Source organism: Lissotriton vulgaris, chromosome 10 (genome assembly GCF_964263255.1).
Source record: "Lissotriton vulgaris chromosome 10, aLisVul1.2, whole genome shotgun sequence".
Classification (NCBI taxonomy): domain Eukaryota; kingdom Metazoa; phylum Chordata; class Amphibia; order Caudata; family Salamandridae; genus Lissotriton; species Lissotriton vulgaris.
The window spans coordinates 958739509-958811597 of record NC_141698.1 but is presented as its reverse complement, the minus strand read 5'-3'; positions in this window follow the sequence as shown (position 1 = coordinate 958811597).

Genomic DNA, 72089 nt, shown 5'->3' with positions numbered 1-72089 from the left:
TAGGAGGCAAAGCAGAGGGTCCGGCTGAACCAGCGTTGAGGTGATCTCAGTAATAGCTGTGCACACCTTGTGCCAGTATGCAGAGACTTTGGGGCACAGCCAGGCAAGGTGGGAGAAGTCTGCTACAGGAGAGGAGCATCGCAAACATCTGTCGCTGGGGATGAGGCCTATTTTGTGCAGCTGAGCGGGGGAGCGGTACAGCCTGCAAATATTTAAAATGAATGAGGGGCAGGAGGTAGTTTGGAGATAAGTGTTTGGTCTGATTGCATCAGTAAAGCCAGACCTCCTGAGAGAGGTCGGTACCCAGATCTGCACGCGTGCGGTCAGTGGAGATGGGGGAGTCCACAAGCGTAAGGGCGTAGATCTTGGTGACCAGCTTGTGGAGGGAGGTGGACGTGTAGAAAAAATTAGGGCGGCCATCGAGGTGGGCTGAGGAAACATGGGATGAAGCTCCCTTCAGAGAGCCCCGAGTTGACAATAAAGCAGAATATCCATGGGGCCGGAGTCAGCCGCAAGAGAAAAGAATGTGTTGCTGCGGAGAGGTCCGACACTGTGGAGAGTCCCAAGCCGGTCACGTGTTTAACCATTCCGGCCATTTGTAGAGGGGGGAATGTTGGGTTATGTGCAATGGGCATGGCATTTGTGGAGAGCATGCTAAAGCCAGAATATCTCCGGAGCCCATACCAGGCCCATCGCAAATTCTCCACTGTGTTGATCTTGGCACAATGGGGCTTCGCCGGGGCAAAAAGAGCAGTAAGGAGTGGCCAGGGGGCAGCGAGTTCAGCCTCAGTCGTGACGTGCGGTTGGAAAGGTGTCGGTGGAGCCAGAGTAGAGGAAGCTGGCTTGGGCGCTAAGGGCGTATAGTTCGAAATCTGGGGCCCCCAGTCCATCGCGGGACACAGGGAGGGTGAGTATATTATATGCGATTCTAGGCTAACGACTGGCCCAGACAAGAGTGATTATAAGTGAGCAGAGTCTGCGGAAGAGGTGCACTTTGAGGGGGATGGTGACATTCACGAATAAATACAAAAATTTTGGCAGCACCACCATCTTGGTGATGGCTATGCGGCCCGCCAGAGACAGGGGTAACCATCACCAAAGATTAATCTTAGACTCAATCCAATCCACAGTGCGGCCAAAATTGGCCTTCCAGAGTTCGTCCACGTCCCTGTTGAGCCAAATAACTAAATATCTAGTAGGTCCAGACACCAATACAAAAGGGTAATCCGGAGTGAAGGGGTCAGTGGCATCTGTGAGGAGAAATAGAATGGACTTACCCCAGTTGACCTGGATGCCGGGAAAGGCTCCCGAAATAGGGCCGCGATTCTCCTGGGGGTTGCGACATAGAGTGTGATGTCGTCTGCATACATGGAGACGACAAGAGCTCGGGCCGCGAATACGAGACCCCCCTGGGTGTGATGTTGTCTGAGCCTGGCAGCGAGGGGCTCCATTGCAATGGCAAATAACATGGGTGAGAGCGGGCACCCCTGCCTGGTGCCCCTAGTGATGGGAATAGGCTCAGAAATTGGGCCAATAATACGAAGGTAGGCTGTGGGGAGGTTGTAGAGAAGCAGAACCTTGAGTGGAAAAACCGGGCTAAAGCCTAAGCAAGGTAGTGGGTAAAAAAGGAAGGGCCACTCAAGAGTTTCAAAGGCTTTGGTGGCATCCAAAAGGGCAGCCACCGCCAGAAAAAATGGTCTGGAGATTGTGAGAGTAACGCAGCCGGGGAGGAAGCCGGTCCGGTCTGGGCGAGCAATAGGCGGCATGAGAGGAAGTAGCCGGGAGGCAAGTAGTTTGGCAAAAATCTTATTATCCGTATTAAGTAGAGATAGGGGACAATAAGATTCACGGAGCTCAGGGGGCTTGTCTGTTTTCAGGAAAAGAGTGAGCATTGCCTCAAGGAGCGAGGGGAGGAATTGGCCACTGTCAAATGATTTGTTAACCATGGCAGCAAGGTGCACAAACAGAAGGGGCGCAAAAGCCTTATAAAAGGATTCTGTAATCCGTCAGAACCGGGGGACTTGTCTCCGGGCAGACTGTTAATTGCAGCAAGGATTTCTTCCTTAGAGAACGGCTCGCCAAGATATTCCAGGTGGGAATTGCTAAGCCAGAGGAGTGGAAGGGTGTCAAAATATTGATCGAGATTGTCATGCGGTGGCACAGCCCCGGCTGTGTAGAGTTGGGAATAAAATGCGGTGAATCAAGCCCTTATCTCCTCAGGAGAAGTTGTTCTGTCCGGGACCCAGTCCTGGAGCGCAGTAATATAGGAGGCAACGTGAGGCTGTTGTAAGAGGTTGTCCAGAGTCTTTCCAGGACGACCCCCCTCACCAAACCTGCACGCCTCACCGCTCCACCCAAAAACAAGAGCTCTTGATGGGCCTCATCAGTGATATCGGTGAGTTCATCCCGGAGCTGCGCAAGGGTGTCAGGGTTAGGATCAAGAGAATGCGAGGAGTCCAGGGTCTTGATCTCCCCCTCCAACCTGTCAGGAGTGCTGCCAATGGAGCTGAGCACACCGGATTGTTTAGAGATACATTCACCTCGAATTACCGCCTTGAACCCCTCCCAGAGCTTGGAGGGGGAGTCAACAGAGCATACATTAAGGTTGAAGTAGTTTGTGATTGCGGTTTGGATCTTGTTGCAAAATACTGAGTCCCAGAGAACATTTGGTGAGAGCCGCCAAGAGAAAATGTGCCGCAGGGAGTGCAGGAGCTGCAAACAGAGACGAACTGGAGGGTGGTTGGAGAGGGTACGTGCCATATGTTCCACAGAAATAATCCACGGAAAGCCATCTGGAAAAGTAATCCAGAGGTCCTGGCTGGACCAGCATCCTCGGGAGCTTGTCAGGCAAGTGCCCTCGCGTGCCTCAGGGCAGGTTTGCTGCCATGCATCGAACAGTGAGTTATTGATTAGTATGGAGTGAGGCAGAGAGGTTGCGCATGGGTGGACAGCGTGTGAACCAGAGCGGTCCAGAGTGGCTGATAGTGTAATATTAAAATTGCCCCCCAGAGGAGCGCGGCTGGGCCCAGAGAGGAAATGTCCTGCCAAACCTGCACGAAAAAATAAGGGTATTCAGAATAGGGACTGTATAGTGCCGCAAGAATCAAGGCTTGGGACAGCAGGTTGCTGCGCAGGATGACGAATCGCCCCAGTGATCTATAATCACCTCAGAAGTGTGCCGGGGAAGCCCTCTGCGCAGTAGAATGGACACCCCACGAGAGAAGTTGGAATAGAAGGAGGAGTGAGTTTTGCCCCAATGCCTAGAGAGAAGACTGGAAGAGGTAGCGGGCAGCAGATGGTCTCCTGGAGGAAAAAAACGACAAACTTGTGCCCGATGAGGTGGGCATGCACCAAGCGAGCCTTGCGGTGGTCATTAAGACCTTGGACATTCCAGGTCCAGAGAGTGGTGTCCGTCATTTCGCTGCGCCAGGGGAGTGGATGATGAGTTGGGACAGATATGCAATGGAGACCATGAGCAGTGAAGAAGAGAAGCGCAGTGCAAGACGCAGTGTAGCAGATGTTACGTTACAGGAAAAGACAGTAAACAAAACCCAAAACTCAGTCTCAGAAGGAGGCAACAATACCAGAGAACAAAGCCCCGGCCGCCATATCATAAAAGGAATAAAAAAAACAGACAGTCAACAGGCCTTGAGTAAGAGGTGACATACCCAAGGAACCACCACCCACACCACCCACACCAACCCTCCAATCAGGTTGAGAACCCATCCCTATCCACTCAAGAAATACCCAACTGTGAAGAGGCAGATCAGAGAACAGGAAGGGAATTATCCTGTGGAGGCATGGTTTGCAGAGTCATGCAGGGAGGGGGCGGAGCCTCCGGTGAGTTGCCGGTTTCCTTTCTCTTTTTTATATATTTTTCATTTTATGGGCTGTGTGGACCCCCTTCACAATTTTGGGGAGTGGGGCTCCCTACCTCAGGCCAATTATGGCCCCAAGGATCCCATTCCCCAGGGCCGGCCTTTCCGTTTTTTAAAATTTTTCAAATTTTTAGTAAAGGGGAGGGGGCTGTGTGACCCCCCTCATGGGCCTCTTTTGGCCCCAGGGACCCCATCGTCCTTTAGCGTTGGGGACCGTGGGGGAAGCCCCAATACCCCCACGTCCCAGATGGCTCCCTGCCTCCTGCGGGAGCCGGCATTGCTTTTGCACAAGGGGAGCTGCTGACATGGATAAACAAAACAACCCCTTTCACTAATTCCCATAGGAAATACACATTAAGACTGCAACAGATCCAGTTGCACTCCTGGTGCACTCCTGGAAATGTCACATGACCTTCCATGCAAGCGCATATTTCCATTGTCCTATTTTGAAATAGTTGGTGTCTCAAAAACCAAAGTTCTCTCAACTTACATCTAAAAATTATGTGTTGAGGCCAATACTAGAGAAACAAATGTTTTACACTGAAAAGGATTCCTGATTACCAGACTCCAAAAAGTAGAAATCACAGATGTAGGAGCCACATTGCAACCCAATCAATATTATTAGGAGCCTGTTTCATGGCATCTGGGGATGGGATTGAGATTATGAAGCCTTTTTGAGACAGATCAATCCATAAATGACATGAACATGTGCAGGCGAAATTTCCCAGCAATCAAACTGCTTTCCAAAGTATATCTACCAAAGGAAACGTTTCCAAAAGGGAGATAGCAAGCCACAAAGAACACTATTACTTTTACTAAGGCAATATCAGAAACTATATTAGTAGAGACGCTACATGTCAAAATGATCCTGAATCACTTGAACCTGCCACCCACCATTGAAGAAGAATCAGGCTTTAATCAATGATGCATGACTTTGTCAGACTATGGCTTCAATAGTTACGAATGACCTAGGAATTGTTTCTAATTATATTTATACTGGTTCATGTGAAACATGACATCAATGCGACAACTTAATCATGGAAGAGATTCCATCCATCATTCTGTATTGGCGACTGTCGCACAACTTCCATGTACCTTTCTGCTGTCTCGCAATGGAGTTGTTTGCAGATGCAGTGTGATGTCACAGTGGTAAGCATGGGCGAATTGTGCGAATCTCGCGTTCGCGAATTTTGCGGATTTGCGAACTCGCAATCCGCAAAATCCGCGAATTCTCGCGAATTTGCAGATTATTTTTTGTGTTTGCGCCAGTTGGCGAGGGTTTTGTAAACTTTCGCAAATTGCGAACTTACCTGTCGGGTCGCAAGTTTCGCGAACTTGTTGTTTCTACGTGTCCAGCCTGTTTGGGACACTCGTCTTCATCACTGCCACTCTCTGTCACCACTGCCACTCTCTGACTACTCATGCCACCCTCTGGCCCACCCATGCCACCCTCTGTTTCATCACAGCACCCTCTGGTTGTCCAGTCAGTGTACATTATTGTGGCAACGCAAGCACACCTTCCCTGCCTCAAGTGACCTGAATTAATTTGGGGCTGATTAATGTGTCACAGAATATTTTTTTAGCTGGCACCTGCTTCCTTAGTGCTTCCTGATTAGTGATCTTTCGCACTTGCTAAGTGCTTTCATTGTTGCAAAATTAGTTACAATACCTGCCCTGCCCCAACTGACAATAATGAATTAGGGGCTGATTAATGGATTTGAACTTCCAGCCTGGCTCCTGCTTGTCTCCCTTAGCTGTAATTCAGGACCTTTGTGGCATATGTGTAACTATTCTGAGGTTCAGAGCAGGGTCATATAATAGTTGCAACTGGCAACTGAACTCTGGAGGGGCCCCTCAGGAATCACTACAGGAAATGGCTACTAATGATGAGCCTGAACTTTTGAACCTGGTAAGTAGTTTCAGTTTTGCTAAGATCGTATTTCTGCAATTTTGCACTTATTCGCGGGGCGGGAAGTTGTACTGGGAAGCCGCGAACTCACGCGAACAGTGCGAGCAGTGCGAGCAAAATCCGCTGCTCGCGGATTTGCGGATTTTGCGGGAGATTCGCGAATCTCGCGGATTGCGGATTTACCGAAAATCCGCAAAATCCGCGAGCGAAACGGATTTTCCGCCCACGCTTACACAGTGGCCACTATATGCAGCTTGCAGTGGAGACTTGAACTCTAGATTAATTGATGTCCTTTAAAGCAGGGCCACACATGAGAACTGAAATATATTCTCCTGGTAGTTCAGATCCCTGCATGACCCTTTTCTTTAACACCAATAAGCAGATGTCCTAATTTGTGTTTGGGTAACTCAACTGGAATTCAGAATGTCTAGCCCTTCAGATAAGACCCTGGAGAGTGCAGCCTGCAGGTCTATCTTTTTATGTGCTCAGTTTCCACCTCCAGTGGGAGGACTCCGCAGTCGTTTAAGATACCACTCAGAAAATGTGTTTGCCAATAGCAAGAAATTGCAAACTTACACTAAACAATGTTTGTGAATCAGTCCCAGAGTGACTAACAACCATTTGGAAAGAGAATCATGGAAACTAAAGTTAAATGAGAGCTAGAAAAAAGAGGCAGTCACATCCTGATGGAGGAATAGAACTACTGAAGTGTTCTTGTATAACCAACAAGATATTCTAGAATGATGTCTCTCTGTCTTTCTTCTCCATATTTCATAAAATCCTCAGCATATCAAGTAGTGTTCCTAAAAAATGTTGTAATGATAATTGTTTACAAATCATTGCACCTAAACAACCATGAAGCAGAAAATGGGAGAGGACAAAGATTGCCCTTTAAAGGTATAGCGCTGGATAAAGGGAAAAGTGGGAGTGGGGAAGTCTATCACTCTGTCTCTTTTGTGGGCAATAAGTACATTTGCATTAGGATTCAAACATAAAGCTGTGTAGTTACTAGGATGCTCCATTTACAGTCTATAATTGTGGTTATAGGCCCGACCAGCACGCATTCCATGGCTGTCAACTCACAGTTCTTCCAGTGTGCTCAGTATGGGTGGGCTGAGGGACCCTTCTCAGCAACCCATACCCTAGATCCCTCCTACGTGACTGTATGCAACACACATAGGGGGTGCAGTACAAGTAGTGCTGTGACTGGGAGCTCAGAAAAAATGTCTCCTGAGCCTTATGCCCCTCGCTTCATATTGATCCCCGTGGCCCTCCTCTGTCTTTCTCTCACCACATATCTTCTTGTCAAATCATCTTGCTCCTCTTTTGCTGACACAAAGCTGCCCTGACTTCTTCTGCACTCTATGCCTGCTTCGCCTATCATTTTGCTGAATGGCAAACCAAACTTGAATGCTGTACAGAAGTAGGAAAAATAAACAAAATGGTTGCCTGTCTGTTATAATTGGGCTTGCTTCTCTTTATTTCATTTTAGAGCTTGATATGGCACACCATGTGAGTAAAAGAAGTTACCAAGTTGAGTTTCAGGAACTTCTTGTGGGTGTGCAGAGTAGTTAGACTGGCCAGTATGACCGGGAGTAGGGAAGTAGACAATCAAACTTACTGCTTTAGCCACTTAGTTGTGGCTCTTCCATTTGTTTCCGGTGGTGTGTAGGCTGGTGCTAATAGTTTAAATTGTATTATTATTGCACAATTAATTAAAACTATTGCAAAGCAATAAAACAATAAAATACCATAACAAATGTCAATTTCAATTGAGTAAAACACGTCAAATAGCAATACCGTATAAGATAGACCATAATCCCCTAAACGGAATATTATACATAATTTACAGTGCTTGGCACATGTCTGGCATGCTCTGAGTTTGGAGTCAGAAAATTGGGCACTGGGCCTGCTGGTTATCCAACAGGCCTTTGACTCGGTGGAATGGGATTACATGTGAGCAGTATTGGCCAAAATGGGAGTGGGACAACCGTTTATAAAATGGATGCAAGTCGTACCTAAAAGACCAACTGCATGGGTATGCCTACGAGGACAGGTCTCAGAAAGATTTGTTTTGCAACGGGTTACTCGGCTCCTGTTTGCCATGGCGATGGAGCCTCTGGCTATTACTTTATGAGCGAGGATGGGGGGCTGGGGGATACAGCTGAGGGAAGAGCTCCATGTGGTCTTTCTATATGCTGATGACAGTGTTATATTTGTGCCACCCTGAGAAAGCAGTTCCTGTGCTTATTGCTGAACTGGAAAGGTTTGGTTTGCCGTCTGACGACTTAACCAAGGAAAATCCAAGCTGTTCACCATAGGGAAGTCTAAGAACGAGCTACCCTATGTGGGGATGAGATGCGTACTGGAAGGGTTGCGATACCTGGAGATCACATTGACACACACTAGCACAGCATACCTAGCCCATAATATAGGGAAGAGAGTAGACGATATTAGAAGATCTGTTGCCTTCTGGAAGGGACACTATTTATCATTATCGGGGAGGGTAGCATTGACTAAAATGGTCATTCTGCCGAGATGCCTATATACTCTGCAGAATTCCTCATATATGGTCCCGCAAAAGTTTTTTTCACAGCTAGATAGTCTGATCGAAGAATTACTGTGGGAGTCAAAACGGAAGAGGATAACATTGAGCTTCTTGCAGAAACGGTGGAGGATGGGGGGTCTGGAGGTTCTCCGCTTGAACTTCTATTATATGGCCGCACAACTGCAGCATGCAATTGGTTCGATCAGCAAGACAATTGGGAGAAGCGACTGTTGGCGGGCACACATCGGGAGAATTCCCTCCTGGAAGTTTTTATAATGGGATCCAAGGTACCATGGTCTTTTCCCTATGTCATACGTCATGTTGCATCGGTTGGGGGAATGGTGGCACAGAAGGTAAGTAAGAGAGCGCCATATGCCCCGGAAACTCCACTGTGTGCGCTACAACACTACAAACGAATAGGGCAAGCAATGAATGTCAACAAAGGGAAGGAGGGTGGTTGTCTTTTGAGGGGAGACCTGTACGTCGCAGAGCAGTTCATGATGAGAGAGGAAGCAGATAATGCTTTCAAATTTGGTAAGGGGCAGTTCCTGCAATATGCTAACATCTCTGCGGTGAGCAGAGAACTGAGGTCGACATTCCTGCATGGGCTGCAGGTTACAACAGTATTGCAGATGGTAACCACCCTGGCAGGGGGACGAAGATTGGTTTCGCACATATACAGAGCGCTAAGCGAGGATGTCCCCACTGCTCCCCTTCCACTACACGCAAAATGGAATGATGCAATGGGTGAGCCCCTTACAGCGACACAATGGCAGAAAGTGCATGAAGGGGTCAAACAGATAAGCTCCAAAACATGCTTTAAATTAACCCAATACAATGTGGTGCACCAGACATACCTCACTGCCCGAATGCTGCATAAAATATACCCGGACAGGGCGGACACTTGTCCCAGATGTAAATACTCGAACGTGCATTACATTTATATTGCGTGGTACTGTCCTGAGCTGGTACTCTATTGGGGGGTTGGTTATAGATATTCTGCAGACTGTCATGGGGTGTACCAAAACAGCCACTATTAAAGGGATGGTGTTGGGACTGCTACCCACGCCAAAAGCCAAGAAACGCACTAGGAAATTCATACAGCTGGACCTCATTTGAGCAAATGGGCGAATCACAATTCATTGGCTGAGTCCAGATCCACCACGTTCGAGAGATGGAATAGAGATATGATGGAATGGCCCACCACAGAATCAGTATGGATGAAAAGGTCAAGAGATGCGAGGGCTTGGTACCTAATGATCAAAGATTTAACCAAAGGAAAGGACCCTCCAGGGATGGAATTGCTTTCCTTACGCTCTACTCAGGAAAGGACCAACACGTTATCCATACCCGGGGTCACCCATATGCCAGAGAATAGCATGGATAAGTGAGGTATATGATAGAACAGATGGTCTATCATATACCTCTGCGAGGAGAACGTTGCAACCCATGGGGGTGGTAAGTTCACAGTTATCTTAACTCATGGTTGAAAAAGTGGTAACGACATATGCGATTTGTGTGATACTGGTCGGAATTAAGCAAAGCAATGACAATAGCCTATGTTAAATGATCATATATCCTGGTCGACTGAAACCAACAATACTGTAATTGCTGTAATATGGCTGTTTTGGAAACGTGTTGTTATCATGCAAATGTCAATAAAAATAGAATTTAAAAAAAAGATAGACCATAATCACAATTTTCCGTTTGTGCTGTGCCAATGCTACAAGTAATCGTTCTTCAGAAGCAAGCCCAGTGTATTTAACCTCTTAACACATTTTAAAAATTATGGGACAGCTTGTACATGAGGTTCTCGGTGTCCATAATTACTCTGCATTAAAACTCTGCAATATATAATAGATGTGCAAAGTAATACAGTCTCAGTTTTGCACAAGGAGTCACAAGTGGTTGCCAAATACCAAATCAATTGCATACTGGAAGTAGTCCTCCTACCTGAGAGAGGCCCCTGCAGCAGTTCGGACTTCCCCCAAGAATGTGGGTCAGGGGGGTGAGCAGGCTCAGGGCTAGTCTGTCTGAGTGCCAATTTGTTGGCTTATTGGCTGCAGGTTGTTATCTGACCAGTTTATTCGGTGGATGTTGGTCTCTTGGCTGTGTGCAAATTTGCAAGGTTTTGCAGGGAATGGTTAGTTAAGTTGGATGTGCAGTTTGTTCCTGCCGAAGAAGATGTGGAAAAAGACGAGGGGGCATATTACCAAGCAATAGCGATAATTATCGCTATTGCTTGGTTAAAGACAAACATTTACCGCTGCGCTGCGGCGATTTGTACCGCAAATAAACCTTGGTATTACCAAGGTTTATCGCATATGCGATAAAAATCGCCGCAATGCATGAATATCGCTGAAAAATCAGCGATATTCATGCATTACCGAGCTAATGCTCTTAGCCATGTTATCCACCTCCCATTGGATAACATGGCTAAGAACTGCTCAGGGCAGGTGTTAGCTTTTGGAGATATTTGCGCTTAGCGCGAATATCTCCAAAAGTTGGTAATAGGAGATAGCGATGTTAGCGACTGTTTTCAGTCGCTAACATCTTGGCACGCCCACTTTGCATATCATTAGTGATAAATATCACTGACATGCAAAGTGGGGCCCAAGATGGTCGCTATCTCTTACTAGCTGTCGCTAACTGGTGTTAGCGACAGCTAGGTAATAGGGAGATAATTTTATCTCCGCTTTCTTGGCTTTTAAAGCCAAAAAAGCGGAGATAAACCCCCTTGATAATATGCCCCCTGAAAAAGCAGGTCACAGCGCCTATTTGCACAAGTGCTCAAACACATTTTGCCCATCGCTCAGAAATAATAGCTGTCCTTTGGCTTATATGGCCCCCTACATGTAAAGCGGTGTCAGGGTCGAATTTATGGGGCAGAATCCATAAATACACCCTTAATTTATATAGATAAATCAATATTATATATATTTACATATAATTGATGCCATAACTTTTAGTTTTTTAACTTAAAATGTTTCTAGAACATTTTAACTAAAAGAAGTTATTTACCACAACTGAAGTTCTTGATCATTCTTGAGCGATTATTTCAATTATTATCTCAAAATCATGCGGTTGTGAATTTTATTGGCATAGTGCAGTTTTCCTAGGTTCATTAACCATAAAATGAGTTTGCTCTACTGCTTTAAATACCTTCAAGGATGAAATCCCCTTTCTCCTTAACTGCTAGTTAATTACTCTGTTACTGGTGTGTTAATCGCGTAATCGTGGAATACATGTTAAATGCATAACATATTGCTCGTTTTATGAGAAATTTCCAAGATGCTGCAGCAATAGTTACATTGAAGTGCATGACTGAAGGTTTTGAAAGTTAAATTGCTCCCTGCAGTTATTGTTTTTCGGATTGAATCACAAGGACAGATGTGAGCTGTCCTGGTTACTTCAAAAGCCCCAGTTGTAAATATTTCTTGATGCATTTCTGGAGATTTTTGTGGGATGCAGTAACGCTACAGCGCATTGATGCAGCTATAGAAATAGACTAAACCTCACATAAACAATGATTCAGATATAAAGCGATCAATGTGTTTGGTAGCACATGGAACTGTGTTTGGGTATACCCAATAGCAAATGTGAAATAGTACTCAATCAATCAATGACATTTCTATAGTGCATGGCTGCTTCATAGGAAGAGTCCTGGCGCTTATGGCTATGAGAGACTTAATCATGCAATAGCGGTGCAGAGGGGACTAGCCTTTATAAAAAATATTTGTTTTTATTTCTTTTTAGGTCTCGCGCCTAGCATTGTAGTGTGCAGCACTGTTGTGCAGCGCGAGACCTCTTGTATGGGCTTCAGAAAGCTCACCACACGCTTGTGCGTTTGGTTTTGCTTTCTAAGGCCGCAATTGGTTGTAGCGTGCTTTTAAAAAAAAAAAAGTACGCAACTGGACAAAGGCGGGCGCATGTCCCGCCTTCGCTCCACCAATTCCCGCATGTGTCTAGCACATGCATCAGCACGGCACAGACAACAGGCTCCCTCGCCCCTGCTCCTCTGTGCGCGCACCACTGCTTTTGATTCCCACATCCGCTCCTCTGTGGTGCGCGCACCACTGGTTTGAGTAGCAGTGGGTGTATTTACATATTCAGATGTGCTGTGGTGGCATTTCTATAAAATACTTATGTTTAACATAACTTACTTGGCGATATGTTAAGGGCCCAGCATTTCAACATTCATGAATGTTGTTTAAAAGTGTCTCGGATTGTGTGTTACCGGTAAAAGATGCGCGTGGGCTGCGGTGGTGTAATCTTTTCAAGTTTCAAATTAAGTCTTGGGGTGTGTTGTAAGTATTGAGGCCTGTGAAGTGATGTTGAAATGCCGTGCCTTTTGCATTGTTGTACCGAGTATGGGGGCATTTGTAAGGCATGGCATAACTGGTCACATGCCTGCGACACGAGCAGAGATGATACCAAAGTGCCCGTATAATAAGCATGACATTTTCTTCTTGGCATGGAGTACATGAACCCACATATGAGTTTGTCGAGAGAGACATATACCCATGTAGCGGCCTGACTGCGTGGTACAGTCGGTGTGTACTCTCTGAAGTTGAGATCTGAGTCTCACGACGTGACCCTTGCGCGCCCCCAGAGTGGCTGGCACAGTCGTGCCATGGAGCTGGCTAATGCTGTGCTGGACACAGACAGTGATCCGCATCATGGGGCAGAGCAGGACTCTCTGCAAACGGAAGGAGGAAGTGGTTGAGCGCACATGGTGGCGGCAACTTTAAGCAGGGACAGGAAGGAGGGGTGTTGTCTAGCATTGTAGGAGCTGCTGCACCGACTGGCAGCCGCACCACAGAGCTGATGAACATTCCCAACATGTCTTTCTGTAAGCCTGATGCCTCCTCCGAAACCTAGGTACGTGGGGGCGGCGAGGAGTCCTTTGTGTTTCAGGGCCTCAGATCGCCCAGCATATGATGCAAACGTTCACTTTCAGGCCGGAGCCATCATCCTTCGGGTGCCTGCTCAGCAGCTTGTAGGGCCACTTCTCGTAGTCACCGGGGGGTCGTGCTGCTGTGTGCCCCCGGGGAGTGGGCCTATGTGGCGTGGGGTGTGCTGGCTGGGCATGGACCAGCTGACTGTAGAAGGAAGTGCTGTGTCTAAAGAACTCGTCCGAGCCATTTGAGAGGTACACAGCAGTAACCGAGGGAGTGCTGCTGGAAGCGCATACCCCGAGCCAGGCAGGGTTGTCATGGGGGGGAAGAGGGCCAGCTGTGAGATTGCCTAAACAGCACCTGTTAGGCGATGATAAGCGCTACGTCATCGCTGATGTGATTTGAAATGAGAAACCGTACACTACTGTAATCTGCCGATGAGGGGTTCTGGGAGAGAATCAGTGATGTCAGAAGCGACTGTGGACTCATTGATATCTAAACAGGTTGGGTTTCATATCTCCATTGGGGGAAGTTTGTGGTGTTCAACAAAGACTAATGTCATGAGAAGTTCACAGAGCTTATTTGAGGTCAGCTACCACCAGAGGGGTTCATAAATGGGGGCCCTTGGTAGTTTCTCCTCTCTGAAGCCTAGACATGCATTCTACTATGCAGGGCTTTAAGTCGGATGAAAAAACTGGGTGGGTCGCTCAAAGGGGCGTGACAAATGTAATTAAGGGCGTAGCTTAAAAACACATATGCTAAAAATCTGTGCTTAGCATAGTGTGCCGCCCGACTTGTATTTTGTTTCTGTCATTGCATCCAGATATATGATACAACAAGTAGGGACTATTGGCTTTGTCAATGATTGTTAGTTGCATAAGATGAATAAGCAGCAACTATGGCTTGTTGTATATAATATTGAATACGCTTCCACCTAAAGCCCTGCTGACACCACAACGATGTTGCTACTCCTGAGTTTCAAAAAGAGACAGGAAATCCAGAGATAAAATGACTCTCTTCAGAGCATTTCCCTTCCCCTACAACGCTCACCTGGCATGACTTCATGCTCTAACTTCTCCACTAGTGAGGGGAGCAGTGTGAGCATGCAAACATCGATGTACCTGTGGTAACTGCAGTCCGGAAAAAAACAGACTGCCTGTGCCAGGGCAAAAAACAGAGCCCTTATAGACCCGTTTTGAGGCCTCCTTTAAGCAATCATTTGCAATGCAATAGGTCTCACGTTTACGCAAGTTTATGCTATTGGCATTGTAAATGACATTGCCTTTTATTTAGGTTTTAAAAACCAAAACATAAATAAAAGGCACTGTCATTTACGATGCCAATAGTTCAAACTTGCGTAAATGCGAGACCTATTGCATTGCAAATGCTTGTTTGAAGATAGACAGAGGCAGCTCTACGGAGGTAAATCGGGAGCGTGTTTCACAGTTTGGAAGTTAGGAACATAAACTTAGCCGCAAAGGCCCTAGATGCAAATGTAACAGCTTTAAATTTGATGCACTTAATAACTGGCAGGTAATGAAGCTGTTTCAGATGAGGCGATATAGATTGCCGAAGAGGATCTCTATGGATCAGTCTTGCTGCTGCGTTATGAAAAATCTGGAGTATTTGAGTTAGAAATGCAGGGAGGCCCAAATAAAGACTATTAGCCTAGTATAAATGGGAGGTAACCACCGTTTTTTCACGTAGACACTGGGACTTGCTCAGGTTTCTTCAGATCTTAAGAGATCAATTTAATTGACCAAATGCGAAAACATTTGCAAGGTCCTCCCTTTCAGTAAAGGGGTTACAGCCCTTGGTTGCACTAGGCCTGGAAACCAAGAGGAGATCCCAGATGATGAAGCATGCCACTTCGGTGGGTGATGGGATTACATCCTCTTAAATAGGACTCTTCTCTCCTGAAGACTTGCACAATATTGCCTGGTATCATAACAGTTGTTCTAGACCCGCAGGCAGTTTTTGTTTGTTGAATACTAGTTTGGGGATTGTGTCCGTGCAGGTCTTTAAACCTATCCCTGGGACCCTTTACATATCTGTAGTTTTGTTTGGTATACCAGTTTCTCCAAAATTTTAGCAGCCGCTGGCAGAAGGGAGTTAGGTATAAAATAGTTCAGTTTGGGAGGCTCTGCATTAGGTTTCTTAAGTGGGGCAAAAGGAAACCTAATTTATAGTCAAAGGTTAAAAGACCAACATTTAAAGAGGTAGTCCAAATGTTATTAAGCATAGAGTTGATAGTGGGGGAGATCATGGAGTGGGCAAGGGTCTGCTTGGCAACCTAATTTACATTGTTCCAGTTCCTAGAGAGAAACTTCTTCTGGAATCACGTAAAATTGGGGAGTGATGACTTAGAAACTGTGCGGAATCTGCCTGTGACTCAGATATTCCTGTGTGGAAAGTTGCATACATTTTCTGACTATTCTTGGCTAAAAACGATCATAAGTCATTCCAGAGTTCACAAGAAGGATTAAAATTGCAGTGTGACGCCTCAGGAGAAAGAAATATGTGTGCAATTTTAGATAATTTGTGTGATGTAGTTGCAGCCACAGAGATTTGAGAAAAAAATACTCTCTCTTAGCTCTATGTCCTTTGTACACAGTACCTTCTCAAGGTGCTTGACTCCAGCAAGGCAAACCGTGGACTGTTGGGGTCCTCGTAGACTTGCCCATTGAGGCAGTGGTGATCTAACTGGGGCCTTATGTGGCGCTGTGGAAGTCTCCCTTCTGAAGGGTAGGCTAGGCCCAGCATTTGCTGGGCAATGCTCCAAATCATCAAGCGCCGTCTCTCGGCTGCAGCAGACATAGGCTTGGGAAGGCAGAAAAGCACCTGATCTCTCTCCCAACAAAGTGTACGTTTAGAGCATAGCACAAGCCGGCAATCAGACACCGTCCACTGAGAAAAAATGTGGCCAATCTCTCTCCCAACAAAGTGCATGTTTGAGTACAGCCCATGTAAGCGATCAGACACAATTTGTGGTGAGCCAAAGTGCAGTTGCCAGATTTAAGATGACCAGAGTCACACAGCAGTGGTGAAGTCCATGAAGACCCTGAGGCTTCAAAATGGGGAGCAAGTCAACAAGCCCTCGGAGAACATGTTCTTGGTAGCTTACAAGAATGTAGCAGACAACCGGCCAGCAAAACACGGCAAGTAGCAGAGTGGTAGACCCTACTGGTAGCGCAGCAGTCCTTTTGGCAATGTGCAGATATTTCAACCAGCGGTGTGTGGTTACAAATCTCATAAAGTGTCTCATTTTAGGAGGTCAGAGACCCAGAAGTGCCTTTTTTGTGGGGGAGTGGGGTGACTTCAAAGGAGTTCTCTGAAGTACACAAGAATCCCTTTCAATTCAGTCCTGTATGCCAGGCTACTGGCAGAGGTTAAGCAGCCCTTTGTGTATGTGAAGGATGCCACCCATTTAAGAGTAAGTATCAACCCCTCCCATTCCTCCCTGCCCAGGAAGACTCATCAGAATGCATGTGAATGAAGATGCAGTTGAGTGTCCTGTGTTAAGACTGCCTAGAGGGACTGTAAAAGTGTAGCCGTCACTCAGCCTATCCCAGATGTGTATTGGGGACAGGCTGTCAGGCACACAGAGCAGTGAGTGCAGATAAATGTCCACTTTCTAAACGTGGCATTTCTAAAACAGTTACACTAAACCTATATTTACCATTAAGGATTATTTATCATTACCAATCCAAAGATATGAAACTTAAAAAATCGACTGCTTTCTCATCAAGAATGACCGCTAAAAGAGGTATAAAGGAATTACCAATGCTAACCTCACAGTAGTGACAATGAAATAGGCTGTTTGTCACTACCAGGACATATGAAAAAAAACAGTACATGTCCCATTATTTACTTACTTAGCACCCTGCCCTTAGGGATACTCAGGGACTACCTTGGGGTTGTTAAAATCTAGTTTGCGACATCAACATTATCGGCGCCATCTTGTCCCTTTCAGGCTCATATGTGCGCGTAAGTAGCAGCCATTTTGAATGCCATGGCCTCTCTGCCCACTGCCGATAACCAGCGTGTCTCTCTCTCTCTCCCTCTGACCTCCCAAGCATCCCCCGCACGCTGACAGCCCCCGCTCTCACATGCTTGAGCCATAAACCTCTCCTTCAGCGCGACCCTGCCTCGGAGCCACATCCCGTACCCAGTTAACACCTCCCTCCATCCCTTTCAAAACCACACATCCTTTGATGAAGCCCCTTCCTCTGCGCCCAATTGTCTGGCCCAATCCCAGGCCACCACCTGGCCCTGCGGATGCAGTTTATTGCCCCCATACAGTAGGAAGCTGCCCTCTTCAAAGGATCTACAACTGATCAAAGCCCCCACCCCATGAGATCCGATCTTCCACACACATTCCGGGAACGGGCTGAATGTCCAGCTGCGCGACAGTCATCACCCACTGGGATCGGGGTGGGGACTTCTACTGTAAATGTGTGTGGGAACGGGCTTGAAGCGGGGATTCCGAGGATGTCTTTCCGTACTTCAAAGTATTTGCAAGAATGTGCCACATGTAATAAACTGTAATAAAGACCATACACCTGTGTATAAGAGGCCAGGCCTCAGAGATGTGTTTAGAGCACCTCGAGAAGATACCCTGTTGTCTGATTTGACGTGTTCTGCTCCGTCGGAATAAAACTCCTGTTTCCTGCCTTCCAGTCTCCAGCGCCTGCCTCTTTGTTTGATAATTTCGAATGGTATGAGATGAGAGGCGGCTAACGCTGGGCAATACTTTAAGGTTATCTGTCGATATCGGCCCTACCTTTAACAATTGGCGCCCCCGTGGGGCCCATCAGCGACACGTGGATCCAGTGGGAGAGGTCCTGATGACAGAGTGAACGACTGCAACGATCGGGAGTGCACCTGCCCGATAGACCCTCGTCTGGCAGCCGATCATCCGAACTTCACCGGTTCCGAGCAGACCTCTCTTGAGTGATCTACGGTCCTGACTGGGAACCATCAGGAGTGCCGCGACAATTACGGAGAAAAGAGGACGATCGGGCGCTGGAAGCGGAAGACGAGAAACTGTCCATGCGGTCCGGGTAAGGTCGTGTAACACGACAAATTACGAAACGATTGTTTGTTTGAAAAAAATACTAGTATTGTTCATTGATTGCTTTTTGAGATATTCTCTGCCTGCAAACGGGAAAGAATAGAAATATTCTTTCTTCCTTTGCAGATAGTGAAGGGTTTGTCCCCCGTTGTAATCTGTCGTGCCTATTTTTCTCCCCACTGATTGATTGATTGTCCGAACATTGATTGTTCGAAGTTGGTTCTTTTGAGATATTCTCTGTTTGCAAATAACGTAGAATAGAAATATTCTTTCTAGTCTTTGCAAGTAGTGAAGGATAGGTAGTGCGGACCTTTGTCCCCCGTTGTAATCTGTCATGCCTATCTTCTCCCCACTGATTGGTAGTTGGTTCGGCCCGGACCGCTTATTAGAGGTGAACCATCCAGCTCCACTGGAAGGCACCCCTAATAAGGACATGTTCACCAAGTATGGACTAGTCGCTGTAGCCTATAGCAAGCTACGGCACAAGTATACGAGAAAGGATCAGGAAAGTCAGTGGCCACTGATAGGATCCTTCGATGATGATAAAATAAATGGGCTGGAAACAGCCCTTCGTAACAATAAGACAACGCCCACTATGCTTGATAGTTTTGGCATGTGGCGCAAAGAAGCAGAACAGCGGAAAAACAGAAACGAAGTCAGACTAGAGAAAGAGCTACAAAAGCAGCTCACCTAGCTGCCAAAAAGTTAGAGGAAGAGATAAAGGAGAGAGAGGAAGCCAAACAGAAGCAAGAGTCCGAAATATCGGCCCAGTGTCCCGTTAGAACACCCTCTACGCTCTATCCTGAGTTACCCTCGAAACAACGAGCGAACAATGATTTATTGCTAGGTCCCCCAATCATCTATATGCCCCCTCCGTATGCCTCTTCCCAACCCATAGTGCAGCACCCGCAACCCCCACGCACAGGTGAGAATAGTGCCAGGGCCTCGGTCCTCGCGGCCTCCGGGCCGGCCGACCCTCTTGTACTCAGCGCAACGCAGGTAGCAACATTAGATAACCCCAAGACCCAAAAGAAAGATTCCACTAGAATGAATAGGTTGAGCAAGGATGAACGAGCAGGAATCGATAAGTTAGTAAGGACACTTGTAGAACGGAAAGAAAGCGAGAAGTATGTAACGGATATGTACAATTCATATGCCGATAGCCACAGACGACACTTTGTTGTGCGATTTTGTTATCACACCCTCAATACCTATGAGGACCAATACCAAGACAAAGGTCCTGAGAGCCTAACGACTCTGTATAGGAAAGTTGACATTGGGGATGAAGGCGAGTGTGACGTGACGGACCTCTTCACGCGTACGCTTGAAGTTTTCCGCCACCTCACTGAACAGAGGTTAGAAGCTAAAACTGCAACTCCTGTAACGACCGAATCCCGAACAGGAAAAACTGACACTATGATGCCTATAAAGGAGGCCGCTCCCTACTGGGTTCCCCCACGAGGTCAGGGAATGCATGATGACATTAACCATCAAGATGCGAGAGGGAGGGTAGTTTATAACTGGGTCTACCAACCATGGGATCGACCAGATATCCTGACGTTCCGAAAATCCCTGCTCGATTTACGCAAGAACCCCACTGCCTTTTACACTGAAATAGGTACAGCCTTAGGTTCAACGATTATGACCCTAGCTGACATTGATTTGTTTTTCGGGTTATGTCTGCCAGCTGATGTGTGGAAGCAAATCCGGAAAGTCGACCACCTTGAGCTGTTCGGACATACCTGGTCACAACTCAATGGCATAGACAGACAACGAGAGCCTGGGCAGAAACCTTTGAAATCCATTTTAGAACTTCCAGACAAGATCGTCCAGAAATTGAAAACCCTGATCCCAGAAAAGAAGGTGGACTGGTCGATAGTAACGGCCTGCCGCCAGAAATCCCAGGAAGACGTATCAGAATACTTCTCCTGGTTTGAAACGGTGTTTTCCGATTACAGTTACCAGGACATGACCACTGCAACCGGACATCATCTGTTTGTCCAGAATTATGTCAAAGGTCTGATGCAGGAAGTCCCACAGAAGCTACAGACTAGTGAGAGTAGTTGGGCCGCCTCCAAACCTGTGGCTATCCTTCAGATAGCCCAGTATTATGAGCATCAGAAGAACGAGAATGATAGGGCGACTGAGAAAAAGAAAAAGGACCTGAAAGAAAGGGTGATGATCGCACAGTTACAGGGGGTGACCATAGGAAGAGAGCAGTACAAGGGAAATTACCAGTCAAATGCTCCTAGAAATCCACCCCCTAAAGACCGTACACCTGCACCCTATGCTGGGCGTAAAGACATCGACGAGAACCAGTGTGCGTTTTGCAAGGGATTTGGCCATTGGAAATCCCAGTGTACGCTCCTGTTAGAAATGAACAAAAATAGAGACACAAGAGATGTAGCGGGTGGGCCTAGAAACCGAGGACAGGGACGAGGGTCCACGAACGACACTAACAACGACAGGCCAGGCAGACCGAACACATTTGACCGTCCCCGATAGAACCAGTACCAACAGTCTGACTGCGACGACACCCACGACTTCGCATAGGACTGCCTAGGGCAAGGGAGGGATCCAGTCGAGCTCTATGTTGACCAGCAAGGTCCTTATGTCACCGCTAAGGTCCTGGGTACGAAGTCTCCATTTTTGGTAAACACTGGCGCAACACGTAGTGCGTTATCTAAACGACTGATTCCAAGGGCACCCTTGTCTTGCTCACATTTAACATCGATAGGTTTCGATGGAATGCCCTCCACTAACCCCTTGTCCACACCGATCTCCTTTGACTTAGAAAATAACACCACTGACACAACGTTTTTGCTCTCATCCAACACCCCTGATGCCATTATGGGACTTGACTTACTGAAGCATTTCCGAGCTACAATTAAGTGTTCGCAAGACGGAGTTCGAGTCTTTTTGTACAATAACCCGACTCTGCTCAGACTTTGACCCACCCGACGCATGTTTTCCATCACCGATGCTGACTTGTCCCTGCTTGACACTCTACCTCCAGATCTGTGGGCCAAGACTGATTCGGATGTAGGACGCATGATGATCGACCCAGTGCACATAACTGTTCGACAAGATGCAATACTCCCAAAACTTCCACAATATCGCCCGAGGGCAAGAAGGCATTGGTAAAAATGATCCAGTCCCTGATAGGTGCAGGAGTGGTAGAGGAAGTAGTTAGCAATGTTTGCAACAGCCCTATCCTACCCATTGTAAAGAAGCAGGGCGAGAGAGATGAGAAAGCGTACCGCTTCATCATTGACCTACGAGAGGTCAACAAAGTAGTTGTACCACAGTACCCCGTAGTCTCAGACATCACCACCATTCTGACTCTGATTCCTTCCACTGCCACCACCTTCACTGTCATCGACCTCAAGAACACTTTCTCCTCCATCCCCATCCACCCAGACAGCCACTAACTCTTCGGCTTCACCCTAAAAGCCCGCTCGTATAGATTCTGTCGAGCACCCCAAGGCTACCCAGAAAGCCCCAGCATCTATAGCCAGGCCCTCAAGAGACAACTGGACGCAGTCCAGTTTCCGGATGGAGTGGTGTTGATACAATACATCGATGATATCCTTTTGGCGGCCGACACCACTCCACTTGCAGTCACAGCCACCATCCAACTCCTGCACTTCCTCGCGGAAAATGGCCACAAGGTCTCCAAGAAGAAGTTGCAATTCTGCCAACCCCAAGTCACTTATCTAGGCCACCTCTTGTCCAAAGACGGGAGAAAGCTTACACCCGATCGAATTCAGGCCATTCTAGAAACCCCTGTCCCTAAGACCCAGAAACAAGTCCGCTCCCTGGTAGGCCTCACCTCCTTCTGTCGACAGTGGTTGCCAAATTTCAGCCTTATTGTGAAACCACTACTTTCCCTGCTGGCTAAAGATGTCCCCTTCCCGCTCCCTTGGACCCCTGAATGCCAATCCTCCTTCAAAGAACTACGAGATGCCCTCTGCTCAGCCCCCGTCTTAGGAACCCCCGATTACACAAAGCCCTTCTCCCTCTACACTCACGAAAGGGAGGGGTGTGCTTTGTCCGTCCTGACTCAGTCCATTGGCCCCAAGCAACGACCATGTGCTTACTTCTCTGCCACTCTTGACCCCGTAGCCAGAGCTTTGCCTGCCTGCCTTCGAGCTGTAGCTGCCGCTGCGATCTCTATCCGACAAAGTGAGGGGATCGTACTATCGAACTCCCTCACAGTGTTAGTGCCCCATGCGGTTGACACCCTTCTGAACCAGACTAAGACGCAACATCTGACTAGTGCACGACTGACTGGGTACGAACTGACTCTGCTTGCACCCCACATCATGCTGAAAAGATGCACCACACTGAATCCAGCCAATCTGTTGCCCCTACCTGAGAACGACCCCAATGTGTCCCCTATACATGACTGTGTGACCCTCACGGACGAACAGACTAGGAGTAGGGTTGACCTCCGAGACACTGCCTTCCCAGACCCTGACGGAGAGCTGTGGGTGGACGGCTCTTGCATCAAGCTCCCCGACGGCACCACGTCAGCTGCTTATGCAGTTACCACAGCCCGAACTGTAGTAGACAGCCCGCATCACACAATGATCTGCACAGGCAGCAGACCTGATTGCCCTCACACGGGTGTGTATCCTAGCAGCAGGAACCACAGCAAACATTTACACTGACAGCCAGTATGCCTTCGGGGTGGTTCATCATTTTGGGCTCCTGTGGAAGGAGAGCGGATTCCTGACCTCACACGGCACACCCATCCTGCACAGAGACCTAGTCTCCGCCCTGACTGAAGCAGTGCTCCTTCCCAAGCAACTTGCAGTAATCAAATGCCAGGCACACAAAAAGGTGACGGACATCATCGGGCAGGGGAATGCACTGTCCGACATCACTGCCCGGACCATGACCGAGAATAGGACAACGACACGCATGTATGTGACCAGGTCACAAGCAGAGAAATGGACGGACGCTAGGGAAACTATTAGGGACATCCAGATGGCCAGCTCACCACACGAATTGACTGAATGGGCACGGGTGGGATTGAAAGACGATGAAGGCTGCTGGCGGACAAAGGACACGAACAAATGGCTGTTGCCCAATTCATACCTGATCCCCATACTGACCATGGCACACTCCCCTGCACACATAGGATCTGCCCCTATGGCCGAACTTGTCCCCAAAGTTTGGCACAATGACAAGATTACAGACTCAGCTAAACGTCTGGTCCAACAATGTCTGATATGCTTGCAACACAACCCTGGGAAAGGAACTGTAGTACCCCGGGGAGGGTTTGGGGTTCCCAATCATCCATTTGAAGTCCACAGATGGACTACATCCAACTGGAAAGATGTCAAGGTATGAAATATGTACTTGTTGTCGTGTGCGCATTTAGCAAGTGGGTGGAAGCCTATCCAACTCGCTACAACACTGCCAATGCCACTGCAAAGGTACTACTGAAAGAATTCTTCCCTCGCTACGGCCTTTGTCGAATTTTGTGGAGCGACAATGGCCCTCACTTCATAGCCGAGGTTATCCAACTCATCTTAAAGGGGTTAGGTGTAAAACAGAAGTTCCACGCAGTCTTCCACCCCCAATCTGCTGGACTAGTTGAGCGACATAATGCCACACTCAAGCTCAAACTAGCTAAGATAGTGGCTACCACAGGACTGAAATGGCTAACGCTCTCCCACTGGCATTGCTATAAATGCGCTCCACCCCCACCAAACACCATTTGACCCCTTACGAGGTAGTTTTTGGCTGACCTATGAGCATTTGGTCAGCACCAAAACCAACATCCCTTCACGACGTCCCGGACGTCCTAATGTCTGACTATCTGTACAATCTGACTAAGACACTGTCTGTTATCCATCAACAGGTGCTGCATGCCATCCCTGATGCTTCCAGGGGCTCTGGACACGACATCCAACCCGGCGATTACGTGTTGATACGTAACTTCCAGCGTGCAAAGAGTCTGGAACCCCGGTGGACGGGCCCCTGGCAAGTCTTGATCACCACCCGTACAGCTCTTCGAGTGGAAGGAAAGAAAAACTGGCTGCATGCGCACCACTGTAAGAAGATCTCCTCAACCCTGACGACGACCGAAGACGTGGCCACCCAAGAAGAGCTCCTGAACAAAGATCGACCATCCCTGAGCTGTTACCCTGATAAAGAGACACTTGAACTGACAGAATTCCCCGATCCCACTATGCCATCCAGAGAAGGGTATAACCTGCAATGAAAGGAGGGAGCTTCGGCTAAGCAGACCACTGACTAAGTTACAACTCCCAGAGCGGTGGCCTAACACTACTAAGGCTGCCAGGAGAGAAACCAAACGAAGTTTGTGGTTCTGCCCGCTACCGAGCCCCTTGAAGATGATGGAAGCGCCCGATATGAAGATGATGGAAGCAACTGGACATCCGAAGACCCACTACAGAAACCCAAAGACTGACAAAATACACTGCTCAAAGAATATTGCTCTCTTTATTGCCCTTCTCTTTTGCCTCCTCCTCATGGCCACCCTCTGGATCGTGGAAGAGAGCGCACCAGCTCATAAGACATTTCTAACTACTGCACAGCCTACTACCATGAAAGAACAATACCTGGTCTCTCTTTCACCTCAACTCCGAGAAAGACGTAAGGAGTTTAGGGAACAACTCCTTCGTGCAGTTGCTGCACCAACACAACCTTGCTGCCAATGCCACGAACTGCTGGATCTGTGGGTTGCTACCCCACGCCACTGGACATTCTATCCCCTTCATTCCTTCACCTTTCTCCGTTCATGGTTCCTGCCTTGCTTGGCTGATCCTTTTGCAAGAAAGCTGCAGGGATAATGCCACTTCCAGCAGAACTATGGCACACTTTTATCATGGGGTCGGGCAGAACAAAACAGGAAGAACTGCTGCCCCCTTTTGCCCTTTGACATCCAACGACTCTATTCATATGGACATCCCTGCCAAAGAACGGATTGAAATGCAGGTGTTCAACAACCCAGCCAGACCCACCTTCTCCTACCTCTGGAAACGAACAGCTGCCACCCTGACTGTGGCCCTATCTGTCGTCAATGTTTCGGGCCTTGTATGCATCAAAGGCCTTGGGACACAGCTGGTAGGCCACAGCGCTTGCCGCATCACCAGAACTTTGGACTCAGCTGATCCACCCTCTTTTGTCACTTCTCCGAACATGTACTTTGTTTGTGGTACGAAAGCCTACAACTGGCTCCCCAAAGGCTGGGGGGGTACCTGTTACATTGCCTTCATCCTTCCTCCGAACTGTGTGGCTCCAGCAAACCATCACCGACAAAAGCGAGCAAAAGACATTGAGCAAGCCGACTCCACCGGAGCACAGTTCCTGGACGTAATTAAGGGACTTGTTCCACTCTGGGGTCCGATGGCAAACAGCCGTGCCATCCGTCATTTGACCCAGGCAGTTGAAACGACAATGAACATTACAGCTGGCATCCTCACAAACAATACAGCCGAGCTTCAGGCGTTCCGCCTGGTGGTTCTTCAGAACCGCCTTGTTCTAGATGTGGTTCCAGCGGATCGTGGAGGAGCATGCCATATCATTGGGTCCAGCTGTTGCACCTACATACCGGACAATTTACCCTCAGTTTACAAAGCCATTGAACACCTCCACAGACTTTCCTCAGACGTTCATCAGGAACAAGAAGAATGGTCGCTTAGGAGTTGATTCTGAAGTGCTGTAAAGGATTGGGGGTGGAGGTTGTTTATGATCGTATTGATACCGATTGTCGTAATATGTGGATTCTGCCTGAGTGTTCAATGCTTGCCACCCCTGTGCTCACTTTGTGCTAACTGTATCTGCCCCAAGACTTTGGACTTTGAAACCAAACGCATGAGAGCTTTGTATGAAGTTGAAATTCGAAATATAATGGGGATAGATATCGATTGACAAGCTGGCTAGATATGTTGAAAAGGGAGTACTGTTAAAATCTAGTTTGCGACATCAACATTATCGGCGCCATCTTGTCCCTTTTCAGGCTCATATGTGCGCGTAAGTAGCAGCCATTTTGAATGCCATGGCCTCTCCGCCCACTGCCGATAACCAGCGTGTCTCTCTTTCTCTCCCTCTGACCTCGCAAGCATCCCCCGCACGCTGACGGCCCCCGCTCTCACATGCTTGAGCCATAAACCTCCCCTTCAGCGCGACCCTGCCTCGGAGCCACATCCCGTACCCAGCTAACACCTCCCTCCATCCCTTTCATAACCACACATCCTTTGATGAACCCCCTTCCTCTGTGCCCGATTGTCCGGCCCGATCCCAGGGCCACCACCTGGCCCTGCGGATGCAGTTTATTGCCCCCATACAGTAGGAAGCTGCCCTCTTCAAAGGATCTACAACTGATCAAAGCCCCCACCCCATGAGATCCGATCTGTCACACACATTCCGGGAACCAGCGGAATGTCCAGCTGCGCGACAGTCATCAACCACTGAGATCGGGGTGGGGACTTCTACTGTAAATGTGTGTGGGAACGGGCTTGAAGCGGGGATTCCGAGGATATCTTTCCGTACTTCAAAGTATTTGCAAGAATGTGCCACATGTAATAAATTGTAATAAGACCATAAACCTGTGTATAAGAGGCCAGGCCTCAGAGATGCGTTTAGAGCACCTCGAGAAGATACCCTGTTGTCTGATTTGACGTGTTCTACTCCGTCGGAATAAAACTCCTGTTTCCTGCCTTCCAGTCTCCAGCGCCTGCCTCTTTGTTTGATAATTTCGAATGGTAGGAGAGGCGGCTAACGCCGGGCAATACTTTAAGGTTATCGGTCAATATCGGCCCTACCTTTAACAGGGTGATGATATGTATTAAATATGGAGTGTGGGACTTGACAAGAGGTTTTAAATGCCACATTGACATGGCAGTAAACTGCACACACAGGCCCTGCAATGGAATGCCTGAGAAAGGGATGAAAAGCTACATCCATGGGTGGCGCAATATGTAGTGTATCCCAATAGTAGCATTTAACTTACTAGACCTGTGTATATGGTATTGAACATTACAAGGGTCTTACAAGTGAATTAAAGGTGTCAATCAGATGTATATCAATCATACACATGTTTATAGGAATAGAATTCCCGCCGGACAGTTACCCACGCTCTCATCACGTCCCACCTGGACTATGCTAATAGCCTTTATGCCGGAGCTCCCCAATACCTGATTGACCGGCTGCAGATTGTCCAGAATGCGGCGGCGAGGCTGATTGGTAATATTTCTTATCGTCAGTCAGTTGCCGCATATCGTAGGGAACTGCACTGGCTACCTGTGGCCAGCCGAATTCAGTTTAAGATCCTCACTCTGACTCATCGAGCCATTAATGATCGCGGACCAAACTATCTAAAAAAACGAGTCTCAATATCCCGGTCCATCAGATCTTTGAGATCCAATGACCTATGCCTTCTGATCTCTCCCCGCTTTAGACTGTCCAGAATGGGTGGCAGAGGGTTCAGTGTCATTGCTGCAAAACTATGGAACTCCCTGCCAGTCGATCTCAGATTCTGCCCTTCTGAATCTGTCTTCCGGGCCAGACTCAAAACCTGGCTCTTTTCTAGACTTTGATTTATCATGTCACTTCCCCTGTCCGTTCCTTCTTTCCCCTCTAGGACTCAGGTTCCAGCGCCGGGACACCCCTCCGGGGGTAGCTGTGCGCTTTATAAGCTACATAAAATAAATAAAATAAATAAAAATAGGAGAATCATATGCACTTTAGCATTGGTTAGAAGTGGTAATGTGCTCAGAGTCCTAAGGCCAACAAAAAGAAAATCAGCAAAATAGGAGGAAAAAAGCCAAAAGTCTGGTGAAAGACCACCCTAAGAATGCCCGGTCTAACTCAAGTGATCTGTAGAATGTGCTCGAAATAAAACAGATACACTTTCATTGTCCAACTGAGCCTTTGTTGCAACCCAAAACGTTTTTTTGAATGTTTTTATTTACTTGGCTGATTCATGCAAATATTCTGCTGGGTGCTGCATTTGTTGCTTCAATTACATAAATATTAAATGCAAATTGGAAGCTGTGGGTGGGATTTTTGATAAATTTCAACACAATATACATGGTATAAGTTATTGCAGACTAGATCAGATATAACCAAAGTGGAGAAACAGCGAGCGGGAGAAAGTAAAAGAGAGAATGAGAAGGTGACTGAGAGATTAGTGCTGTCCCTTTGCTAGGCAGGAGTCCTTTTCGGGGAAACGTTTGTCTCTTGAATGGAAATCGGAATTGTGACTATCCAAAATACAGTTGACAACTGCCAAATCCATCTCCTTACAGTGCAGTAATTTGGGGAGTGTCCAAGAATATCCTGTTGACTACTTCCTTGGACAGCCATGACCCCCAAGCAGGAGTCATTCACAGAAAGTCTCTGTTGGCAATGAAATACTCTTCCCTTTCCCTTTAAGGCGGTACACTCAAAAAGCACCCCCAGTGCAAACTATAAAAAAGAAAAAACACCCTGTTCAAGTGGTTGGTGCTCAATTGCCCCCTCTCCAGGTAATGGAAAATAGCTGATTCTTATTAACTCCCTAAGGAGGGAAGGGGTGGTCTGTTAAAAGTGGGGCTGACCCCCCCAAAACATCCCTGGTTACTAGTGGTGTATTGCTTCTTGGGAATTGTGGTGTGACCATGATCCCTGAGTAGGAACCCTTCATTGAGAGGTGCCGTTGGAAAGGGACTATTATTGTTTTTACCTCAATTTAATTTTAGATGGATACCAATCTTTTAACAATGATAATAAAAAGGTAGTATTTTACAAAATGCAGTTTGACATTTTTTTTCCGTGTGTAAATATTGTTATACAAGAAATTACATCTTGTCCTTTGAGAATATTTTAGTTAACAACCATATATATAGCACAGCTTCTGTTGAAATAAATGAAGTAAAGAGTTACATTATGCCATCGATGGACATTCATTCGTCTCCCAACCCACCAAGACTTTGAAAACAGAGTTTGCCAAAGCCACAAAAAAGCAAGCATTGGTACATGCGCACTATGGGGCAGAAACATTAAGATTTTGTGCTGTCAAACAGAAACCCTAAGTGGCTCAAAGTCTTGAAAGGGTGTACAGTTCCCAGTAAAAATCTTTATTTGCTGGAAAGTCTCCCTTTTTCAGCACAGTGCTTTGTGTTGCTTTGCGCCAGTTTGCATGAAGCACATCACATGGATGGAACTCCGACTTTCCAGAGCAAGCACAGCTGTTTTAATAATGCAAACTCAAACCTACTAAATTTGTCTGAGCGGGTTTTGTGTCAAAAAAGTAACACCTCCTTGAGGCAGGTGCAAATGGGAGAAATATATTTCTTCAAACAGTTCACTCGTTGCATGGGTGCTTCACTAAACAGCACACATCCAATGTCTGAAATATTTTAAAACGTCTAGGGCTAGGAGTTTGTAGTGCAAAGGAATACCCTGAGTTCGAATCCTATGCTAGACATCATTCACATCTATGCAAAGGCATGGCACTTGGCAGTCTATATGGGACCCATCACTTGGATTTCTATTTGTGACCCAGTCCACTTAAATTATTGCCTATCTCACACAGGCTGCTTTTTATGATAAATAAAAGACATTCTGATAGAGGTCCCTGCATACTGAGAAATCACCACGCACCATGAGATGTGTCCACCTCGCGACCAAGAAGGAGTCCTTCACTCTATCTGTTCAGGTAATGGGGTTGAATTGTCCCTAAGGGAAAATCTTGGCTCTACACCTACACACACTCTAGGTACACTTAGAGTAGAGTCCGCATCATAGGAGTACATGAGATCACCATTTTGCATATACGCCTGCATATATTCATTGAATCAGCAACATGGTAGAAATGTATCTCCTGTTTACTATTTTGGTGCTTTGAATCTCCTTTCTTTGCTTCTGTCTCCTAATCATTGCAGCACACATATTTTATGCAAGAATAACGTTGTTTCAATAAATATTATTGAAAAGGTCTCACTGTGACATTCCTCCAGTACCAACATTTCACTCGTCATTGGCATCATCCTATTTAGACTTTATTCTAGTTACACTCCGGTTGTATGACAATGTACAAGATTTTAAGATAGGCGACAGAGCCAAGAGAGACCACTTGCCGCTAGAAGCCAACCTAGCACTTACCTGCAAGAACGAAGCAATCGAAATCAGAAGTATGTGCACAGAACATACTACCGACTATAAACGAATACGATGCAAGATCTCGGACATAGAAACTCTTACAAACAGTGCAAAAACAATAATACAGGAAACACACAATACAACCGACAACCCCATTACCTTATGGGAAAAATTCACAATGGTACTAGGAGAAAAGCATGCCATAAGGAAGAAAGACCAAAAAGGGAACACTACTAGGCATACGTTTGGCAAAGTAACAACAGTAGAAATAAAAAAATATCAAGCTCGAAATAAAGAAGATCCTCAAACAGCTCCGGCAAGATCCAAATAACCCGGAAATTCAACTGCAGTTACGCAGGTCAAAGGCACTGCTACAAAAGAAAACTTGGCAAAGGAAGCGGGAACTGAACGAAGATCTATGGGCAAAAATTTTACACAACTCAAAGCAGAAGAACAGCTCTAGCTTTTGGAAGATGATTCACAGGCTCCAACAGCCAGACCACAGTGGTATTACTTCTGAAATACCGGAATTGGTCTGGGCCAACTACTTAACAACTCACTTTAACACAACTGATCCCGCAAAAAAGAAAGCTGAGGGGACAAACTCGGAAGAGGGAGCTTCCCTCCAACCAGGAAAAAATTATACTCAGGCCAATAAAGAAAACCAAGCATCAAACATGGAAACAACTGGGCCACGCATTCTAGCAGCGAACGATGCCATCCGTAAGATAGTCGTTTCTAGTAAAACAGAACCCAGACTATCGCCCAAAGAAACAACAGACATGATCCTCAAACAAATTTCAAAGGGAAAACTCGAGGGGGCGCCAGGACCAAACGGGATCCCTCCAATATTATATAAACAGGATCCGGCCTTTTGGTGCTCCACATTGATCCCAATATTCTATGAAGCAAGGGAAATAGGAAAAATACCAGCATCTTGGAGCGGCTCGATAATAAGTCCAATCTACAAAAAAGGCACAAGGATCGACCCAAGTAGCTACCGGTTGATTGCCCTGTTAGATGTAGAAGCGAAGTACTACGGAAGCCTCATTTTGAAGGATCTAATAACATGGGCAACAAAAGAGAACATCATCCCAGCTACTCAGACGGGCTTTCGGACGGGTCAGGGAACCCTAACCAACATCATGGCACTAACCCTACTGTCCGACGCAGCAAAAACAGCAAAAAGCTCTCTGTTTGTATGTTTCATTGACTACAGCGCCGCATTCGACCATGTAGACCGACACAAACTATGGCGGAAGCTGAGCTCATGGGGAATCCCCGGCCCCCTTCTACAGCAGCTGGAAATGCTGCACACCGATACATGGGTCCTAATAAAACTGGGATCTGGCACACATCTATCGAGGAAAATAAAGACCAGCAAAGGCCTAAAGCAGGGCTGCGTCCTAGCACCAACACTGTTCAACCTCTTCCTTGCGGATCTTCCTGAAGAGTTAGAAACAGTCACATCACACGCACCCCGGTTAGGAAATATCACGCTCTCAAATCTGCTTTACGCAGACAACCTGGTTCTTATCAGCCGGTCTCCCATCGGCCTTCAAAACCTTCTAGATAAAATAAACACATTTTCCAAAGCAAACTCCTTAACAATAAATCTGGACAAAACCAAGGTCATGCCAATGAACTACAATAAAAACAGAAGCCCGCATGGTATCTGGACAAACAAAGACTAGAACTGGTAGCCTCATATAAATATCTAGGAGTCATAATAGAGGGCAACGGCTCCTCCAAGCACCAACTAGATGCCATCCGTAAGAAGGGCATGACCTTTCAAATATCAATAAGACCCTTGCAGAAAGTCCTTCCCGACAGGACACTAGCGCCACTTCTACAGGTAATAAAAGCTCGCCTACTGCCAATGCTCTCCTATGGCAGCGAATCAATGCGGGGTAATGATGCAAGCACTCTGGACAAAACTAACAGTCGCGCATACAGGGCAATTTTCCATCTCCCTAAAAACTCCTCGCCTGCCCAAATTCGTCTTGAATTCGGACTATTGAAACAATCGGGGGAGAGGAAAGGACAATATGTAAAAAGTTGGCGCAAAATCAAAGAATCGGAGCAGGGATCGTTAAATGCAAACCTATGGACTGAGCTTCACGCCAAAGAAATCTCCCCAGCAAGGGCCTACTTAACATACTCGTTGGAGAGCCTAGGATTAAATACGCTCTGGGATACAAGTACGGACTTTGGGACTATTAAGAAAACGGTGACAAAGGTCACATAACTGGTCTCCTCACTCGAGGATAGAGCCACTCTGACCAGGAGAGCACACGGATGGGTAGTGCTCGAAGGGTATGGAGCCATCAAGCCACAAGAATATCTTTCAAGGGGCCTTACACAAAAAATAAAAAGCAAGTTCTTAAACATGCGCTTAGGCAACATACCCATAGCACATCACCTGAAACCTTGGAAAAGGCCCGATCCGTCTAACACATGTCGCCTTTGCCAATCTGCAACGGAGGACCTTATACACATTATATGCATCTGTAAAGCTTTTGAGGATATAAGGCGGTCAATGCTCCGGCCCCTATGGAACCAGAAGGGTGTAAGATCATGTAGGCAAGCAGTAATGCTCTGCTTCAACCCCAACGAGATCCAGTTAAACTGTAGAACAGTTAAATATTTTGAAATAGTGGCCAAAAAATTAAATGAAACAGAACAAGGATGTGAAAAACCAACCGCACTGGGACAAAGGTAGCCTTCTCAAACGACCCTTAATAAACTATAAAGACTGCTGAGCAAAAATTAATTAAATTAGGGGAACAGAGATCCTGCAATTGCCTTATAACTACAAGAACTACAACTAACAATAGCAGTGATCAACAGGAAGATCCACTTAACTGATCACAGACTCTTCGAGATTTTATTTATGTGCAACATCCTTTTCGTTAGGAAATGTTTTACATAGTCAAAAGACTTTTAATCTTTATTTTAATCTTTGTGTAAAATTGTGAGTTTTTATTAACTGTGCAATAAACAAATTCAAATTCAAATTCACTGTGTATTCTCTGTATAATTCTCTGAGAACAAGTGAGCATGGGTGACTGAACAAACAGTTCTGTACTGTTTCCATGATCGCTGAGTGTTCAGGGTTGTTATGTTCAGTGATTGTCAGAAACTGTTCACTTTCTGGTAGGTTGGGGGGCTAATAGTGGCATTGTGCCTGTCTATAGGCCAACATATCCTGCAGGGGTGTCTGGAAACAGTCTTGACACCAAGCCCTTAGTTTATTAGCAGATCATATGGATTATTAGGAACTACACATTACTAGATGGAGTGTACCTATGTTAGATAATACTGCTTCCTTCTCTAGCCTATCACAGACGCCCCCTTTATAACTATTTGTGTGCCATAAGTAGGCATGTTCACTCAATCTCCAGTGTAGGTTGTCTCTATCAAGCCATTGCCAGTAGTACAAAGCAGCAAACATTGATAGCTGCAATAAATAAATAAATAACACTAGCATGTATTAATATTTTTCACAGGTACTCAATAATCTCTAAAATATTTAGTATAATTCCTAGAGCAGTACAAAACTACAGATATTATATCAGTGTTTCGAGGCAGGGTCAAGCAGAACAAATATGGAAATATTCAGTATGGCGCTAAGACATGATTCCAAATTCAAAAGGGTAATTTGTTGGAAAAATAATATAGCAATTAAATAAGAAAAGATGGCATTGGCATATGACTCACAATCAAAAACTCAGGAATTTGAGTGGTCACAGCAAATAATAAAAACTATTTCTTCAGCCACTCAGAAGAAAAGATTTTCTTAAAGTGTATTTTATGAATGTTGATAGAGCAGGCATGTCTATACTTTTTGTTCAAAGTAACAGCATTTTTTTTAAATGTCTGTAACGTTTGTAATGATTGTCAAGAGTCTACTTTACATAAAATATGTTTGCATTTTGCTTGTAAGTACATCAGCAGAAAATCTTCATTGTACCAAAGAGTAGCATTGCAGACCAAAATGGAGAAAGACGTGAGCTGTAGTTGTTGAAAAATAATCACAGCAGTATTTAATTACACAAAGTATGAAAATAAATGATTGGTTCTGAAAGTGGTGAGATAATATAAATTATGGAACCTCCATAAGAATATATAAATTACGTCAGGCCAGATGTACAAAGCTTTTTTACGCTGTTTGCGATCACAAAAAAGCATGTTTAAATATACAAAAGGCAATTGTGATTCAGTAGCCTGTTACTGAATCACAATTCGAGTTTGCGAATCGGTTTTAGGAAGGAGCGTGTTTAGAGTGCCCATTCCTAATAAAGAATTGCAGTGATAAGTATGAATCCATTGCAAGCGAAATGCAGGCGCAAAACAATCACATTTTACCGCCTACTTCACGTAGGTGGTAACCCATTGGCAAATAGGAAGGGGTCCTCAAGGGACCCCTTTCCCTCAGTGAATGTTTGCTAAAACATTTTTTAAGAGCATGTATAAGGGAGTGGAGTACATGAATGCCATGGGTATCCATAATGACATGACACATCCTTTGACTTTAATAATGTCATATGACCTTTGACCCTGAATGTTCCCCAGGAAATGGTGTCACATGACCTTAACCATAAAGACATCACAATAATTGACATCACTGAAGTTCTATAAGGATTGTGTTATTATCATAACATAGTACTGACTTTGCTTACCTGACCTGCAGCGTGCTCGCTCACTCTGCAACCCCTGTTCTTAGCTGACAACCATTTTACTCTTTTAAGGAGCTTCATTGCATAATCGCGCTGCTGCTGTATAGCTCTGCCGCATTTTTTACTTTCGCCGCTTTTGCTGTGCAAAATCACTCCAAGCTCTTACCCGCACTTTAAAAGGTTTTTCACCCCACATTTGCAGGATTTAGGCCGATCTAGGGCTTACTTGAACCGCGTCGTGGCGATTTGGCCGCCATTTTAGGTGTGGGAACCAGGAAGGTGCTGGTTTTCAGGTGCCATCTTGGTCGCGTGTCCAGAGAATGACTCGTAGGACTCTCGCGCTTGCAGAAGGATTCAAATGCAGGAACTCATCCATGCACAGGTAGACTTTGCTTACCTGACCTGCAGCGTGCTCGCTCACTCTGCAACCCCTGTTCTTAGCTGACAACCATTTTACTCTTTTAAGGAGCATCATTGCATAATCGCGCTGCTGCTGTATAGCGCTGCCGCATTTTTTACTTTCGCCACTTTTGCTGTGCAAAATCACTTTTAGCTCTTACCTGCACTTTAAAAGGTTTTTCACCCCGCATTTATGAGATTTAGGCCGATCTAGGGCTTACTTGAACCGTGTCATGGCAATTTGGCCGCCATCTTAGGTGTGGGAACCAGGAAGGTGCCGGTTTTCAGGCGCCATCTTGGTCGCGGGTCCAGAGGTTGACTCGTAGGACTCTCGCGCCTCGCGGTGTTTATAATGCAGAACATCCAAGCGCGCAGAGCACACGTGCAGCGGGCGCGCCGATGGCGCTCCGGAGGCGCGCCAGAGGCAAGCCCGTCTGCGCCCGTCTGTGCACAGGCCGCGCCCAGCGTCAGCCATGCTGCCAATCCTGCTCTGGCTCGATACGTCTACTCCAGGGAAGAACTTATTCAGGTAGGCCAGCAATCTCACTTAGTCGGCCAGTCTTTAGCAACCACCAATAGTCCAACGGTGTTATCCTGCGGTTTGCTCAATGTTAGGTCCTTGTGTGAACATCATTTGGAAATATCACTCCTAATTGATTTTCAGGGTTTGGATGTGCTGTTTCTCACGGAGACCTGGACAAGAGCTGACAGTGGGGTGGAGCTTGGGCTGGCCTGCCCCCCTGGCTATAAGATCAGGCATAATCCCGAGCGGGTGGCAGAGGAGGAGGTGTGGGCTTTATTTTCAGGGAAACACTCGATCTGGCAGAGTTTGAGGTCAAAAACGTTCAAGGTATTGAACTGATGAGCCTCTCGCTTAAAGGTCATAGGGGAGTTCTGTACTCTGGCCTGCTCTGTTATAGACCACCTGGCAGTGCAACAACAGTTCCACACTGTCTGGTGGATCTCATCTATGACCTTTCAAACACTCATACCAGGCTCATGGTTTTAGGTGACTTTAATCTCTGGCCGAATGGCCCATTTGATACAGCATACAAATATCTATGCCAGGCCTGCAGCAACATCCATCTTTAGCAGCTGGTGCTCTCCCAAACTCATTTGAAGGGTCATATCCTGGATCTGGTCTTTGCTGAAGACACCTGGGTCAAGATCGGGGATATAACCGTTCAATGCTGGACCATGCCCTTATCCAATTTTCATTACAACTTCCTAATGACTCTTTTATAGATAACTGCGTAGGTAACACCAAACTTAGCAGACCATGGTCTAGATTTTTTAAATGCTCTACTTTGCCTGCTTTGCTTCCTTGTGGTTTTACCCTGGAGAAAGGAGTAGAGGAGTGCTACCAGAGCTTTGGCAACGGATTACAGAATCTTTAAATAAAATGGTCCCATTGAGGAAAGTGAAGGATAGATTCAAACACTCTGCCCCTTGGTACTCTAATGAACTCCTTCGGCTGAAATTACGCTGTAGACAAGCTGAAAGAACTTGGAGGAAGCACTATCTTGAGGCAGATAAAATTCTTTTTAAACAATCACTTCTGGGCTATAAAGCACAGATAAAATGCGCCAAAGCCAGGTACCTCGAGGACACGTTGGCACATGCAGCTAACAAGTCGCAAACCCTTTTTAAAATAGTTAATAATCTCTCTAACCCTGCCTGTGCCACTAATAGCATTCCTGCTACACAGGAATTATGCGATTTCCTGGCCTTTACTTTTGAAGACAAGATTACCACTATTTTGAGTGGTCTCTCTGCTTCTAGTACTCTGAACACCCAGTCTACCTTCGAGCCACTGTCCATTTTGACTCCAGCTGACACCAGTGAAGTTATTGCACACCCAGCGCTGTCCATTTTGACTCCAGCTAACACCAGGGAAGTTATTGCACACCCAACGCTGTCCAGCTTTACCCTTCCTTCCTACGAGGATTTCTGTATCTTGGACAACTGTGTCTCATCGGTTCTCCTTTGGACCCGTTGCCACACAAGTTTTGGAAGCTGTTTGAAGAGGAGATTTTTCCTCCTCTATATTCTATTTGCTGCCAGTCCCTCAGCACTGCCGTAGTTCATGATAGCTGGAAAATGTCAGTGGTATCTACATTACTAAAGAAATCCACACTGGACCCCCTCAGTCCTGCGGATTACAGGCCCATCTCTTTATTGCCCTTTCCAATTCAAATCTTGGAAAAATATGTCACCAAATCTCTGTCTAGTTTTATAGAGACCAATGCCTGTTTAGATGTAGCCCAGTTCGGCTTCCGGCCAGCTCACGGTACGGAATCTGCACTGGTGGTGGTTCTGGACGATCTTCGTTCTCGTGTCGACAGTGGTCAAGCAGCATTTTTGGTGCTGCTCGACATGTCGGCCGCGTTCGACACGGTAAACCACTCTACTCTAATCAGTAGATTGGAAGAAAATGGGGTGGTTGGCTTGGCCCGGGACTGGCTTGTCTCTTACCTTCACAATAAGCATCAAGTGGTGGCCTTACCTCCATTTAGGTCCGTCTCCAGAAAGGTGGGGCAAGGAGTGCCCCAAGGGTCAGCTATCAGCCCCATTTGGTTAACCTTTATCTTTGCCCCCTGATTGGGCTGATTAAATCCTTCGGCATCTCTGTAATAAACTATGCCAATGACACACAGCTTATCTTCTCTTTTGAGGGTAAGGATGTCGTCTCTACAGAGACCTTTCATCGGTGCATGCTAGCCACTGCGAACTGGTTGAGATGTAATTCCCTCCAGTTCAATGGATCGAAGACAGAGGTGCTGCACTGCTCACTGGATAAAATTTCTCGCCCTTTGCCTGTGGACTTTTGGCCATCAACGAAAAGTCGCCATCATCTTATTAGACCTCAGCGCCGCGTTCGACACGGTAAACCATGTCACGCTATTACAACGTCTGGCGGACATGGGCGTGTCGGGCGCGGCCCTGGAATGGCTGACTTCCTTCCTGGCTGACCGCTTTTTCCAGGTCTTTGAGGGTGAGGTGGTGTCACCTAAACATCCACTCAGGTGTGGGGTTCCTCAGGGATCTTCCCTGAGCCCCACCCTGTTTAACACCTACATGGAACCCCTAGACAGGATAGTCCATCCCTTCGGTGTGCGTATTGTCACCTACGCAGAAGATACCCAACTGGTGGTCTCGTTAGACCACTCGGAGGGGTCGTCCAACACCTTAGGCCCCTGTCTGGAGGCTGTTGCCAGATGGATGCAATCTTCCTGTTTAAAACTTAATGGGGAGAAGACAGATGTCATTTTATTGGGTAATCCCTCTCCCTCTGTCTTTGCATCCATCTGGCCACCATGTCTGGGCCCACCTCCTGTCCCCAAGCCCCAAATAAAAAGCTTGGGGATCTGGTTTGATACCGCCTTAAATTTCTCGGCTCAAGCCACAAAAACAGCCGCTACCTGTTTTGGATTGATGAGGATGCTGCGGAAGGTGCTCCCTCTGCTTCCATTTCAGGCAAGGAGGATCCTGGTCCAGGCCCTCATACTATCTCACCTGGACTATGGGAACGCTCTTTATATGGGAGCCCCATCCTTTGTCACTCAGAAGCTCCAAGTCACCCAAAACAGTGCGGCCCGGCTGCTCTACAATCTTCCTCGCTGGCAGTCAGCAAGGAATGCCCAAAGGGAGCTTCACTGGCTCCCCATAGAGGCTAGAGTTCAATTCAAGGCCATGTGTATTTTACACAAAGCTTTCTATCGCCGGGGCCCTGCAATCTTACAGCCTTTGGTCACTCCCTATGCCCCATCCTGTGCCCTCCGATCCGGCACCCTCCAATTGGCTACCTCGATCAGAATCAGGAAAGCCCGCTGGGGAGGCCGTTCTTTTTCACACACTGCGGCTAAACTTTGGAACACCCTTCCTTTACCCCTGCGAGAAACCACTAATCATCTTGCTTTCAGGAAAGCCCTGAAAACCCACTTGTACGCTAAACTCTGCTGATGTGCCCGAGCCTGTGTTAAGTAAGCTTTCAGTCATAAGCGCTACGAGGCCTCCGGGTAGATAGCGTTATACAAGTGCAATTTTCATTTCATTTTCATTCAACCACCTTGGTCACTGTTGAAGCAGCGAACGCTGCTCGCAATCTCGGTGTTATCTTTGGCCCACAACTACAGTTGGATGCCTTTGTAAACAAGACTATTGGTACCTGCATGTTGATGCTCCGAATACTGTGTAAGATCCTCCGCATGTTACCTGTATCAGCAAGACCGGAAGTAGTGTGTAGTATCATACTCAGTAGACTTGATTACTGCAATGCATTGCTTCTAGGTGGCCCTAGTTCCCTGATTAGGCAATTGCAGCAGATCCAGAATATGGCAGCCAAGTTGGCCCTCTCTCGGATGCGCTCAACCTCATCATCTTTGGCGCTTACTGACCTCCATTGGCTGCCTATTCATCAGCGGATCTGCTTCAAGGCTTCCTACATAGTCTTCAGGGCACTCCATGGACAGGGGCCTATTGTACTTCAGGAACTTTTTTCATGGTATTCGGCAGCCAGACTTTTACGTTGCTCTTCTGCTTATTTAGTGGCAGTTCCTCCAATCCAGAGGACAAGGATGGGTGGTCGCTCTTTTAGCTTTACTGCTGCTAAACTCTGGAATTCTCTCCTACTTTCCTTGAGGATTTTGAATGAATGATCTCTTTTCAAAAAGGGGCTAAAGTCCCATCTCTTCCCTAGGGCTGTGTGATCCTGTCTGTGTGTGCTGTTTGTAGAGTCAAAGCACCAGGATACCCTTTGGGTGACAGTTTGCGCTATAAAAGTATGTCTTACATTACATTACATTACAGACACATGTCCATTTGTAGATACCACTTATACTAAGGTCTAACATTAATCCTTGCAAATAGTGTGGCAAAATACTTGGCCTCATTTGTAGTTAGTGGGCAAGCCAGATCTCTTCTGGGAGGGTTTGGTGGAGTGGATTTGTCCCTCTAGAAATATTTTAAAAATGGGGCGAAATAGTTCATTTAAAATTGCATTATTCACATGAATTTGCTAAAAAGTCATAGGCACTGAATGGGTACTCCTTAAATATTCAAGTCCTTTCACGGTGCAACAAGTCAATGAAACATGATGCTCTCTAGATGTCGGGCACATTATTTTAAAAATGTGCTATGAGTGCCCTGTATGTCAATAATAACCTTCATTGTGCCAGTGTTGTGTCAAGTGTGCCCCTTAAATGCCATGGGTGCATCTTTGTGCCGATAAATGTATAGAAAATGCTAGTGTCAGAATGTTGCCATTATTGCCACCCATATTCAATGTGTGACCCTTATGTCAAAATGATATCTTGTAAGTCAGGGTAAGTATTTAGTCACGGTTTCTCCCCTCTCATATAGCATGGTTTTCCTCCCCTATCCTAAAGGAGATCACACCAGCATTTTGTCACAGGTGCTCAAATATCAAGAGTTTCCTCAAGTGTGCAAATAGTTTTCCCCAGGTGCTCCACAGGTCAAGAATTACCTCCGGTATGCCAGTACCAGATTTTGAGTCATCAAAAAGAAAGGGGGGTGACCAGGAGCTCATTGAGGTCCAGTGTCCGCGCTCCTCAAATAATAGCTAGATCAATGAGGACACTGTTCCTTGATAATGGGCGCATGTATGTCACCCAAATTGGAAGGAGAAAGAAAGATTGGAGTAGAGGAGAAAAAAGAAGAAGGATGTCATGGCACATTGAGTCCAAACATAACTCACTAACCTGTTGGTTTTTTAGCCTACCAAGGACACCTCGAGAAAAAATCATCCAAGAGCAGATGCCCTTAGGTAGTTTTACCTTTCTTTGCTCGCACCACACCACTATCCTTGACAGGATCCTTTCCCGTTTCTTTCCCGCCCCCACACCTGCACGCACCATACCCCTTTTTCTCTTTTAAAAAGAACTCCGCAAAAGAGACCCTTTGGGGGCCCGTCAAACATTGCAGCGCCGGTCTGACAAGGAGCACAAAAAGCCCGATGATGAAGCATGACATCCTTCTGGGTATGGGAGGGCGAATAAGAGGCAAGACTTGGTCTTCCCCTTTGGGATTGGATCCTTGATACTGGGGATATACATCTGCCTCTTTTCCTTTCCCCTCACCACTTCGTTCTTCTTATTTCTACTCTACTCCAAACTTTCTCTTCCCTTTCAATTTGGGTGACATACATGCGCTCATTATCACCGAACAGTACCAGAATTTTGCCATTGGTACCTTTATAAGCCAAGAATTACCTCTAACATGCCTGGCCAACATCAGACTCTCAAGCATAACACTACATTCTCACTCATACTCATTATTACTAATGCACACTCACTTATTCATTCTCACACATTTCCACTCACTAATTCATTCTCACTCACTGTTACCTATTTACACACATAATTCTAATCCTTACTCTGACTCACTCATACTGAAACTCACTTGCACTCACTATTACTCTCACTCACCCATTTTCATTCACTTATACTCACATGCACTATCTCATTCTCACTGAGTGATATGCACTCACTAACATTCACTCTTGCTTACTCTTACTGATACTCACTCTCATTTTCACTCAATGTCGATTATTCTCGCTCACTTTTATTTACTCATTCTCACTCAGTCAAAAGATCTCACTCACATTCTGTTGCAACATCATTCTTTGCCCTGGGCCCCCCGTTTTTGTTTGCTGACTGGTACTGGTGGTAACTGACTCGAACTGTCCCTGGGCTCTGCTTAATCAGGCCCATGGCCAGTGCTATGCTGAAAAAGACGACTAGAATACAGTGAAAATACCTACAAAGACTAGGGTACACTCTGGGTTAGGGTCCCCCTATGATTGGCATGACCTCCCCTATACATCCCTAGTACAGAGTAAGGAAGGGGGTTTAAAACTACCTTTAAATCCCTAGTATACACTACAGCAGGGCAGTTTAGAGGCCAGCAGCCCTTTCTGCACTGGGAAGTGTGCCCTGCTGAAGCTCGAGATTGGATTAAAAGCAGCCTTGTGTCTTAGGACTGTTTTTAAAATACAAATTATGCCCAACATCGAGTTTGGTGTTTGGGGTACTTAACAGTTATTAAACTGCAATGTTTGTGCATATTAGGTACTGATGGAGCGGATTAAAGAACAATATTTTGTTCAGGCTTGTGAAGTCAGACTTCTATAATGTTTAATAAAACTAATATGTTTGCTGCATGTTATTAAATCAACCTAGAATAAACTGTGCAACATGAACACACAGGACTAACATTATGCTTATTTGTGCAAAATGCAAAAGAAATAATACAATAATTATTGTCTATTGTCTTTGTCGTATACTAACTGATGCTGTCATAAATAATAGCATGTGCTTTTAAATGTGCTTTTGTCTTGTCTTTTCTGTGACAAATGCAGGTCCAGATTGGATTGGTATATCAAAGGTAATATATGCTGCTTAACTGTGCTTTTGCTAGGTAACATAATTAATGGGTTAACATTTAGCAAAGGGGGTGGGTAACAGAATAAATGTCAATTCTTTAATTAATTGATGTTTTATGTTTGTTTAAATAATAGTTTTCCAAATGAAGCTTAGAGCTGGCTGCAGAAAAATAATGCATTCTAAAAAAAGTGACGCAAGAAAAAGTGGCGCAGAAAATTGACACTTTCTGAAGAGAGGCCTGCTGATGTAAAGCCACAAGAGAAAACTTATTTTGAAAAAGATGAGAAGCCTATAAACTTTTATTGTGAACATTTTTGAAAAAAACTGCCAAAGGTGACCCTGTGGAGAGGTTTGCTATTGTGCCACGGGAAGCTCAGAACGGACAGGCTCACGGCCAGGATGTGAGTCGCAATATTTTTGTGTACTACATGAACATCTTTGCTACAAAATGTAGAAGCCTAAGGAAGTGCCGCCAGGACTCTGTGCATGAACAATGGGTTAGGGAAAAAGCCCGGACCTGAGGTGGAAGATGTCACAATTTACTGTGGCATGAGGTGTTTCAGCCAATGGGGAGCCAGAATTCAGCTGTTGGAATGTGAAAATAGTTAGTTTAGACTTAGTTTTAGGGTATAAGAATTGGCTCAAGGAGCAGACTTTTTCCTACGCTTCTGGATTCCAGAGGGTCGTGTTCTGCTGATCGACGAACGCACGTAAGGAAAGGAGTCTTTTAAAAGACTTTGTTTTCAGGCGATGAGGGTAGAGACAGGGAATTAGTTAGGGTTTGGAAATGTTTTTTTTTCACTTATTTCTGTTAATGAATAATATTTCTTGAATCATGCTCTCTTTATAAATGCTGAATAAACCTTTCTTTAATGACATTTTCTAATACTTGTTTAATAAAGTTCCAAAGCCTACGTTTTCATGAATATGTTTGAATAAACTTACTAAATGACAAGCTGGTCTTGTTTATTGTAGATAGTTTAAACAACATATTAGATTCATTCGCCTCATGATTCAGCTGCTCTGTTATTTTTATGGGCCTGGTATTGATTGGTAAGTTTGGTGGTAGATGGTGACATCATTTATGCAGAATTTTGGTAGGAGCGCTGGATCAGTACCTCCTGGGTCTCCTTTAGGTGTCTCAGGAGTGGGGGGTCAGATATTTATAAGGAGGGTTCATATAAAATGTTTTTATATGCCCTGGGGTTATTGAAATTACACACTTCACTGCCCACATTGCAGTAAAGTGCTACTCAAAATCAATGTTTGTGCTATGAGCACTGTGGAGTAAGGATCAGCAATATATTTACATATTCAGAACCCCAAACATCTCCCCTAGGTATCCCTGGGTTGTGGGAATCTGGAGGTATGGGCAGAGCCCTTATGAGAGATGTTTTATGAGCCCTGGTGTTGGAAAAATAGTCCAAGCAATTGCTCTCATTGCAAATCCCCAGTCACATAGGTTAACATGACAAGAAGTTATTAATATTAACTAATGCTAAGGAGGTCACAAACATATAATTCAAGAACTGGCTAGAATGGTATTGATAAATCCAACAACATGCTATTGTTGGATTTATTATAAACTATACAGACAAGAAGCTAAAAGACTTTCTTGTCTGTAAGCCAATATTAGGCCTTCCAGTGGTCTGTCCTCATTTATCAGAGGTGGATTAGCCAGGCTGCTTTGATGAGGTGATAAGTAGCCCCTGTGGTTAGAGAGTGATTCTGGGAGGGCAGGGCTCTGCTACATAGGAAGGCCAGAGCAGGGGGAAGGGTTGTAAACAATAATCCACAACAGAAGGAAGAGACAGGCAGGAGAGGCCAGTTTCATTTACACCCCTACTCTTTGAACCCAGTCAGATGGCAGGATTAAGAAAGGAATGAGCAGATACAAGGGGGCAGGGACATTATGGAGATGAAGCATCCTGAACGTTTGCTTAGCCAGCTCTTGTCTCTCTGCTGGAAAATCAGCCATGTTGAATGCAGGAGAAATAGTGCTCTCTGGGAGACCATAGTGCCACCCTTTGGAGGATATGGTGATAGTCTGGGGTGTTGCCTGGCACCTCATTGGTCAGAAATGCCCTCCTGCTTGACCCAGAGAACTTGGAATAAGTATCTGAGAGGGGCAGAGTCTCTTAGCTCTGCTCCTTGAAACTGAGAGAAGAAGAAAGATTGCCAAGCTGAAAACCTGTTTGGCACCATCAGGCCCTGCACTCTTAAGAGACTGCGTCGGTTGCCTTATCTGGAACTACAACACTTTGAATGTAGCTTGCTTCTAGAGAATAGAGAGGGGAAGCCAAGCTGGAAATTTGATTTACACCATCAGGCCCTGCATCCTGACAGACGGCATTGTCTGGGACTACAGCCCTTTGGATATACCTTTTTTCAAGAGGAATAAAGAATGGGCTTCCTGCAAGCTACAGGCTAACAGAGCTCACCTGCATCCACTAGACCAAGAGTCCCCTGCCTGGAGTGTTTTCAGTCGACTTTTAAGGGTGTTGTCCGGGTGCATTGTGGAAATTGTGGTCCCAACCTTTCAAGGATTATCCTGGAGATTCCAGACCATTGGATTGTGTTTCAGACACTTTAAACCCTCACTGAATCTGGCCCGCTGCAGGAGGCTGCACAACACCTGGTGAGAAATCCTCGAAAAAAGTTTCTAAATGTGAAGGTAAAATCTTGACTGGGACCTCCTGCTTAGTTTTTTTCCGACCAGGGCTCCATCGCGGTCAGTTTCAAACTTTTACTTTGTCCCAGTCAGTGGCGACAAATTGTTCAGAAGTGGCACTATTGGTTTCTAAGCACTAGAAAGTGTTTACTCTTTAAAAATTCATATCTCTAGTTACCTACAGATGATATTTTTCGTCTTGGTGTCATCTTAACCCCTTCCATGCTCATGACAAGCTCAGCTCGTCATGAGGCACAGTGAAGCTGTGCTTATGATGAGCTGAGCTGGTCATGAACAACGGCTTTCAAAGCCTCTCAGCACAGGAGGGGAAAACCATTAGCAGCCAAGGTGTTAAAGATACAAATATTTCCTATTTTTATAAATTAGTTTTGTAATTTATATTGTCTTTTATTTCTTAATTATTTACTGAATTGGTGTTTTTAAATGCTTTACATACCGGTCTCTGAAGGTAAGCCGGCCTGCTCACAGTCAAGCTACTAGCGATTGAGAATAAGAGTAGTATTCTGAGACCTATTCTGAGGCATAGTCTGTAATAGTGACCTTATTGCCTGAGATAGATGTACATTTACCTTCCAAAAATTCACTTTCCAACGCATTCCATTACACTCATTCTTATATACTCACTACCTACTCACGCTCACTTACAAGTCACTCTTACTCTTACTCATTCTTACTCACTATGATTCACTGAGTGCACTTACTAACACCTAGTCTCTCTCCTTCTGACTCACTACCTGGCACCGACCCTCACTCACTTTCACTCGCATACTTACCAATAGATGGTCCGTCACACACAAAACTATTCTTACCCACAGGTATGCACGCAACCATTTTTTTGTTCTTACATCATCTGCCACTGGGAGTCTGATTTAATCTAGATGTACTCCATTTCTTTTCACTACTAGTGAATAATATAAATTGATTCACTTTTAGTATACAAAGAAATGGCTAGAAAGAAGGACACACCCGACACCCATAAGGGCGAGGCACCATTTTATTATTGGAAGCAAGCTTGCTATCTCCAAGACCTGGAGTCGCAATGGCAGTGCCCGGGGTCACAAGGGGCAAGCCAGCTGGTGCAAGTGCAACCCCTTACGACACCTACATGATGCCTATGGGGAAGGAAGTAAGAGGCGAACCCCCCATGGACAGTTTATCTGGATCCGGGCTGAATGAGTGAACATAGGAATTGTCAGGATAAGGGATTAACGCAGGAAGGAAGTAAGACCAAGGGAAAAACCTGTGGAGGAAAAGGAGTAAGGCAGGAACTGGAACAAGGTCAGTGTAATGTCTTAGCAGGGTTTATACTGAGGAAGTTGTTGAGGCAGTGCTCTTCTAGGGTTGTGGCTTATTTACAGGCTTTTCATGAATGTTAAATGATGTCAGGATCGCTGGCTTGTTGTGTGCTTCGAAAGCCCTACAGGGTGATCTGCACTATAAAGGCAGACCATACTTGCCAGTGACTTCCAACTCCCTGCATAGTGTTGTTGCTTCATGGTGCCTGAGCTGTGTAAACTGCCACACACCACAATGATCGCAGCCTTCACAACGCCCATCCTTGCTGCTGTAGTCTCCTAATGACACCAGATTCCACGTGGAAAGGCTGTGTGCATCAGGGGTATAAGCACTGAATGCAATGGGGTGGGTAGCTTGAAGAGGGGACATATACAATGAAGCTCACTTCTTTTTTTTAAGTTTGATTTTATTGAAGAAAGGAACAAAGGGGAGAGGGGGTAAAAGGGGTAAAAATGAAGAAACAGGAAAATGTATAAAGCAATAAAATATAACTTAAAGAGAGAACATGGGTAAATGTAAAATACATAAAAGAAAGTAAACAATCATCAAAATTTCAGAAAAAGCAATTATAACGAGCATGAAAATAGCATGAAAAAAGCAAATACGCAAACGGTAAATGTATTGTAAGATAACATTGTAGATAAACATTTCAGGAAAAGGGCGGAAGGATGTTCATGGGGGTTTGCGTACATCAGCTGCAACAAGAACTAAAGGGGGATGTACAGGAGCAACGGAAGAGAGATTGGTTACCAAAGGTAGCCAGAGAAGATCCCGTTTAATTGCTAGGGAAATAGGGGAAACAAAATTGGTGTCAAGTCGGTGATGAAAACAAACAGCATTCCACCAAAAATGATAGGAAACTTCTGTAGCGTGTTTACAATTAGAAGTGATAATGTGAAATGCAACAGCTATCAAAAGATCTAGGAGTTAATAATGGCGTGGGGATTGTGGAAGGATCGGGGGGAGAGAGAACCTAGAAAAATAAGAGCGGGGGAGAAGGGGACTTGAAATTGGAAATTCTTTTGTATTTGGGCCCAAATTGTTTTCCAAAACATGGATATAGGTGGGCAATCAAATAACATATGTTTGAGATCAGCAGACGGACAGGAGCAGGACCAACATGAGGGAGCGGTCTCTGATGAAAAACGTGACAGGGCAAGTGGGGTAAAATTCTGTTATAAACAAAATATAAAGTTTGGGTGTTATTAGCAGCTCTAGAGGTCTTATGAAGTTTGGATCAAACCTTGTACCAAAGAAGAACCGGCCAGTCTTGAGAGAGATCCGATTCCCAAGCGACTTCAATCTTGGACTTAACTCTGTCCACCGTATATCGAAAAGAGTTATAAAGGATAGACGCAGAGGGAGTAGATTCTAATAACGAAGATGTGGGTTGACGTTCCAGAGGAATATCAATGGAGGACGGCAGAGATTGGAGAAAAAGTGTAAGAGCAGGATAGAGCAGATCATATTAAGAGTGGGTCCTAGATGGTAAGGAGAAAGAGGACTGAAGATCCGAAAAAGAGAGAGGAACACCATGAGAGAGCAATTGAGAGATCCAACATAGACCTCGAGAGTGCCAAACTTTCCAATAGAAAGTGCGGTTCCAAATTTTAAGAAGTGAATTATGCCAGATAGGTTGTTCGTGAAGGGAATGAAGAGAGGGATAGGATGAAGTCAAGAAAGGATGGAGAAGATTGCGGCAATGGGAGATAATAGGAGTATGGTGACGCACCGGATAAGACGAGAAGGACAAAAGCTCTCGAAATTTAAAGGGAGAGATGAATGAGGATTCCATAAGAAACCAGATGGGGGGATAGAAATGAAGATCGGAGGAGAGCCATCGAGAAGTTTGTTTCAGAGAAAAAGCTCGATGCTACTCTCAAAAGTCAGGGAAATGGACACCGGCTTGAGCCTTATCCGATCGCAAGGAGGCTAGAGCGATCCGCGGGCGTTTACCATGCCATAGGAATTTTAGTAGTAAAGAGTCAATCTTTTTAAAGAGAGAGACCGGGATACCTATAGGGAGCATAGAAATAGTATAGAGAAGAAGGGGAGAAATCATCCTCTTTATAGAGTTAAGTCGTCCCCAGCAGGACAAAAACAGAGGGTGCCAGCGTGTAATAGCTGCCTCCATTTTCTTAGAAATATACTCAAAATTCAACTTGAGGGTGTCAGATAGAAGCGGGGTGAACCAAACTCCCAAATATTTGATTTTAGAGGGTTGCCAAGAGAATCCAGATTGTGCGAAAAGGTGTTTCTGGCAAAGAAAGTTCAAAGGAAGGATTTCACATTTGTCAACATTGAGGCGGTAACCAGAAACCTCGGAGAAAGAAGAAACCTGCTGTAAAAAAGAAGGCAGTGAAGAAGAAGGATCAGAACAATAAAAAAGAATGTCATCAGCATAAACTGAAAGCGTAACCTGCTGAGAACCAAATTGAAAAACAGAGATATTGTCATCTTGACGAATCTTGGTAAGAAAGGGTTCTAGAGCTAAAACAAATAATAGAGGGGATAAGGGGCAACCTTGACGAACACCTCTATGTAGAGGAAAATAATCAGAGGTCAGACCGATAACAAAAATTGAGGCTTGGGGGTTAGAGTAAAGTAGAGAAATTATGAAAATGAAGTTGGAGGGGATACCGATCCAACGGAGAGCTTGGAACATGAAATCCCACCCAATCCTATCAAAAGCTTTCTCCGCATCAAGGGAGATAGCTGCTAAAGGAAGGTCCAAAGAGGAAGGCCTACTAATAATATTAAGGAAGACACGCAAATTATCGGAAGAAAGACGGCCTTTAACAAAGCCGGATTGTTCGGGCCGATTAAATCTGGCAAAAGAGGGTCCAAGCGCAAGACTAGAATCTTGGCTAGTATCTTGTAGTCCGTGTTGACCAAGGAGATTGGGCGGTATTTCTTGGATAGCGTGTGGTCCTTGTCTTCCTTGGGAATCAAGCAAGTTAAGGCCTGTTGGAAGGAACCACTCGAAGATCCTGCTGCAAGAAAAGATTGAAATAAAATAAGAAGTTTGGGGAGAAGAAGGGAGGCGAAGTGACAGTAGAATTCAATGGTAAAGCCATCAGGGCCAGGAGCTTTCCCACATCTAAGCTTAGACACAGCATGGGATATCTCGGAAAGCGATAAGTCTACATCCAAAGAGTTCAGATTGATATGGGATGACGGAGGAGAAGGAAGAGACTGGAAATAGGAGAGAAGTTCAGTAGGGGTCGGAGTTTGTTCAGGGGTATAGAGTGTATCATAGAATTTGACAAATTCAGTAAGAATTTCCTTATCCTTGTAGTGAGATTCGCCAGAGGAAGTCCGAATGGATTTGATCTTCTTGCCTTCACTCCTAATTTTCAAATAGTTAGCAAGGGGCTTCCCCATCTTATCCTTACCACCATAATTTCGGGAATTGCATTTTAATAAGAGGTGAGAAGCTGCTTCGATTGTGAATTTATTAAAAGAAATTTTTGCCTCAATACGTTTTTTAAGAAAGGAATCTGAATTGGAAGAGTGATAGTCAAGTTCCAGACGTTTGATGTCGGCTAGAATTTGAGTAGATTTGGCCTCTCTGATTTTTTTCCGTCTCACCAAGAAATTGATGATAAAAACTCTAGAGGTTGCTTTGAAAGAATCCCAAACCATAACAACTGGAGAGTCGGGGTTTAGTTGAGAAGGAAAAATTCAGTGGCAAAAGAGGAGAATTTAGAACAAAAAACAGTATCTTGTAGTAAGGCATTATTGAAACGCCATCTTCCTGAGTGAGGGGAGAAGGGAAGGAGATCCAAATCCACAAAAACGGGAGCATGGTCAGAAAGTAAAATGGAACCTATTTCAGAGCGAATGACATGTTGGGAAAGGGATTTGCTAAGGAAAATATGATCAATACGGGATTGGGATTGGTGAGGAGGAGAGAAAAAGCTATGGCCCACATGCATCAAGCACTTTTGCATTCGCAAACGGTGCGATTCCTTAAAATCGGCCGTTTGCGAATGCAAAAGTGCTTTTTGGGATGCATGAAGCAATTTTAGAATTCGTAACATGTTTGCGAGTTCTAAAATTGCGGGTGCTTTTAAGAAGTCGCAGATGTGCGATTTCTTAAAAGCAATGCATCATTAAATTTAAAACTGTAAATTCGCAATTAGGGTGCCAAATTTACCGAGTGGTTGAACCACTCGGTAAATTTGGGAAAAGTGTTTAAAATGCTTAAAATGTTTTTTTTTCAACATTCATGTTTCACACACACATGTCCTTAGGACATGTGTGTGTGAAACATGATGCGAAAAATCCATTTCAGGGGTGCATGGGGGGGTCCTTTGGACCCCCCCCTGCACCCATGAAATTTTCAAAGTGCCATTCGCAATTCCCATTGACTCCTATGGGCCTTTTGTCCCATAGGAATCAATGGGAATTGCGAAAATTAACTTAAGAATTTGGTATTCATTTGAGATTTGGTAAAAATTGCGATTTTTACCGAATCACAAATGAATACCGAAAATAATGATGCATAGCATTTTGCACTTCTTAATTTGCGATTCCTTATTTTTCGCAAATTAGGAAGTGCAAAATGTCACAATGATGCATGTGGGCCTATATTCTCTAAGGTCAGGATTACACAGTCTCCAGATATCCACTAAAGCGTTGGTCTGAGTGGTTCTGACAAATTTGGAATGCATCTTGGAGGGTATAAACTTAGCTTTTGAGCGACGGTCAAGGAAGGGGTCCATTATTTGATTACAATCCCCACCAAAAAGGATATAATCTCCAGAAAGGGAGGCTAACTTGTCAGAAACAGAGGGCCAAAAGGATCTATCAACTCCAGTAGGGGCATATACATTAAAGGGAGTAAGAGGAATATTATCAACAGTCAAATTAACAATGACCCAACAACCATTAGCATCACATTCATGAGAGAAAGAAGAAACATATAACTTTTTGTGCAATAAAATCGCAACACCATTTTTCTTATCAACAGTGGGGGAGCAAAAAACATGACCCACCCAACCACGCTTAAGATTTAAAGCCTCAGCCTCCGGGAGATGAGACTCCTGAAAGAGGGCAACATCAGTATGAAATATTGCCAAATGTGATAACACCCTTTGCCGTTTAATAGGATTATTCAAACCTTTAATGTTCCATGTCGTAACACGGAATGGAACGATTAGAGAGAACAACTAGCAACAACATGCTCATTAAATTCAAATATAGAAAATAATTGAATAGAGGTAAATTAGGTGATATTAAAACAAAGATAGCCCAAAAGGAAGGGAAAGATAAGGAGATGCTGAAGGAAACGAGTAAGAATGAGAAGAGAAAAAAAGAGGACAGGAAGAAGAGGGATGAAGAAAGAGATAAAAGAAAACAAGAAGACAGTAAAAGTCCAAAAAGGACGACTGAGAGACATTCTTACTAAAACTGAAAACGCAGACAGGAACGGGGGTGGAGGCGCCAGAAGATGAAGATGATGACACCAAGAGCGCGGACGCCAGACCTCAAACAACACAGTTCGAAAGGGCAGTGTACAGAAACAAGGTATACATCGGGAGGGAATCTGAGAGGGAAGCATCTGTAAAAATAAGAGAGAAAGAGGGTAACATATGGGCTGAGTAGAGAACATAAAACAGCAGAGGGCAGTAACACAGAGGTATGTATAGAAGGGGAAAAAAGACAATAGTAAAAAGAACTACAGATAAAGAACAACATCAGAAAAATTACAAGATCTTCATGAACAATCAGCCAGGTCCGGAGACATCCATAACGTCAGGAGTGTGCTGGTGAAGGAACGCTTGAAGTACGGCAGGATCCTCATAGGTAGCTAGCCAGTATAAATCTATATGAGCCATCCTATACAGGAGAGGGGGATAGGGTGCCTACATACAAGGGGACAGCGCAGGGGATGATTATAGACTATATCTTCATCTCGGTCGCAATCGTCCCGAAGGTGATAGGGTATAAGACAATTGTCTCACCCCATAGGGATCATAATCCCTTGCTATTAGCGATTCACTGGAGTGACTTACGGTGCAACCTAGTTGGACAAACTAAGGTCTGCGCCACTGCGGTGCCCAGTGATCAGGATAGAAGGCTTAAGTGGGGTAGAGTAGTCGAGGAAGAATTTATGGCCAGCATCTAGCCCAAAATAGAGGACTCAATTGCAACCTGTTTGGCCCAAGGCACTTCAAACCTACTAATTATACAGGCCTTTGACAATCTCTGCGCCCAAGTCACTAGGGACCTAACGGTAGCTAAACCACGGTTCCCACTAAGGCCCCATAAATGGTTTGATTCCTACTGCTCACACATTCATAGATCCTTAAAAAAAGCCTTAAGGGACAACCCGAGAGATAATGCTTTCATTACTCGCCTAAGGCGGGAATACAAATTAACCTTAAAAAGAAGGAGAAATGCCATTAAAAACGAGGCCTGGAATAAACTTCTCAACATACATGTCCTCCATGATAGTAAAAACTTCTGGGACACCATAAATAACCCGTTTTTTTTGGGTACTGACAATACTGCCCTTGACTGTGTCATCCCGGATGAGAAATGGATTAACCATTTTAAAAATGTATACAGTAACAAATGTGGTACATCTGTGGTTTGCCCAAGAACAGCCCAGGCCCACCTTGAGGTAGAGTTTGGGGAAGATGAGGTTTTTAAGGCTATAATGGATTCCTCTAAAAATAAGGCACCAGGGCCGGATGGCGTTCCAGTTGATTTTTTAAGATACTCCCCAAAAATTTGGTCACAAGTTCTAACTAGAGTATTTAGAGCTGCAAATGATAACACTTTTCCGAATACATGGGCCACTGCCATCATAGTCCCTAGTTTTAAGAAGGGCAACAGGGAGGATCCAGGGTGCTATAGACCCATCTCCCTTCTTGACTCTGCCATTAAAATCCTGGGCAGAGTCTTATTAGGTAAATTAAGGGCAAATCTAGAGGCTTGTGGGGGGCTCGCAAATATACAGTACGGCTTTCGAGAAAAGCGAGGTACCCCGGACCAATGCTCCAATTTGCACCTTCATGTCTCTAAATACATGGTGGTCGGGGAGGGGTCAGTTTATCTGGCCTTTATGGACCTCTCCTCTGCCTTCGACCTGGTTAACAGGTCCAAATTATGGTCCCTGCTAGAAGAGATTGGGATAGAGGCTCCATTGGTAGGTTTCATGGCCAGTTTACATCAGGACCTGTTCACTAAAGTAAGGGTCAACAGGGAGGGGAGATGCACCGACAGATTCAGGTCAGAGAAAGGGGTGCGCCAGGGGTGTATCCTGGTCCCCCTCCTCTTTACCATCTACATTAATGGACTAGGGAAACATCTTGACCTAGGAGCGGCAGATGTTCCGCGTGTAGGAGGAGTCCAGGTACCGGCCCTCCTATACGCGGACGACGCAGTCTTAATTGCGCGTACTGGCAATATCTTACAAGTCCTACTGGACCGTTTTGGCTCATTTATGGAGAGCCTTGATCTGAAACTAAATGCAACAAAATCGCACACTATGATCATAGGTCGCCAGAGAAGTAAGACTACCCGAGTAACCTTTACTTGTGGGGGTGATGTGGTTTCGAGGGTTCCTGTCTTCCCTTACTTGGGGGTCCTTTTCCATGAGAGGGGTTCTTGGTCCCCCAGATAAAGGCAAAGAGTGTCTCTTTGGCTCGTTCAACAGCTGCTCTGTTGGGATTTTCAAAAAGATTGGGGGCTAAGCCAATGGAGGCCTTGGTTGAAGTCTATAAAAGTAAGTGTATCCCCATTGCCACGTATGGGTCTGCTCTGTGGGGATACGTCAATCAGGATCATATTCAGAGAGTTGAAAATGGGCTCATTCGTCAATTCTTATCTGTCCCAAATTCTACCCCTACGTTCTCCACTCATGAGGAACTGGGCTTACCCTACATTACAGACAGACTGAAGTTGGCACTCCTACTCTTTTGGATTAAAACATGGCTGAACCCAGAGCTGACGTTGAACCATGGAATTCTGTCGGATGTGGTATCAAAGGACCACGCCTTGAGAAAACCCTGGCTGAGATACCTTAAAACCTAATTTGCCGCGTTGGGGAGACCGGAGATCTATTCAGACCCATAGAATATTAGAATAAAGGATATTGGGTGGATTAAGCATCATTTCCTTGAAAGGGCACGGTTAGAGAGAGAAGAGAGGGAAATAATGAAACCGTCAGTAAGAGCATATCTGATCTTAAGTACCACTCCCTCTCTGGAACCTTACTTAAAATTTGTCACTAATCCCCTCCACATAGTTTTGCTTATTAAATTTAGGATGAACTTGATCCCCTACACATTTGGTTGTTTTCCTACTTGGGAAAAACCTGAGGACGCTCCGCCTTGCAAATGTGACAACTTTTCTACCCAAGATACTCTACATTTTATGCTCCTTTGTGGACTTTATGCCACCGCTAGGGAGAAATATTTAATACCTATTCTGAAGGATGCAGGGTTTCTCCAGGTTAGGCCAGCATTAATTTTCCTTCAAATGTTGGGCAACACGCACATTATTTTTCGTGTTGCATCTTACTTAACGGCTGCATTTAGATCAAGAAACAAACAGGCCCCAGGGAACATCTCATTTTAAATGTTGGTCCTGTGTGTTTAATTACATTTTAACCTAAATTATAATTAATGTTTTTAACTGCAAATTAGGCCAGGATGACTATGAACTGAATTCCATATGTAAATTGCAATGTGATTTTTATTTGTGCTGTATGTACTGCCTTTTATGATTTTAACAAAAATCGAATAAAGCGTATTTTGACTGACTCATAGGTAGTGGTTTTGACTTTGTACCTAACTTTGAAAAGACAGGGCTGCAGAAGTCCATATCGAGCATTGAGGGCTCTGAGTTGCGGGCGCAAGTCCAAGAACCTCTTCCTTCTGTCTGCAGTGGCCTTGGAGACATCTTGAGACAAATAGAGACAATGACCTTCCCACAGAATTTGTTTTTTGAGTTTAGCAGCTGAAAGAACCTGCAGAAGATCCGTATTCTGAAGGAATAGCATGATGACTCCTCTAGGTTTAGCAGTAACCTTGGGACCTAGGTGATGGGCTCCTTGAATGTTGATGGAGGCTATGGCTGGGGCATCCAAGATCTTTGAGAGAAATGATTGGAAGAAGGCAGTAGGGTTGGACCCTTCCGTAAATTCAGGAAGACCATATAAGCGGAGGTTGTTCCTACGATTTCTATTTTCCAAATCCTCTGTTTGCTTTTTAAGAAGAAGAACCTCAGCCTCCAATGAAGGGATTCGAGAGCAGGAGGATTGAAGAGAGTCCGTTGACTGTTCCAGAAGGAGAACACGACCATCTAGGGAGGTCCATTTCTCTTGCATGGCCTGCATGTTTTTAGTAGTAGCTTCCATGAAGGGTTTAAGAGCACGTAGTTCTTCTAAGATAATGTCCATGGATGAGGGAGAAGCAGAGCATTCAGGTGACGGAGGATATTTTTTAAGGCGTTTGGAGGTTAAAGTGGATACTGCTTTACCACCATTCTGAGACTCAGGAATAGCGCCCTGTGTGACCTCAGACCTGGACATTGTGGCTTTTTCTAGCTCCTGAGAGGGAGTATCCGAATCTGAGCCAATAGGTACTTTGTTGACCGTAGAAAGCTTCAAAACGCGGAGCTTCCCCATGTAATAATTAGTGAGCAACAACTAACAGAAGGGCGACTGAGTCAAATGACGTAGAGGAAAGCTCAGCAATAACAATAGAAAAACATGGGAGAAGTTAAGGCGCAGATTGGAAAAAACTTAGTAAGAAGGCGTTAGTTCTCCATCAGCAGAGAGAGATAGATCAGAACATACCGCCAAAAAAAAGGAGTATCCAAAGAGTAACTGAATACGGTAGTATAGTCAACATCAAGCAAATTGTGGTATAGAAAATAAGGCTGAGAGCCAGAGTCAATCATGCGTCAGGTCCAAAAAATAAGAGGAAGCATATTAGCAACAGGGTCAGGTAAACGCAGACAGACAGGTGAAATGCAGAAGCGCCAAAAATTACTGAAAGCAGTCCAAAAAGTGCATAGAAAGGCAAAAGCACATAATAACTTTGTTGTTCATCATAAGCACTGCACCAGTGTAGCCAAAGTCACAAAAAAAATTGAAAAACAACAGTAGGAGGCATTGTAGTCAGCAGTGAGGGAAAGTCATTAACAAAATGGCGGCTGGTCAGAAGCTTTCGAATCGCGGCAAAAAGAGAGCAAAGTTAGGCGTTTTAAAGCTGTCCTGCTGCAAGGCGAACTCACCGTATTAGGGGACAAGGTGATTCCTATGGGCAGCAGGCTGTTGTGCGATTTGTAAAGAAGGAACGCCTCATGAGAAAATGTGCAACGCGCATTGGAACCGCAAAATGGCAGCCGGGATACGAGAATCCAGCCGGAACTAACAAGTCCGCCAAACAGGCTTCTAAGGTAAAGTTGGTGAGGGCGCTGGGCTCACCCCACATTACAAAAGCAAATGGTGTGTGCGGCAGCGCTCGGCAACCCAGAACACCGCCGAAAATCGCGGTGAATCCGAGGTCGGCCCCGGAACTCCGAATCACGCCGCCATCTCTGTTGGCGCGTTAGCCACGCCCCATGAAGCTCACTTCTATCACTCATTTTTTCAGCAAATTAAAGTTTATCATCCAGATTTATGACCTTTATCGTTGCACTAATGTACTTCAGACTTTGTTGTTACCAATAAAAAAGCTTGGTAAGAGCTTCAGCAATACAAGTCGATTCTTCCCCAGTCAGTAATATATTCATATGTTGTAATATACACACATAATAGTATAAGGTAAAGTCCGGGATGGCCCATCCCCCTTGCAATCGAGGCAAAATCATGTATCACATTGCCCTCCGTGATTTCCCCATAGCCCATAAAAATCTAGCACAAATATATTGCAGTAATGCAAGATTAACACAAGAAATCTCCAATGGCACTGAACACAAAAACTATAAACAACATCTTAAGGACATTACAACAGCCAACCATGGACAAATGGAAACACTCACATTGATCCAATTGCTTACGCACTTCATTCAATAAACGTGTCCAGTTGACCGAAACCAATGTAGTGTAGTTCCTATTTTCCCTATAGGCCCTGCGCATTGGAATAACATAAACAGCAGTGTAGAAGTAGGACTGCGGTCTTCTAGGTCTCTACTGACTATGTTAGACTTAATTGGGTTTGTACCTGCTAGCTCAGAGGTCACTGGAAACTTTCTTGACTGAATAGGAAGTGATCAGCTTCCCTGGCTCAGACAAGAAGGGATTCAGTTTTCCAACAACCGCATTAACATGACAACTTTGCTCCTCAGAATAAGAGTCAATCTATAGAGTCGTGTGAAACAATAGACAGCTATTTCACTCAGTCAGTTGAGCAGAATTACTTTCACCAGTTATGCAGAGAATAGAGAGACGGGCGTTTCCAATAAAAGGTATTATTTATTGAACAGTCTTCCTTCTCATGCAAGAGAAATGAATTGCCACAATTGCAAGACTTGTTATTATAAAAAGTGCGTACAGTAAAAGGAGTATTGCGAAATAATACTGTAAAAGCATTGATATGGTTTCTTAGCCATAAGATGGTTAAAATGAATAAAATATATACATTCATATATACATTTGGCTAACGTCCTCAACTGGTGCTTCTAACTATGCCTACCCCGGTGTAGCTTGAGGTTCCGTGACGATCGTAAGTGGTGTTGTCGACTCGCACGAATATGGTCGAGTCTGGTATCTATGAACCGCAAATGACGAGTTTAGTGGGTGTGCGCAGTTTCGCTGTGCTAACCTGAACCGTTCGTTTGTTTCGTGGGTTTCTGTCTGTACCCACGGGTTCCATCTTAGATACGACATCCATTTTGTCTCTTGCCCTCAAGTAGCCAGCGAACATACGCTGTCCGCTTCGCGACCCTGGGATTCCCTAGACTCTTGCGGAAGACACGTTTCCTTTGAAAGTGTCTTTATGATGAGGGGGATGATACTGTAAGGCAGATGTCCCCGCTCGAGGCACATCTTGCCGTGCCGGTCTATTGTCTTAGCCGTGCATCTCATTAGGCACGTCCTTTTGATGCCTGTAGCTCGTGTTTTCCGATACCACCCCTTTTACACCCTTTCCGATCTCCCCACTGTTTCTGTCTTCCTCTACACCTGTTCCTGTTCCTCCTTCGATCTGTTTACTGCCGATTGGAATGCACTAATGGTGGGAAGATGGGTTTTTACAGTTGGGAACCACCGAATGTTTCTGTACTCATGTTCCGGACCTCGAATACATCAAAGCGACCCCTCTTGGGGATAACGATGGGAACCAAGTTGTAAACCTTTGTGTACCATGTTAACCTATGAGAGAAAACTGTATAAAAAGGAGCGATCCACAGTAGCAAATTGAATCAGATCCTGCAAACTTACATGCTGTGTACTTCACGTGACTTCTGTGTTCCCTGCAGAAAATAAACCTCGAATCTTTGACGCCGAAGGAAGTGTCCCGTGTCTCTGTCATTTGTACGCCGGAACAGGTAACCCACGAAAATTTCAGGTGTTGTCCCCTGGCACCGCTGGGTCTTAAATAACCCAGTCCTACAGTTGGCGCCCAACGTAGGGCTGCATCAGTGGTACCGGTCCAAGCCCGACGATCGTGAGGAACTTCGTGTGAAATCTCCGAGGGAAGGTGCACCCCGCTTCATCGATCCTGTTGTCGAAATAAGTGGCCCAACGACTTTTCCCGCGAAGATTCCCGCCTCCTGACGGCTGCGACGGACTGCTGCCCTGACTGTAGACCTGTTTTGGCGCCTGGCGTAGACCTTGGTACAGCGAGACGATTGACAGGCCTTCCTGGTGACGCCATCGATCTTTGAGTTAAGTATTTGTGGGTCGCTCCCAGAATCCTTGGTTGTGGTTGCTTAGTTGTTGCATGGTTCCATTGCATTCGTGGTTCTTAGTACTTGGTTCTTTGTTGTAATATTTGACGACTGCAGCCGCCAAAAACCGAGGGTTTTTGCTCTTTGCAGGGACTTGGTAAATCCCGTAACCCTTGAAGTTTGTGAAACTCGACTAGTGTGCAAGATGCCTGGTCGTAGTACTTTGTTCAGTTGTTTCAGACGTTGTGGTACGGATTCCCGACTGGAGGACTCGTGTCCGATACCTCCGGTTGGAACTCCCACTTATGAGCTTTACAGCAAACATGGGTTGGGTCCGATTACCTTTAATGAATATTGGATCCGCTATACCAAAAAAGATGGTGTCCTTAGTTGGCCACATCATGGTAGCTTCGAGACCCTGATCTTAGATAATCTTGAGGCTAAATTGTTTAAGAAAAAGTCAAGGCCGGCCATGTTTGATGCCTTTCGGTTATGGCGCAAAGAAGCCAGACAGAAAGAGATCAGACAGACAAAACGTAACCACAGAGATGGTGTTGCTACCATTGTAAAGAAAGCAGAGCAGTTTCAGCGTGATAAGGAGGAAAAGGAAAAGGAAGTTTTTGATAGGCTTCAGCGTATGACTATAGATAAATGTTATCCCGCTTTGCCAACGGAGTCGGATAAGAAGGAAGAATCAGTTGAGGACCCTCTAATGTCCTATCTTTTGAAATCACCACCTCCGTACGCACAGGGTACCACAGCTCCTGTGGTTCCCCCCGTACCTGCTCCTGTACCTGCACCTCAACCTGTACCCGTTCTTCCGATTGTTCCTGCTCCCTTGCCTACTGCTGTTCCTACTGCTCCATCGCTTGTACTTCCTCATACTCCTGCTCCCGCTACTGCTCCTGTTCTACTAACTCCTGCTGTTTCTTCTGTTCCCGATTCTTCTCTTGTTACTACTCTATCGTATACTTCTCCATCTACCCGACGTCGTACCCCTTTAGTTGCTGCTAACTGTATTAATTCTCTTGGACCCATTCTTGAGTCCGCTGGTTCGGACGGTCCATAAAGACGTAGTCAGCTTCCTGGTAATAGGGAACGTGCTGCGCTGTACAATATGGCGATGTCATGGATGCTGCACCCCTATAGGAATCCTCCACGTTCGGTACTGAATACGTTTGGTCAATTCAATATACCGACACAAAGATACGTTTTTGAAGAAATGTGCAAGGCTTTGCGCGACCAAATATCGGCTGATGCATCGGGTGATGTATTAACTGCTTTGAACAACCTACAGCTCCAGTTTTCGAGCGGAATGATAGTAGGTACTAATGTTCGACGCGCTGTTGAGCAATTATTGGCTCTTCGCCCCTCTATGATGCCTCAAGCATTGTTCGTAGAAGACATTGAGGGATCACTAGACGCGCATGGTCAGTATCCCATGCGTGAGGTTCCACCAGTGTGGATGCCAGGTGATGCTGCTCAAATTCCACCGATCCTGCCACATTTCCAGAGAGTATGGATTCATCTCCCATGGAAACGATCGGAAGTTTTGCAGGTGAAGCAATCTTTGCCTGACCCTCGCAAAAATCCTGCAGGGTATTATAAGGAATTATCGCAGCTCGTAGATGCTACAATAATGAATCTTGCTGATATTGATATGCTGTTTGGTAATGTCGTACCGCAACCGGTATGGGCCAAGATTCGTCAGGAAGATCATGCAAACGAATTAGGTGGTGATTGGGCTGCTCTTACTGCGGCAGATACACGACAAATTGGCGGGGCTAAGCCTGAACAGCTAATTACTGCTCTCCCTCAGAGAATTATTATCCTAATGAAAACGCTTATGCCAGCTATGAGGGTGAACTGGGACAAGTTGTCAGCTTGCAGACAGAAGAAGGACGAGAGTGTCTCTGACTTCATTACAAGGTTTGAGGAGGCATTCATCAATCACAGTGGTCAGGATATGGGTACCGAGGGTGGTCAGCGGTTGTTTGTGGATAAATTTGTCTCTAACTTATTGCCTGACTTGAGCAACAAATTGAAAAATTCTGAGAGTGCGTGGGCTGTCTCTACGTCTGCTCAAATATTGGCTACGGCACAGTATTAACACCTTAGCTGCTTCGAACGTTCAGCACCCAGTGCTGAACGTTCGAATAACGAGGGCTGGCCCGTCGGCCAACGGTCGTGCACAGCACTGGGGAGGTAGCGCTCGCGACGACCGTTGGCCGACGGCAGCGCTTAAGAGGTTATGAGAATAGGGAGAAAGAAGAGAATGACCGCGCCGATAAAAAGACAAAAGACCTTAAAACTAAAGTGCTGTTGCAGCAGGCGTATCCTCCGCGTTCGAATCAGAATGAGTCGCAACAACGTAATCGGCCGCAGTTACAATCTAATAGGTCGCAATCGCGAAATGACTCCTCCTCGCAGAGATCTTCGTTAGGGTACAATCAGTGTGCCTATTGTAGACAGGAGGGTCATTTAAAATTCAACTGTCCAGTCCTCAATGAGCGTAACAGTGGTAACATTTCTAGAGGAGGTCGTGGTGGTTCTCAGCAGACACGTGGTAGGGGTCGCGGTGTTCAAAGTGATCGTTCAGATAATTCATCAAATTCCAATAATTGTTTTGATCAACGTGGATCATCGCAAGGACGATCTGCGCAGTACAACGTAGATGATTATTACATCGATCAGGGGACTGACGACAGTAATTACTAGGACAGCCATAGACAAGGAGAGGGTGTAGTATCAGTTCCGGTCGATCAGAGAGGGCCTTACGTCGCAGTTGCCACATCGGGCGTCGTTGAGCCTGTTCTGTTGGATACTGGTGCAGCGAAAAGTTCCATAAGGCATTCAAAACTCCCTGGCGCACCTTTGTCTGGCTTAACAAATGTTTCCGTTGGATTCTCTGGCGCCCCTGTTAGCAATCCCGTTTCATGCCCTTTGCCACTTACAATTGGGCCACGTGAGCTCAAAGCTCCGTTGATTTTGACCACAGGCTGTGGTGAAAATCTTTTGGGACTGGATTTGCTTAAACGTTTGTATGCGACTTTGTACTGTTCTCCTGCGGGAGTAAAGCTTACTTTGGGTGAGAGAGTTATCTCTCCAATGTACTTGTCTCTCGATAAGCTTCCACCGGAATTGAGTTCTCTTCCTGCATCTTTGTGGGCAACACGTCCCAATGACGTGGGCCTGCTTGACATCTCCCCTTATGTTGTTCACCTGAAATCTAATGTACGACTGCCACGTATTCCCCAGTATCGTATCTCCCTTGATGGTGAGCGAGCGCTGTTAGCAATCATCTATGATTTGATCGAGAAAGATGTTATCGAGGAGACTCGGGGAAACGTGTGCAACAGTCCTGTACTCCCCATCTTAAAACGCACAGATCCTTCGAAACCGCCTGTTTATCGTTTTGTTATCGATTTACGGGAGGTAAATAAAATTGTGATTCCTCAGTTCCCTGTTGTGCCTGACATCACGGCGCTACTGACTCTGATTCCAGCCTCGGCGTCATGGTTTTCAGTGATCGATCTGAAGAATGCGTTCTTCAGTATCCCGATTGCTGAGGAAAGCAGAGATCTTTTCGGTTTCTCTCTTGGTGGTCATAGCTTCCGGTTTAAGCGTGCTCCTCAGGGCTACTGTGAAAGTCCATCTATATACAGTCAAGCTTTGAAGGGCCAACTTGATGCGTTTGTGTTGCCGGTTGGCGCAGCTTTAATCCAATACGTCGACGACTTATTGGTGGCCGCAGACACTCGGGACATTTGCAAAATTGCCACGGTATCGTTGTTGCAACATCTCTGTGACTTACATCACAAGGTGTCACCTTCTAAACTTCAATATTGTTGTCAAGAAGTAACCTATTTAGGTCACTTATTGTCAAAGGAGGGAAGACGGTTGACCCCAGAAAGAATTGCAGCTATTGCGCGAATGTCTGTGCCAACAACCCAAAGAGATGTGCGTGCCTTTCTAGGTATCACGTCATACTGCAGACAGTGGATTCCAAATTTTTCATTGTTAGCGAAACCATTGGTGGCTCTTACGTGCAAGGATGTTCCAACTCCTTTACCATGGACGGAAGAATGTCAGAAAAGTTTTTCTGAATTGCGTGACGCGTTGTGTTCGGCTCCTGTGTTAGGTACCCCTGACTACAGTAAGCCGTTTACACTATACGTGCACGAGAGAGAAGGTTGTGCGTTGAGTGTTTTGACACAACCTTTTGGTGATAAGCAGCGTCCATGTGCATATTTTTCCTCAACCTTGGACCCGGTAGCTAGAGCATTGCCGAGTTGTTTGAGAGCAACTGCGGCAGCTGCGGTGTCCATCCGACAATCAGCAGGATTGGTCATGGATAATATGCTTACGGTGATGGTTCCACATGCAGTTGACACTCTTCTGAATCGTACGAAAACTCAGCACTTGACGAGTGCAAGGTTGTCTGGGTACGAGTTGACGCTTTTGGCAAGTCATATTCAGATAAAACGTTGTAATGTCCTAAATCCGGCGACCCTATTGCCAATCAGTACGGAGTCAGATGAAGTAGCAGCGCATGACTGTTACTTAAGAACTGAGGAGGAAACAAAAGGTCGAGTGGACCTTAAAAACACTCCTTTGGAAGATCCCGATGGAACGTTGTATGTGGACGGTTCATGTTTTAAATTGCCAAATGGTGATGTGACTACTGCGTATGCTGTGGTAACTTTGAATACTGTTGTGGAAGCTGCGAGATTGAATCAGAACTCTGCCCAGGCTGCAGAACTGATTGCCTTAACTAGAGCGTGTGTGTTGGCGAAAGGGAAACGGGTGAATGTGTTTACCGACAGCCAATACGCTTTTGGCGTCGCCCATAGCTTTGGACGGTTGTGGAGAGAGAGAGGTTTTATGACATCACATGGTACAAAGATTCAGCATGGACAGCTTGTGAATGATCTTTTGGATGCACTCACGTTACCTAAGCAGGTGGCGATTGTTAAATGTAGTGCGCATCGTAAGGTGACGGATGATGTTGGTCGTGGTAATACGTTTGCGGATGAGACTGCTAAGGAGACTGCCCGGAACCTTAGCACTAGAATGTATGTGACGAGTTCGGTTAGGTGGCCTACAGAGATTGGTATGTGTGAGGATACCATCGAGAGTGTGAAAACGATACAGAATGAGGCCACTGAGACTGAAAAGATGAAGTGGAAGGAGAGTACGGGAAAGTTGGACGTGAATGGTTGTTGGGTTGATTTGTCGGGGCATAAGAGATGGATGTTGCCAGATGCGTATGTGCTGGCTGTTGTGACTATGGCACACGGATTAGCACATATTAGTGCGAAAGGTATTTGTAAGTTGTTGTCCCCTGTGTGGAAGAATGATGGTATTACGAAATGTGCTGAGAGATTGGTTAAGAATTGTATGGTATGTATGTTGTACAACCCTGGTAAGGGAACACCTACACCTCCTGGCCATTTTGCTCCCCCTTCCTATCCATTTGAAGTGATCCAGCTAGACTTCATCCATATGGAGAGATGCAATAACCTGAAATACGTTTTAGTTGTGGTTTGCGCATTCTCCCGATGGATTGAGGCCTACCCTCTCAAAGACAATACTGCCCTGTCTACGGCGAAAATCCTACTGAAGGAATACTTTCCTCGGTATGGAATGCCTCGAATTGTATGGTCTGATAACGGAAGTGAGTTTGTAGGGAGTGTGATGAAGAGTGTGTGTAAGGGCCTTGGAATTAATCAAAAATTCCATAGCGCCAATCATCCCCAGTCAGCAGGTTTGGTTGAAGGGTATAATGGCACGCTTAAACTCAAACTGGCTAAGATTCAGGCTACGACTGGTCTTTCGTGGCCTGACGCTTTGCCCTTAGCTCTGTTGTCAACAAGGACGACCGTAAACTCCCAAATAGGGCTCAGCCCCTATGAAATAGTGTTCGGCCGTCCTGCGAATGTTTGGGGGGTCCCTAGACCGAGTGTGTTTTCCGATCTTGAGTACCCAATGTTGATTGATTATCTTCATGATCTGACTGCTAAACTGAGGTTAATTCACCAACAGGTTTACGAAGCACTGCCGATGCAGACGGAGGGTCCAGGCCACCAGCTCCAACCGGGAGACTGGGTGGTTACACAAAACTTCGCTCGCAAAAAGAATCTTGAACCCTGTTTCACTGGCCCTTTTCAAGTCCTCCTTGCCACGAGAACTGCTGTCCGTTTGGAAGGTCGCAAGAATTGGGTGCATGTCACCCACACCAAAAAGGTACCTATACCTTTACCAGCGGACTCGTGGGTGAGGAAAGGCATTGCTTCATCTGAAACAGAGAAATTCCAGACCTTCGTACCTTTTAGTGACGCTGAACCTACTGGAGAATCCTCAGTGCAGCAGAAAGATATTGTTGAACATTTGTCATCACAAGACTCAAGATCCGAACAATTGACTGATCAACAGAACTCTGTTCCCTCATCGGATCCATTGTTTGACGAACAGACACGTCCTGGGAAAACTCGATACTTTTTGCGGTCCAGCACCAAAGACTAATAAAATTTTTGTTTGTCCCTCGACATTTGCATCAACACATTTGCCACGATCAGTCTGAACCCCCTGCATAATTGTGATTATTTTTGTAAATATTGAGTTTCGTTCCATATATGTGCTTTTTGCCTCCACAGCTAAGAGACTTCGTATATGTATATATTTGTGAATAAGATACCTTGCATCCAGGTGTACCGTAGGGCCGCGCGTGTACTTCCTTCTGGTTAGTAGGTCTTGGCACTAGGTCAAAGACCGTCGGTTCCTGGGAACTCCTAGGGATTGACTACTGCTACACAGAACGAAGTGCGTCAAGAAACGTTGCGGACGGTCTTAGGGGATGGCGTTTTCAAAGCTGATGGACTTGGAAGAAGCTCAGGCGCAAAGATTTAAACTGCAACAGATCATTCGTACCAAATGTTTTATGTTTCAAGTGTTCCTTCTGTTTCTGGTTCTTTCTTCGTTATTGGCGGGTGGGGTGTATTATATGATGCAGTACTTCCTACCTTCTGCCATACCTACTCCTACTTCTGAACCTAAATTTACCTCCACTGTGTCCCCTCATTCCTTCCATATCCTACCCGAACACGAACAGGCTAGACGTGCAGAATTTAGAAATAATTCCTTTATCCAGCTCCTTCATCAGCACCAGTTAGTGGTTAACACTACTAATTGTTGGGTGTGTGGGTTAATGCCACATACCACGGATAAGGGAATTCCATATCTGGTCCTTCCTTATAGTTCCCAGGGTTCAGCTCGAGCATTTCAAACAATGTTTCGAAGTGCACTAGATTCCTACCCCAATCAAGAGCCACGTTCCTCCCACTTTGGTCCTGGTTCGTATCACAAACCTTTGGCTATAGCGATCGATGATTTAGATAGGGATATCTATGAGCCGTCGCTCATCCCAGAGGAAGAGGTACAAGCTTATAGGGTCCTGAGTAAGGTCGAGTATAGTGTGCTCGCTGGTGAAAAACAGCTTAGAAGCTCGCCTCCGATATGGGTTGTACCCCACCTTGGTAATTTCTGTCTACTGGGTCGTGGCCGAAGATCGAGAGCTCGTCTTGGAGAGAGTGCTTGCTCCGAGACTTACATCTTGCTGATGCTCTCTTCCCCTGTGTTTCTGGCTGCCAAGGGTACATACTTTGTCTGCCATGATCGTGCGTATACATGGTTGCCCTCCGACTTTGTGGGCTCATGTTATATCGCAAATCTGTTGCCTCCGACGTATACTGTTGATGCAGACTATCACAAGACTAGAATTGTGAGGGGCGTGATTAGCGAAGAGGACACTGCCGGTCAAGATGGAGGAGACTTTTTCAAGGGTTTCCTTCCGTTTTGGGGACCTATGGTCAATAGTAGGAACCTGAGACAGCTGACTCGAGTGGTGGAATCGACAGCTAATATCACTGCCAGTGCCCTTGGTAATATCACCACAGAACTTCAGGCGGATAGGCTTATGACGTTACAAAACCGGATGGTTTTAGACGTTGTCTTAGCAGATCGAGGTGGAGTATGTAAGGTGATCCATTCGAGCTGCTGTATTTTCATCCCAGATAACGCTCCGACTGTCTATCAAGCCATCTCAAAGTTGCATAAGATCTCTGAGTCCATACACGTGGACGTAGGGGATTGGACGTTACTTGGGTGGTTTTGGGGCCTGATGTCGACTTGGGGTTGGAAGATTCTGATGATCGTCGGAGTTGTTGCAGCGTTTCTGTTCACGTGTTGCCTTTGCGTGCAGTGTGGTCCTGCATTATGTGGCCTCTGTGCTACGACGTGTATAAGACAGCCGCCTGTTACCAAAGGAGCTCGGTTGGACAGAGTTATGTTGCAGCAACATCTAGATGGTCTGATGAATTTCGAGTATGATTCTGACTAGTGCTTGCCTACATGAGGGCAAAAGGAGCGTCTGAGGTTCCGTGACGATCGTAAGTGGTGTTGTCGACTCGCACGAATATGGTCGAGTCTGGTATCTATGAACCGCAAATGACGAGTTTAGTGGGTGTGCGCAGTTTCGCTGTGCTAACCTGAACCGTTCGTTTGTTTCGTGGGTTTCTGTCTGTACCCACGGGTTCCATCTTAGATACGACATCCATTTTGTCTCTTGCCCTCAAGTAGCCAGCGAACGGACGCTGTCCGCTTCGCGACCCTGGGATTCCCTAGACTCTTGCGGAAGACACGTTTCCTTTGAAAGTGTCTTTATGATGAGGGGGATGATACTGTAAGGCAGATGTCCCCGCTCGAGGCACATCTTGCCGTGCCGGTCTATTGTCTTAGCCGTGCATCTCATTAGGCACGTCCTTTTGATGCCTGTAGCTCGTGTTTTCCGATACCACCCCTTTTACACCCTTTCCGATCTCCCCACTGTTTCTGTCTTCCTCTACACCTGTTCCTGTTCCTCCTTCGATCTGTTTACTGCCGATTGGAATGCACTAATGGTGGGAAGATGGGTTTTTACAGTTGGGAACCACCGAATGTTTCTGTACTCATGTTCCGGACCTCGAATACATCAAAGCGACCCCTCTTGGGGATAACGATGGGAACCAAGTTGTAAACCTTTGTGTACCATGTTAACCCATGAGAGAAAACTGTATAAAAAGGAGCGATCCACAGTAGCAAATTGAATCAGATCCCGCAAACTTACATGCTGTGTACTTCACGTGACTTCTGTGTTCCCTGCAGTAAATAAACCTCGAATCTTTGACGCCGAAGGAAGTGTCCCGTGTCTCTGTCATTTGTACGCCGGAACAGGTAACCCACGAAGGTTTCAGGTGTTGTCCCCTGGCACCGCTGGGTCTTAAATAACCCAGTCCTTCAAGCTGACCTAAGCCTAATACGTGGGAGGGAGTAAGTAGCAGTTTAAGTTAAGTTGGTTTTTCCAAGGGTTTGCTTCAAGAATTCTCTCTAAGGGTTTAGTCAACACCGTACCTCTGGAATAGAATGTTGGAGGTCTGGTATCTCCTCTCAGGACTCGATATTCCAGTTACCCGCAAGGGTAGGCTGGAAACGCCGGAGCTGGATTTTCTCGGCAGGAGAAAAGACAGCGTCTTTCTCAGCGCGTCAAGGAGGAGGGGCAGCGTCCGTGGGCTTCTCGTATCTGCTGGGCTCTCTGCAAGGGACAGCTGTTCTTCTCCAGTATTCACCACCACCGTGTTTGCTTAAGGCAACGTTGGTATATTTATACCTGAAAGGTGCCGAGTTTGACGTAAGTTTTTTGGACATAAGACGTCAATAAAGATGTCACTAAGAACTGGTCGTTCTTACAGTGCTTGCAAGAGTTCTATTACTAATCAAAAGAAAGCAAGCGGGGCTTTCCCAGGTTGCTGGGGGTTTGAGCTGTCGAAAGAACTTGGTGTGTTATCTAGGAATCTAAGGAAGTGGCTTCTGCTGTGTCATGTACTGTAATGAGCTGCAGAGACGAGTTACTGAAATATGGCTCTGATCGTTCATGCCATTATAGGGATATCTATTGATTATAGCCGTATAGGGGCATGAGGTCACAATATTGATCGGGGTCCTAGATAGAACACAACACCAATGCCCCCAAGCAAACCTGTGACGTAATTCCCAAATATACTGCCTCATTCACGACCCTTTGGTCATCAAATTCCTCTACATTAACGCGTGAAATTTGTGTTTTAGAAACGTTCAGTTTATAGCCTGATACCCCCCGAATTGTGTGCAAGTAGTTCTTTTTCGGGCATAGCGGTAGCCGAGTTCGTTCTTACTACTGCCACATCATCTGCGTACGCGAAGACGCAATATTGTTCTTGCCTCCAGATTACCGGTTCAATCCTAGAACTGCATTCTAACATTTTTAAAAACGGATCTATATATAAAGAAAAGAATAAAGGGGAAGAGGGACATCCCTGCCTTGTCCCCCGTGTGATATATACAGGGGTTGATTCTAGAACCATTGTACAAATTCTAGCAACAGGTTGACGATATAGCATTTGCAATGCTTTAACAAATTTTTGCTTAAACCCGCGACGGGGTAAAACTGCCCACAAAAATCCCCATGTTACGCAATCAAAAGCCTTTCCGGTATCTAATAATATAAAGCTAAATCCTTCCTCCATAGAATTTGCAATATCCAACAAAGTTATCACACTATTAACATAATTCGTAGTCCCCCTCTTGGGGATAAAGCTGTGTTGTCGGATCGAGACCAAAGTTTTTATCACTTCTGCCAGCCGCGTCGCAAGAATTTTAGAATAAATCTTTCCATCAGCATTTAAAAGGGAAATTGGTCAATATGAAGCAGGTTGTTCAGCAGGCTTATCTTTTTTTTTAAATACTACAATGCTAGCCTCATCCCAAGTTAAGGGAGGTGCACCTGCCTGAGCTAATCTAAACGTAGCTAAGATATGATCCTTCAGGACTCCCCAAAAAGTTTTATAAATCTCAAGTCGAAGTTGATCTGGTCCCACAGCCTTTCCCGATGCTAGCTCCTTTATTGCTCTTTCCACCTCTTCCATGATTATCGGGGCCCTAAGTAAGTCCGCTTCCTGCCCATCTAAATCATTATCACAAAAATGCTGAATCAAAACAACCGCCAATTGCGAATAGTAGGGTTCTCCACTTATATAATGTTTCAAAGTAATCATGAAACACTTCCAAAATCCCAGCCTCGGTTTCTACGAGATTGCAGAGAGTGTCCACAATAGCACTGATCCCCTGAGCTGCCTATTTAGATATGAGCTTCTGTGCTAGACATAGCCCACTAGCCTACCCATATTCGTAATTTAGTTGTTTCTTAATCACATATTTCGTGGCTGTCTCTTTGCTCCACTGAAGATTTATTTTAGCTTTGCACCTAGCAACTTCAGTTTGAAGAGCAGCAACATCAAGGCCTCCTTGAATGTCCAGCAGCAGCTTTTATTCTGCTTCAATAAATGTCCTATATAGCTCCTGTAATATATTCTGCATATGTTTCTACTGGTACAAACCAAAGCTTAGAGCTTCCCCCCCTAAAAGCAGCTTTAAAAACATCCCAGACACACCCCATCCCTGCACTACCCCGATTAATGAAAAAAAACACTCAATCCACTCTTTCATATGATCTACAAACTTCTCATCCAGCAATAATTTCCTATCAAAAGAAAAAGCACGGGTATAGATCTAATCCTATTGAGTGGTAAAGTTGCCACCAATGGGTCGTGATCTGAAGTCACCCGTGGGTACACCTGTATTCCAGCGCCCACCAACAACGAACTTGGAACTAAAAAATAATCCAACCTTACAAGTTTCTGGTGGGGGAAAGAGTAAAAGTGTACCCAGGCTCCTCCCCTCTCACAGTGGCCCAAGCATCGACCAATCCATGAGCACTCAGAAGAGATTGCAGGGCTTTAAATACCCTTGGCTTCCTCCCAATGTATATATAACTAACATCCTTTAGGGATTTAGGGCAGAGATGTAAATTTAAGTCACCACAGATAATTAGTGGAGTGGACCATAAGGTCAATTGTACATTGAGCCAATCTAAAATCAAAGCCTCATCAAAATGTTACCCATATATAGAGCATATTGTGCATTTCTGATTTCCAATAATACATTCAACAATAGCCCACCTCCCCTGTTTATCCACCAATGCCCTACCTGTACTTTGAATATGTTTTTTTGCTAAAATAGAAACACCCCGCAAATTAATAGATTGTTCAGTGGTGACCAATACAATATAGCCCAAATCTGATATTAATTTTCTATTAGCCCATGTATGGGTTTCCTGCAAACATATTAGGTCGCACTGCAGCATCTGCAGCTCACACACAACCCAATTTCTTTTATTATAGTTATTTAGACCCCTAACATTCAACTAACAA